The following is a 72,089-nucleotide window of genomic DNA, read 5'->3' as shown; positions in this document are numbered from 1 at the left end:
TCTTGTACGACTACTTACAAGTAAATGATTCAATAGACTAATAAGTGTTGATCCCTCATACTTATCAGATTGGATAAAATGGCAAAAGAAATATGATAAATGCTGGAGGGGATGTGGGAAAAAAGAAACATAAATACACTGTTGATAGAGTTGTGAAGTAGTCCAATCATCCTGAAGCACAACTATGGCTAAAGGACTATGAAACTGTGCTTATCTTTAGAGCAAGCACTACTATATGTGTAATACAAGGAGATGAAAGAAAATGAAAGAGATCTATATGTAGAAGCAAATTTATAGCATTACTTTTTATGATAGAAAAGAATTGGAAATTCAGAATCTATGAGTCAATTGAGGAATGGATGAATAAATTCTATGATTATAATAAAGTAAAATTTAGTTTTAAGAAATGAAAAGGGAGATGGTTTTGGGAAAACCTGGGGAGTCATATTAACTGATACAAAATGAAGTGAGAATAATCAATAAAAATCACATTTCAATGATGATCAACTGTGAAAGACAACTATTCTGAGATAATGATACAAAACAATTCCAAGGATCCCATGATAAAAATGCTATTCATATCCAAAGAGAAAGCTAATGAACTTGGAGTTCAGATTAAAGGTTACATTTTTCATTTTGTTCTTTTTTTTTTGCAACATGGCTTATATGGAAAGATTTTTCATGAATTTACTTACACATATATGTATATATAATCAATATCATATTGCTTTTCTTATCAATGAATGGGAATAAAGGAGGTAGAGAGATAATTTTTAAAGAATGTTAAAAAACAAATATAATAGGAAAATATATGTGTTGATTACTATGTAGGTAGAAGACACTAAACTAGTGAACCCCTATGGAGGATACAAATAAAGTTCTTTTTTTAAAGTCATTATCCTCATATAGTTTATAATCAGTTTGTAAAAAATGAAGAAATGATTATACAGGTTAAATAGCAAGAAAATCAATAGAATATAATTAGTGACAAAAAATGATCAATGAATTGAATGTTGATGTAGGTAATCTCTTGATAATAATATTTGTCATCAGTTCATAGTGCTTTGCTTTCACTAAATTAGTAATGAGTATTCACAATAAAATTATAAATAACAATTTCATGACCTTTATGGAATTTAAATGTTCCATGACAGTGTTCTCTATTGATATTTAACATAAAATATATGTCTCTCTTCATTTATTCGGAAGCAATTCATAATTATGTCAACTAGTTTTTTCCCCACAAGAGTGATTAGCATAAGGGTCATACATCTTTGTCAGAAACTAATTGCTAATTTTCCCTGGAAATGTATTTTACCTTTTATTTATTTCTCTCTTAATGTGGTATTTCAGACTCATAACTCATAAGGATTGCATTCTGAGATGTTAAAAAAACCCTAGAAACATGCAATGTCAACATTTATTCATGTATATGTGTGATGTGTATGTATGCATTATGTGTATCATACATGTATATATGTATGATGACCTATATAATGCATCTTTATGATAGTACACTTTGGCTGTGGCATGACATGTTTGATGATATATTTTCAGACTAAAGATGAAAATACATAGGACCAACTACAATGCTATCATTTGCTAATCTTCAAAAGTTCTTAATTAAATATGAATCAAAAATTAAAGTGCATAACATTTTAAAAACCTAGGGTAGATTGTGATATCCTCAATCTAAAGAAGAAAAAAAAATATTGTCTAGTTCTGTCAAAAGAGTGAAGTTTTAAATGTTTAAGCACATAATATTGCAAACAGTAATATCAGTAGACAAGATCTTTAAAAATAGACATCTTTAAGAATATGATGAACCAAGGCTTTTTTCCATTTCAAGTCTTTCTGGAAAGATGCAAGTTCATTGAAAAGAGTATTAGAGTTGTCAGAATTTTAGCTCTAAATTTAAGATATGCCTTTGATGACTAACTAAGTCACAGTGAGTAAGTGACAATCATTCAATTTTCTCATTCATAAAATAAAAATAATGGTAATTTCGCTCTACCCTCTTAAAATGTTTGTAACCTCCTCCAAAGAACTTGTGACTTTTTATCTTTGGAGCATTGACCTTATACATACACATTCATACATAAATATATGTATGCATTCATATATGCGTGCATACACATATATGCGTAGTTTAATATAATGTAAATTATGAAACAGTTTATCATTTTTATTTTATTATTCAAAACCCTTATTTTGAAAAAAAAGAGATAGACTGTCAAAGAGATCTAGGCCAATAATTAGGAATTCTTATTAATGCAATCAATGAAAACAACTGGTATTAGTATATGCCACCAATCTGGAGAATCATACTATTGAAATGTCATGCCTGAAACAATTTCAGCATCATGTGACAATCTGTCCTTTCTGCTTACTTACAACTCTATCCAACAGGGTAGAAGATATAATCTTCTTTCTCCTCAAAGAAGAAGAAATTGCTTCACTAAGAATTTTATTGCGTCTTCCAATTTAATTCAAACCTTCCTTGGATGTTTTTAAATAGTGCTCCCCGTCCCTAGGTTTTATGGTCATGTTTCCTGGAAGAAAACATTGTGGGGAATAAAAATAATATACTATCTTTTGTCCGTGATATAAAAACCTACTTTGTTTTGGAGAACCCCCAAAGTACTTTACAATGTTAATTACAATCTAACAGTTGTTCTATATGATGTTAAAAATGCTAATGAGAGTTTAGTCAATTAAACAATGTTGTGTTAATAAAAGGAAATGTAGTCCAATAATTGGAACATTTCTCAGCTAGAGCACAGGGTGCTAAAATCAGACAATGAATGTTATCAGAAAAATAATATAATGAATGAGAATTTCCATCCTCTAGTTTAACTTGAGGGAAAACTTGCCTAAATGGAAAAAAAAAGTGTTCATCTCTGAGCTCATATCTTTGTAAAAGAAGATAATTTCACTTTCAAAACATATTTAATTTTTAATTGATTCTCTTATCATATTTCCTGAAAATATTAATATGTTTCAAATAGCGCTTGCTCAATAATGAATGTAATATAAAATTAGCAATAATTTCTCCCAACTTCTACCCAAAGATGACAGTTCATCAGACACAGAAGATCCATTCATTCTAATAATTATCATAATGATTTTTAGCTAATTTCATTTATATTATCTTATTCAATCCTTAAAAAAAATATTATTCAAGGGAAAATCATGGTCATGTAAAATATTACATGTAAAATCATGTAAATTCTGAACACAGAGTCATAAATAAAATAGTTTCTTTCCTCTAAGGGGTTTACATTATGCAAAGAGGCTACATTTGGAAAGACAAGCAAATACAAAATATGGGGAAAGTTGAATATTAGAACATTATTTCTGGGAACTAGATAAGTCTGGCATAAGTCCCATTGGATTGAGAAAGTTAGGTTCTGACAAAGTAATTTTTAGTATTACAAATGCTCAAACAACTATCAAGGACTTAAGATGGAAGATGCTATTCACTTCCAGAGAAAGAACTAAAAAATAGAAGTATTTAGAATGGGGTTTTACACACATACACACACACACACACACACACACACACACACAAACACACACCTATTTGTGTGTCTTGCTAACTTTCTCTAGGACAGGGTGGGGAGGGAAAGAGAAAAAAATTAAAAGTGTGCAGCAGAGAATTAAAAAAACCTTTAAGGAAGCACAGAAAAACAGGGTAACTTTGAAAACAATGTGCAGTGTTTATTACATAGGGTTTTTTAAGACAGTGTAAAATGGAACTTCATGGTTTTATATTGAATCTAATTTTTTATGTTGTACCACATTTATGGAAATACAATCTTTTGTATTTAAATTCAAAATGAATAGAAATCTTTAAAAAGGAATATATTCTGAGAAAAGGGCCATATGGCAAGCTCAAATGATTTTATGTGAGTCTTTTCCAAGTTCCACAACTGTTTATATTGTCTTCATTTGTCTTGTTGCCTTTATGGAAGTGAGAATTATTTTAATAACATCATGAAAATAATATCTAATATTTATTACTTGATTTACTAACCAAATATTACAATGTATGTTGCCTATTTTACTTCATGTAGACCTCCCAACTGTCCTGTGGTTTTGATATTGCACTATTAATATTCTCATTTTTACATGTGAAGAATGTATCAAGAGATTAAATGAACTACCCAAAGTCACTTAAGTGATATGTCATAGAGTTGGGATTTGAATTCATTTCAAGTCTTGCTTTTCCATGCAAATTAAACATATTCAAAGTAGAAGCAGCGACTACTTTCTCACCAAAGATTCCCTGAAGACAAATAATTTTCTCCAAATACAGCACTCTATCTGCTTATGCTATTTTGCCTCAGGTAGCACTTTTCTTATTAACTGTGTGATTAAAGACAAACTCTAAACTCTGTAATCACTTTTTGGGGTACTTCCATAAATGTACACAAATTAATGATGCCCTCTACTGACTTTATACCTAAGTTTCTGAAGGGCTTTTTGAGGACTCAGAATCTAAAACAAATTGGTCTAAGACTGCACCTTCCAAAGATTCTCTTTAAAAACAGATGAACCATATTTCAAAACTAACATTCCTGGGTGTGGACAAACAAATCATTGGCAAAAGAATTAAAAATAAAAGGTTCTGAAATGTGGTTATAGACTTTATATATACAGAGACAGAAATAATCTTATGTGTCATGAAGAAAAACTATACTACAGTAAGGTATCAGTTAAAAATCTCTGACTTCAGCTTGGAGAATTATTTTAATAGCATAGAAGCAGCTGTGAGTTAAAACCAATTTTAGTTTATCTCCCAGTATCCTAACAGAGTCTTCATTTGAAGGGCCAGGATTTCTCAAATCTTCTGTGATACAGTTTATGTGGGCATTTACATTTAGTTGGCACAGAAGGAAAGACACTATTTAGAAAACATATCTTCTTTACTTTTTCTAGATTAATAGCACTACAAATTGAGAATTGAAAGGGCGTTAGAGGTCATCTTATTCAATCTTTGCATTCTATATATGAAGAAATTAAGACGAGTGATTATGTGATTTGTCCAAGATTATAGATGCAGCAAGTTTCAGGGCTAGAATTTAAAATAAGGATTTCAACACTAACTCCACTGTTATGCTTTGGTTTGCTCCCATTTCAGTTGTGAATATTGGGGTAGAAAAAAACACAAGACCTAACAGGACTCATATAACAATAATGTGATCCCACTTTGTGATTTTATTCTCTTGTTTCTTGATGATATTCATAACTATTTGATATTTTGTGCCATTTTGTAACATTTGTTATGAAATATTTCCATGTCAACTTATGAAGAGCTGAATAATACGGGTAGATGTGCAAATCAATGTGCCTTTGAATTGACGGGAAGCCATCTGCAGACCTCGTCCTGAATCTTTGGTTTTGTAGATTACCAATTTAAGAGGAAAACAAGTAAAACTGCTTGTGAATTCATGAATGTCATCAATTTTTCTGGAGAAAACTATTCAAGTGCTTCTGCCCATGGAGTTAATAGTCTACCCTAACCTCATCTCCTCTTAGTTCCTGCAGAGCCAGTCTCAAGAGTTATTTGGCTATTTTGTTCACAGAGGAAATCTCTGTAGAACATGTGAATATGGAGTTCAGGTTCCTGAACAAAATCTACTGCATAGACAAAGATAAGTAGTGTTGGAAAAATGGGCCACAAGTGTTAGGTCTGTATGATCTCTGGATATATCATCTCTAGGAACAAATAATTGAGAATAAACTCAGCTGGTGATGTTCAGGTAGAAAGTTATAGGCTCCTTTTGGACTTCCTCTTCAACCTTGCATAAGGATAATAATCAAGTTTCTGTATGACAGAATTCTGACATTTATATATAGCTTTATTCACCCGATGGACATAGAATCCCTTAATGTATATGAGCGCACGCACACACACACACACACACACACACACGTGTGTGCATTTATCCATGTAAATATGCTTGTACAATTATCTATGAGTGTGCATATACATTTGTTCATGTATAAAGATGTGCATAAACATGTGTGTCTATCCATATATCTATCATCATGTCTGTTTCACTGTATATAATATACATGATATATAAATATACAATACTTTATTATAATTATATAAAGCATATAATATGCATGTGTGATAGCTGTAGAATTTGTAATATGTATAATTTATATGTTATATATGAGAGAAAATAGATATATTGATAATTATATTTCTATGTACATATGTGAGCACCTATATAAACCTATGTGAACATGGAAAGAAACCAAAGAGTTAAATGGAAATTGAGTTTACATGCCTGAAAAGGGGATGGGAGAAATGGGGAAAGTTGAGAGGAGAGGAAGAATGGCATACTAGAACCACAGGAAATAGAATGCCATTCATTAATCTTCAAAGTATTGATATTATAAAATTAATATTTTTTAAACTACAGAAATGAAATTTAAATATTTGTTATCAATTATGAATTTCCACACAATGCACAAGAAGTTGTCATTAGGTAATATGACAATAAACTGAATAAAATATCTGGAGATTTACATGGAAGCAGAAAAGAGGAATGATAACTTACATATTTTTGTATTTGTGAGGTTTTCAGTTAGAATTAATCCTTCACTTTTGACAGATACTGAAGCAACAGAATCATCCTTTCACATTCATGGAAATACCATGGAGGAGTGAAACATTGCATTGATCCTGGAAGACTAAACAAATCTTCTTACCTACATTCTTTCTTTTTCTTTTTTGGCAAGGCAATGGGGATAAGTGACTTACCCAAGTTCACACAGCTAGGTTATTATTATTAGGTATCTGAGGTCAAATTTGAACTCAATTCTTCCTGACTCCAGGGCCTGTGTTCCATCCACTGTGCCACAATTTGTTCCCTTCTTACCTTTATTCTTAATGATAATTCCCAATTCACCATCTACTGACCACTCTCAGTCAGTGCAATTAATTATAAACCAGTTTTATTTCCACTTTCTACTTACACAAATGCTATATTGGGAATTCTGGTGCATTCATATATTTTCTTCCAACAGTTCTGGTACTACTGAAGAATCCTGGGAAAATCTCCTATGCACTGCCCAATAGGCCACCTGTACCTTCTGTCCCTAGGCTCATTTGATCCTCATTTTCCCTATACTAATTACAAATATTGATATATGAAGAAAAGGATGCAATCTAGCACATTATGTCTCAAAATTGCTCAAGAAGTTTTAGAGGCAGAAAATTAGAGAAATTTGCCACACTTCAAGGTAATACTAATACAAAAAAGAACTGATATTCATCGTATGAATGGATCCTCAAAGAGAGGTTGACAGCATAGAGCAAATCAAATCCCCTAAAATGTCAAGTTTGGCAAATTATCTCAGACCCTTTGTTTAACTTTAGATTTTATTCATTCTCAATTTATTTTATCTCTAAAATTAATTAATTTCTTTTACCTACTCACATTTATGAAATAAGAAGGTATATCCTTAGCTACTGACTTCTGTCTGGGTGATTTGGACCCCTCTTCCAGATGGGACCCTCTAACTCTGATCTCTATTCAATAGCATGAAAAAAAACCTCATCCTGAACCTCTGGCAATATCCAGATTATAACTTAAGAATTTTTAATGGAGGGACCAAGAGGGATTTTAGGAATCTGACAATAAACTTTTAAAATGCATTTTTTTAATTTTTATGAGAGAATTTCTTCTTGATTTTATAGAAAAATTACTTCCAGGACCATATTTCTAATGCAATCCCTAAATAATAGAATAATGACCAGGAAATGCCTTTGACAATGTGTTTGATTATGCAGCCATCTTGAAAACATTGACCTAATCCAGCATGGGGGTATTTCTGGTCAAGTCCCTAAAACCTCCATTTCTTAGTACTTTGCTTGTAGTGGATGGCATAAGTGAGTAATTAGATCTGATGGAACATGCTGATTCTAATGCAATTTTTCCTCAAAAAAAAATCACCCTTGGAGGCATTTTGTGCTATAAGATGAAAAGTAATTGAAAAATACTTAATATCTTTCCAGAGTGAATTGTGCAAAGTATTGCTAAAAGGAACAGAAGTTTGAGAAATGAGTCAAACAAATGCACTATTAGAATCATGCAATTAAAATACATTAAAATGGTGAATGAATGAGGGCTAGTTTATTTCTGATAATTCAGTCTACTAACATCTATATAATGGGACCCATAAAGAGGATGGATGAGTTTTCTTTCTATTTTATTAAATCTGTAAGTCATCAGAAAACATGCAGACCTGCCCTGCTTCACCAATATCCTTTCCTCCATTATATCTGGTAAGAAAAATGAGTCAGAAAGGTTTCCTGTCTAAATGTGAATTATATTACATTGTATGTTTCCCTGCTAAACAAGGTGATGATCTGTTTTCTTGGACAAGAACTCTTCCTCAATCACTCAGTAGGCAATCAGATCACTGGAAATTCACCTATTAACAATAGTAATTGAGACTTTCTATCTGAAAATAATAAATTAGGTATTAAACAAGGTAAACTGATTTTGTAAGAAGTCAAAGGAGTATTTTGTATTTTTTAAACAATACTTAATAGTCTGAATCTACATGACTTTGCATTTGAGAAAATATAACTGGATCCCATAATGTTGGAGTGTCAGAAAGATTTTTCCCCCAGACAGTAGAAAAGATTATATTGAGATGTATAGAGCTGCTGATGAAAAGTGCTGAAATGCTACGTATTGTGAATTGCAATTTAAAGAGCAACTAGAATTGCTTGATTTTAATCACTAAGTGTGAATTATTGATATTTCCAGGTCTGGCTGCTTTCAAAGAATGGAAAAACTTCATAGGTGGATTGCTACTGACCTCCATGAAAACCAGTATTTTCTACTATTTTGGATCCACTAATCTCTGTGGAATACTCTCATTTATGCTTGGCTTTTATTTTAGTCAATATAACCTACTCCATTAAAGGATACTCTTTCCTAAGAATTACTTCAGACTTCAAGAAGTAGGAGATATTGCCAGTATGTATCAGATTTTCCCTGATTACAAATTGTATTTTTTTTCTTTAAATTCTCAGTCTTCAGGTTTTCAGTCTCAGGTTCATGCATTCTTTCTCTTCTTACATTATCAACTTTCAATTCTTTACCTTTTTTCCTTGAGGAAATAAAACTTTTACTCTTTATAACTGATGTGTTGGTATAAAGAATTCTAGAGAATCAACTAAAAACTAGATGAAATAATTAGCAACTTTAGAAAGTTGCAGAATACAAAATATGCCCACTTACATCATCAGTATTTCTGTATATATATATCCAACAAAACTTAGCAGAAAGAATTAGAAAGAGAAATCCTAGTTAGGGGGCAGCTTGGAGAACTGACCCTGGAGTAAGGTGGACCTGGGCTCAGACATTTAATAATTACCTAGCTGTGTGTGACCTTGAATAAGTCACTGAACCTCATTGCTTTGCAAAAAATTTAAAAAAATAACCGCAGATAGTGTAAAATACTTGGGAGTCTGCCTTCTGAGATGAATCTGGGAGCTGTATGAATATAATTCAAAAAATTTTTTATATAAAGACTTGTGAATAATTGGAAAAATATTCCATTCTCATGGGTAGGTCAAGTCAATTTTTAAAAAGAACAACTCTCTCTAAATTAATTTATTCATTCAGTGCCATGCCAATCAACCTAGCAAAAAATTACTTTATATAGCTATATTTTAAAAAAAATCAACATCTGGAAAACATAGATTATAAAACATTAATTGTTTTTTAAATGTCAATCAATTAAAAATGTGAAGGAAGGCAGCTTAGTAGCTGATTTCAAACTATATTTCAAAGTGGTAATCATGGAAATAATCTATTTCTGGCTAAGAAATAGAGCAATGAATCAGTAGAATAGATTAAAAATATAATACACTACAGTAAATGACTTCAGTAATCTAGTGTTAGATAAATTCAAAGATGCAAATTTTTATAGCAAGAATTTACCATTTGAGAAAAATTGATGAAAAAACTGAAATGTAGTTGGAAGAAACTAGTCATAGATCACATAGACAGAGTATGCCAATATAAGGTCAAACTAGATAAATGATAGTCAAAAGGATGATATCATAAGCTAATTAGGGGAACATGGGAAAATGTACCTTGTTAGATCCACGGAAAAGGGAAGAAATTGCAATTAAGCAAGAGATGCAGAGGATAATAGGAAATAAACTGAATAATTTTGAATTTATAAAATGAAAAAAGTTTTGTGGATAAAATAAGAAGTATAGAAATAAACTGGGAAATAGATTTTAACAACAAGCTTTCTTGATAAAAGTTTCATTTCTGAAATGTAAAAGAAATTGAGTCAAACTTGTGGGAATAAAAAGTACAATTCTCCGAATGATAAATGGTCCAAAGAAACAAACAGGCAGGTTTTTTTTAAATTTTATTTATTTAAGGCAATGGGGTTAAATGACTTGCCCAAGGGCACACAGCTAATTAAGCCTCTGAGGTTGAATTTGAACTCAGATCCGCCTGACTCCAGCATAAGTGCTCTATTTACTGTGCCACCTAGCTGTCCCTTAGAACAGACAGTTTTAAAAGAAGAAATCAAACTTACTATTTATTATGTGAAATATGTAAATTACAATTGATCAAGATAAACAAATTAAAACAAATGTGAAATTTAACCTCACACATATCATGACAGAAAAGGAAAGTATCCAATTCTGGAGGCGATAAGGAAGGATAGATATACTGAAACCTTGTTGGTGGAGTTGGTAACTGGTTCGTCCATTCTGGTGAACAATTTTTGAACTGAGTACAAGGGACTGTAAAACTTAGCTTGATCTTTCACCCACCATCACTAGATCTATATTCCAAAGAGATCAAACCATGAGGAAGTGGATTTTTATGTACAAAAACTATTTCCAGCAGTTTTTTGTTTTTTTTTTTTTGCTGGCAGCAAAGCCTTAGAAATTGAGGAGATGCCTAATTTAAAAAAGTGAATTAACAAATTGTGGCATATGATTGGAATAAAATATTATTGAATTATAAGAAGGGATAAAGATAATGATTTCAGAAATTCCTGAAATTTATATGAACTAATGCAAAGTGAAGTGAGCGGAACTACAAGACTATTACATAAAATTAACAGCAATATTTTGCTGATGATCAATTGGGAAAGACTTAGTTACTATAATTAATAAAATTTCAATATAATTTTAAAGTATTCTTAAAGACAAATACTCACTACATCCAAAACTAGAAGTGGTAACCTTTGAATGCTGATTGAAGTCTATTTTTTTAATTTTCTTTCTTTTTCTTTTTTGGCAACATGGTCAATGTGGAAATTAATTTTACATGACTATATAATTGACATAATATTCATTTTCTCAATTGGTGAAGAAGGGGTGAGAGAAAAGGAGAGGATTTTAAACTCAAAATTTTTCAAATTGAATGTTAACATAGATAAACTATGATTACTTTAAAAACTGAATTTTTTCCCCATTTGAACTGTGAGTTGTTTAGGTATAGATAGGGATGAGGATTTTGTTTTTGTTTTTGCCTTTTATTATATTTGGTCAAGACTGTGTATTCTAATATTTTCATTAATTACTCAGATTAAGGTATGAATGACACAAATAAAACCTGGAAACCATTGAAACCTGAGAAAGATAGTATATTGATTGATAGAGTAAGGATTGAAAAGTTTTTGACAGGTTAAATAACTGATGTAAATATGATAACTAGAAATTCAGTAAAGATAAATGCAAAAATGTATATGGTTCCAAAAATTATCTTCACAATTATGAATTGGGGAAAGAATATTTATATGGAAATTGTCTAAAAAAGATATGTAGTTCAGGAATTCAATATCAATTAACAATGGGAAATGACAATCAAAAGAATCTAATGAGATTTTAGGCAACATTAGGACAGGAATATCTTTTAGCAACAAGAAAGTGATTTCATTATGTGAATTTTATTCTGCCTCTGACTAACCACAGTGGGATATTATGTTCTCTTCCAAGGATCCCACTTTACATAAGATATTGATAACCTGGAGAATGTCCAGTGAAAGGCAACCAGGATGATGGCAAGCTTCTAATTTAGGTCATCAATCAGTTAAAGGAACTGAAGATTTTTAGTCTAGAAAGAAAATATTTCAGAGGGTAGCTGCTTTTAAATATTTGGAAAACTGTCATGTGGGAAAAAAAAGACTGAAGTTTCTGAGATCCCAATGAAAAAGTCAAATCATTTGCCACCAAATCAAAAGTATCTTGACTTCCAAGATACTTAAATATTATCCCTCTTTTAAAGTCTATATTAAATATTCATTCTTAGATAAAAGTATCCTTGTCTATGTCACCCAGTGTGAGACTGCCTTCTCCAGTAATATATCATCTATACCCTTTATCATGCAGTTAAACAGCTTTGGATCATTAATTAAATTTATAATTTTTTATGTCTGTTCTCTAGAAGTACATTGTTGGGAGCCAGGGTCTCTAAGCTGTTTGACACAGTCACGGCAAGAAGACTCAGGGCAGTCACACTGCCTGATGAAACAACACTTCCTTCTTCAATATATATAGGTATTCCATGAATACCCATATTTATAGGTCTATTATTGATTGCAAAACTTACTCATCCTAATAGTTCAATGATCATAAAGGAAGGATTTCAGAGAAATTCCTTGAATAAAACAGATTGTGAACTCTGTCCAAATTTAACAGGACTGCCTCTCCCTGAGACATACAAAAGGCTTCAGCATTATGAAATCTTTGGAAGACACAGCACTGGGAGTTCCAGGGAGATGTCAGAGTATATACAGGGAAACCAGATACAAGATAGGTCAGATAGAGTTCCAGGGAAATTAACAGTTTTGCCCCCCTTGTCATACACAGGAATATATGATAAAGATGGTGAGAGAGTAGTTAGTATAGGTGACTGATATGTGAACTCTAACAGCCTTAGTTTATTGGCAAAGAATAACAAGTCATAGAAACTGTAGCATCTACCAACGAGGGCTGAAAGGAAAATTAGTTATTGAAGGAGTCAATGGACAGGTGGACAAACATAACTACCCTCACTATAGGTTGTCAAGGGAGCATATCGAAAACATTACACATATGGTACAAAAACATAGAAGCATTCCATTAAACAAATTATATCAAAGATCATTATAAGGAAAGTTCTGTTTAATCAATAACTTTACTATGCAGCAACAAACTAGGCAACAGGCAGGTTGAGGTCATCACGGTCTGAGCAGGGACAAGAAAATTAACTACATGATTGATCATCACACTTGTAACCACTACATGATCAAACTTGTAACCATATGAACTATGTGATTAATGATGAAAATTGTACACTTTTGTAACCAAGGAAATGATTTTAGTTTGCTTGTTTCATATGATTCTAAGACTATAAAAACAAATCTAAGCAGCTGACAGTCAGTCAACCTGCTCCTGCCTATACCCACTTGTTCATTTTAGAGAAACTGGCAGCTAGTCCAACCCTAGTCTGTTTCTGAGTTATTTTATATTTATTATCATTTAATTTTTTTCTTTTCTTCTCTTTCTTTTTTCTTCTTTTTTTAAGTTCAACAAACATTCTGTAAAATGTAGATTTGAATTTGAAGTATAAAACAATGTGGAAGAGTCAAATAAAAAATTAGAACCAGGAACAAATCAAAAATCTAATGTCAGCTTTACCATTGTGTGGCCTTCAAACAAGGAACACAACCTCTCTGAGTCTCAATTTATTAAGTGGAAGTAATCTACCAGCTCTTCCTCTTGTTTAGCACTTCAGCTCCAATCACTGTGAGTATTAACTGGCTCTCTTACTCTTTTTCTTTCTTTCTCTTTTTTTTCTTTCTTTCTTTCTTTCTTTCTTTCTTTCTTTCTTTCATTTTCCTTCCTTTCTTCCTCCCTCCCTCCCTTCCTTCCTTCCTACCTCCCTCCCTCCCTCCCTCTTTCTTTCTTTCTTTCTTTCTTTCTTTCTTTCTTTCTTTCTTTCTTTCTTTCTTTTCTTCTTTCTTTTTTCTCTCTCTCAGACATGCAATATCTTTCTATCTTAGTCATGTTGCAAAAAAAAATAAAGTGAAAAAAAGCCTCATTCTGCACTCATAGTTCATCAGAACTCTCTCTAGGGGAGGATAGCATTTTTCATCATCAATCCTTTGGAATTCTTGTGGATCATTGTATTGATCAGAGTAGTTAAATTATAGTTGATTATTATTGCAATATTGCTGTTACTGTTTAAAATTTTCTCTTGGATCTGCTTAATTGACTTTGCATTAGCTCATTTCCCCATTCCCTGAAATCATGCTCTTCATAATTTCTTATACTACAATATTATTCTATCACAATCATATTCCATAAATTGTTCAGGCATTCTTCAGTCGATGGGCAGCCTCTCAATTGCCAATACTTTTTTATAACAAAAATTACTGATAGAAATATACACAGTCAACAACATAATAGTTCATTTTTTCATTTTCCTAAAATGATCCTAAAAACAACTAGAAAGCTTTGGAAGAGAATATAAAGTCCTTTTCAAGGACTTGGAAATCTTGAATCAAAGGTTATTTTTTTTTTTCTCTTCAATGTTGTACATAAAGAAAAGGACTTTGAAAGAAGTCAGATTTGGAAAGTGACAAAAGATCAGGAATTGGAAAATGGTTTGTTTTTCTTGATTTTCTTGTTATCTTAATTCATAGGAATTCTAATTGACTCAAGGAAAGGAGACAGTGCATCTAAACCAGGCATATAAGGAATTTTTTTTCTGAAGAAGTGACTATATGATCAAGAATTGTTTTTTTTAACACAAAATAAAAGGAAAAATGTCAAATGTCAAACTTGCTTCACCAAATCAGATAACATGAATCACAGTAGCTTCAGCTTGGAGTGACAGTGACCAGATCTCTGACTTCATTGTTATTTTGATATCAAGTCTGATAATTTCCTCTAACAATTTGTTTTAGAATTTTAGCATTGCTAAGAACTTGAGAGCTTTATTTATTATATAATTGGATTTACACAGGTCACTAGGCATGAGAGGCAGGACCTAACCCATATCTTCTGGGATTCAGGGTCAATTCTTTTTCTAATCCTCCATGGTCTCTCTCTCTCTCTCTCTCTCTCTCTCTCTCTCTCTCTCTCTCTCTCTCTCTCTCTTATTAAACTCTTCAAATTCTTATTTTAAATAAACAGAGAGAGACATACAGAGGTACATAGAGACACAGGCACACAGGCACACACATACACACACACACACACACACACACACACACACAGCCTTCTACAAAGGATCAATTCAGCATTGTGGGGGGCCTTTTTTGACCCTGAATGGATACCAAATGAATATGTGGACAATTCAGTTTCAAATTATTTCTGATGTTCACAGGAAGAAAAATATTTGAGTAAAAGAAGATCTCAATAAAGAAAAACAGCAATGAATCAAGTAGTTCTATATGTGTATATGTCAAAGTATAAATAACAAAATGAATTAATCTGAAATTTGAAAATAATTAAATAAATTTAAAAATATCCAGATAAGAATAAAGAAGATGAAGGGTATCACTAAAATAGAGCAGTAAAATAATATTTTAATTAAATAAAAATAAGTATTGTTTTTTAAGAACATTTAATGATGCGTAGAATTTTATGATTCAAAGTGCAAGGAAGGGCATGGCAGAAAATTGTGGGGTGAGAATCAATGAAGAGAGAAAAAATGCATTATTGCAGTGGGAATAGGCTGTAGACCAACATATACAACGAAGAAAAGGATCATGATATCTTGGGATCATCTAACATTTGAGCTATTCAAATTATTTATTTCTAATTTTTTTGTTTATTTGATCCAGTCTTTGGTTTAATCATACCATTCATATCTTCATTTGTACTGACCCTTCAATCTCAAATCTTGGCAACTGACCCTTTTAGGGGTGACCATGAAAATACGGAAGACTCTTCTATAATACTGAAAAGAACACCTGCCCTTTCTTTTTCTTTAAACCCCATGAAGGCTTTTTGTGAGCTGGTTCCCTCTTTCCCTTCTCACCCTTCCCCTGCCTCCCTCACATTGATCTATTTCCAGCCCCCCCATAACTTTCAACTCAGGTCTTATTTGACATAAAATGTCAACTCCTTGAAGGTAAATGGGAATTATTTTACTTCTTACTTTTCATCCCTAGCATCTGGCACATTAAATTTTATTTTTGTAGAATTGAAACAATTAATGGAATTATGTAGTAACTTAACTATCCTTTTTATTTTTTTTAATTGCACAGCCATCTGGATTTAAAGGTGGAATTTTCATATACCAAGTGGGACATGATTAATTCAATAGAATCAACAGTTGTTGCTATGTAGGTTATTCTTCTTAGAGAATTCCTCTTTATATATACATACATATATATATATATGTATTATAATTAATGAACTTGATCCTCACATCACAAAGAATTTTAAAAAAACTAACCCATATATTGCACATTCTATCTAGAGACAAACCATGAAAAATAAATTCCTTAGACAGAGGTAAACAGTTATAATAAAGATATTAGCAGGAAAAACTAGTTGCACTTATTTCCAATAATTATACTTCAGAAGAAAAATAATCAGTAGAGTATATATAGAGAATGATGTAATATAATTTCAGAAACTTTAGGGCCTGGAGTGAGGAAGGAATAAATATAATGCAAATTGTACCAAAAATGCTTGAATAATTTTAGAAATGTTATGCTGGTTTTGTAAATCATGAAGGTGAATCAAAAGCAAATAATGACCCTAGCAATCATTTTCAGATTTTAACCAACAAAGGCTGATGTCAAAAGAAAATATACAAGATACAAGTGATGTGGGGTTATAGAAAGAAAGGGAATAAGCATGCCAGACATTCTGCTAAGCATTTTAAAAATATTATCTCAATTGATCTCACATTGGTCCTCAGAGATGGGTGTTTTTATTATCCCCATTTTACAGTTCAGAAAACTAAAGGTTAGGTCACATTCTCAGGGTCACACAGTGAGCATATTTGAACTTAAGTCTGAATGACTCCAGCCTCGGTGCACTAATACAAGATCCATATTTTTCTTTAAGTAGAGAACATTAATAAGGGGGTAAATTAAACTAGGTAAGGCAATCTTCCCAAATATATGTTGGGTTATTACAATTTAAATATGTGATTTTTGTAGCCTGATTTCTACCTCATTATGGGCACCAACTCACCCATAAAAAAAGCATTGAAGAAATTAATGAATATTAGATAAATTTTTGGATTTTATATTCTTTAGCTATCCTGGATTCTTACAGCTATTATTGCTAGAAAAATCTTTTGGCTTTCATAGACATCCATCACCAGTCAGGAAAAATAGAAACACTTCAAGGGAAGGAAAGCAGTTTCCAAGTTGATGCACACAAAAGAGGAGTGAGGGGATATTCTGGGGGGAGTGTAAGAGAATCTCAGGTACACATTCTATTATTTCTTAATGGAATTGGAGAAAGTCCCTCTCACACAACCTGTTGAAAATTTGCCCCTGAGACTGTTGGTGATTAAAATGAGTGATGAACAGGGATTCTAGTTTCCCTTCTGTTTGGTTTGTCTCTTGATCCAGAAAACACCTGCTGAGTTCATCTCTGGCTTTCCATGGGGTATTATCAAACAGAGCAAATTGACTAGATTGCAGTGACTGAAACACAGAACCTTCTCACCATGAAGACCTTCAATACATCCTCTGTTTTAAATACAAATGAAAACTATTGATTCATGGCAGGGAAGAGGGTGAGCAGATAATGTTTGACAGACTGGGATAAATGAGCTTTGAAGGTCCACTGTCAACTAAACAAATCTATTTAGTGCTAATGGTCAAACTGGGTTGGGTGCAATCTATCAAAGGAAAAGGGTAGGGAGAGGGAAGAGTCAAAGAAGGAGCATAAACAGACCGGCAAATTAGATGAGGTTTTGGCTGGAGATTTAACTTGACAATAATGGAGCATCCTCCAAACAGTATTCGGAAAGCCAACCCCAGCTTTTACCGTAAATAGGCTGCAGTGGTTCCTGACATCGATTTCTGCAGGTAGTCTGGTGTCCATTTAATTTTCCCATTACAGGGTTAAACTAAATCGGTTGCTAACAACTACATTTATTCATTTTTTAATGTGGCACTTACCTGCTACCACTATTCTACCACTACAGGTAGAATAAATTGCAGTTTTATTGTCAAATCACTGCAAAGGGAAAACATTTCTAGTTCTGTTTTTACACAAACAATTATATAGACAGAGTTATTGGGACCAATTTTATAAATAAGCAAATAGAGGCAACGAGAGCTTTAGTATGTAGCCCAAAGTGACTCAATGATTTAAATACAATATAGGCCATCTCAATATAAAGTCTTTTCTAGTACTGCCATTCTAATATAGTTTGTTGTATATAGACCTGTGAGTTCATTGATATAAGTAACTAAATGTGAGAATTCCTTCACTCAATATGTACATGTGTACATTTTAAGCAATTCCTCAAGAATGAATCCCCTAGAAAATTGACCATTGAAATCTCTTATGTTTTTCCTTCATATTCCTTGATTTTTCTATCTTTTCCCCTTAGTACTAATTGCACACACATAAAATGACTAATAAGGAAACATGGCAAACACAAATGTACACACATAACGTTTACTAGACTGTTCACCTCTAAAGGAAGGGAAAGAGGAAAAAAACATTGTGTAACATAAATGTACAAGTGCATGAATATTGAAAAGCTTTCATAGCATCTAACTGGAAAAATAAAATAAAATAGCAATAAAAAATGAATTCACATACTCATGAGGTTTTATTTTTATTTTGAGGTCTCCCTTTGACATTTTAATACCATGCTACCTTATGTAAGCAGAAATAATTAGAAGTAGGAAGAGGTTTAGAGTCAATCTAGTCTATTACAAATTTTACAAAATAAGGTAAGATTAAAAGAAGTAAAGTAAGTGACTTGTCCAAGGTCATACTTTTCATTAATATTATGTTACATCACCTCTAATAAAATATGATTCTCAAGCACCCATTTCTTTTTGTTCCATTCATTTCTCTTTCTTTTAGATGAATGTGGTTTTCTGATAATTGTATAGAAAACCTTACAATTCTTATCATGGATAGATATTAAATCTAATGTGGAAACTTCCATTAGTGACTTAAAGGTACAGGTATCTTCAATTAAGCCAGGAATTTACTTTAAGTGTGGGAAATAAAATAAGGAAAGGTGTTTGATGACAATCAATTGAATACATTAAGTTAAATTTACTTAAGGGAAGAGAGAGAGAGCCCTTTCAAATTATTCTAAAGCTTAAGAGACAGAACCAACTTTTTGAAATAAAATCACAACTTCTAGAAATCTCTTTATCTTTTGACCTTAAGTCAAATGCACACTAAGGCTTGTTTGTGAGGCATAGTTTTTGGAATTATGGATATGTGACTGTCCTGCTCTGTCATATACATCCCACAATTGAAGTATTATTTTCAGATGCAAATTCAAATTTTAAGAAGATTGTAGATAAATTAATTGTTCTTTATATGATGTATAGATCACAGTAATATTTTAAGATAAAAATAGGTATCAGCAATTAGACACAATTTATTCTCTTAATTAAAATATCAAGGAGGTCTAAGAATATACTGTATCAAAAGATTATTTTTAGTGTTAAACTACAGAAAAGATCATTGTGTTTGGCAAACCAGTCTTTACATAATTATTTGGGGACAAGTGGACAGTGGATAGAATGAAGTTAACAAGTTACAATTTTTGAGTTCAAATCAAATCTCAGACACCTACTAGCTATTATGACCCCAGGCAAGTCACTTTACATTTTTTGACTCAGTTTCCTCATCTACAAAGTCATCTAAACAAATAAATGACAAACTACTCTATTACCTTTGCCAAGAAAAACCCAAATGGACTCACAGTCAGATAGCTGAAGTGACCAAACAGAAACAAGAATATTTGGGGTAGGGAGAAGTATATTTGGATTTTTGATTTCACTGATAGAAGATACTCTACTCCACAACTTTTAGAACTAAAGAATGGCCCAGGGCACCGAAAAATCAAGTGAATAGCCCAGTGCAACACAGCCAGTTTGTGTCAGAATGACCTAAAGCAGGTCCTTTTGACTTAGAGGTCAGTTCTTTATCCCTTTTATCAGAACAGATCCCTGAGGGCTGTTTTGTTTTGTTTTTTTTTTACTTAGAAAACCACAGTTAACATTGTAATGTATCCTTCCCTTATTTTGTTAGCCACTTCTGAATTACATTTCATTGTGATAGTCTGGAAGACTGTAGAATTTTTTTTTTTTGGTTGGCAGTTTATGGAAATGAGTTAGTCACCTCTGCCTTCTGTTAGGTGGAAAACTGATAAACTTAGTCACTTTACTTAATTCTACCTTAATATAGTCACATATGGAAGCAACAGTTATAAAACCTAAATACATGGAAATAATTCCAGCAAGTTACTGAAGTTACAAATAATTATTTCTTAATATCGTTGTTGTATAAAATTAATATTCTTTACTTCAAAATATATAGAATATATCAACCAAACAGATGATCAAATAATTTATGAATATATACACATATAATATAAAATAATATTCTGAAAGGGATGTGTGTGCATTCATATTCTCATATATGTATTAGTTGGGTCTGTGAGTATGACATTTTATAGAAAGAGAGAGCTAGACAAAGAAACAGACAGAGAGACAGAGTCACAGAGAGCAGAAAGACAAAGATTAGATTCAGAGGTAGAGATAGATAAAGGATACATAAATATATGTCTCTATGTATAAATATACATATATGTGTGGGTGTGAATGTAGTTTGGGAGAGAGAGAGATACTAGATAGGCACATGGAGGTTGGCACATCATGACTAAATGATGAGAAAGTCAGACTTGAAGTCAGAAAGACCTAGGTCTCTCTCTGACTCATTTCTGCCAGTGTTGGTTATTTGACCCTGAAAAAGTTACTTTCCTTTGTTCTAAATATTTTATTTTTTCATAATTACATGCAAAGGGGCAGCTAGGTGGCATAGTGGATAGAGCACCAGCCCTGGAGTCAGGAGTACCTGAGTTTAAATCCGGCCTCAGACACTTAATAATTAGCTAGCTATGTGGCCTTGGGCAAGCCACTTAACCCCACTGGCTTGCAAAAACCATAATTACATATAAAGCTAATTTTTAGCAACCACTTAAAAATGTTTTGAGTTCCAAATTTTCCCTCTCTCTCCCTCAACTCCCCGCTTACCACAATGAGCAATTTGATATGTTTTATATGTTCAATAATATAAAACATACGACCACATCTTTGTTCTAGAATGGGGTCAGGAAAGGGGTCAAATAGCATCAAAAGAAGTTTCTTTTGCAATTATTATCACAAGTGATGAAAAAGAAAAAAAGACAGATGCAGAAAGAGTCAGAGACAAAGACAGAGAAAGAATCAGAGAAAGGCTCAGAGGTTGAAGTGGAGGGAGACACGTGATGGATACCCTCAAATGTGCTCTCTTCCTGTTCCTCAAATGATTATCTTTATACCTATCATTTCTGTCTATCAAGAACAAAGATGTTTTTGCCTTAAGTCAATCAACTACTAAATATTTATTAAGGATCATTATAGTCCAGTCCAATTGTTAAGTTCTGGATAAAAAGAAAGGTGAAGTCTTCAAAGTCTTCAAGAGTTCATATTATAACAGGGAAGTCAACCAGTAGAAAACTATATACATAACACAATAAAAATATAATCTAAGAAAAATCACTAGCAGATGGAGTGTTGCTAAAGGAGACCAAAGAAGACTTCAGTTTGAAGAAAATAGAGTGAAGCTTAGTCCTGAAGAAAGGAAACAGTGAGGAGTAAGATGGGAAAGAATATTAGACAAAGAAATTGCCAGGGCAAAGTGTCAACCAGAGTTCAGTTGTCTTCTGTAAGGAAGAAGAAATAATCCAGTGTCACTCTGAAATAAACTGTATTGTATCAACAATGAGGAGAATCTCCTGGAGAACCTCAGCATTTCTAGAGAAATCATATTCCATTTATTCTTTGCTGTGGATATTCTCTGTGACAGTGACAAACATTTTTGGAAAGCGTTATCTCTCCCTATCTTATGCTTCATTTGATATTATTAATGATTGTTGTGCAGTAAAATTATTATTATTGGGTCTTTTTATCATTCTTACATGATTGAAAGATATTAATGGAAAGACCTTTTGCAAGAACAGACCAAAGAGTTGTGTGCCGATAATTCTTTAATAAACAGCTATAAAAATATGCACATAGCACATTTTCTAATTTAATCTCTTATTAACATTTTCTCCTTAAAATCTAAATCTAGACCATCAACAAAGCAGTAAATCAAACTATGATTAGTAGCATAATTTCTGACATGATACAGAATAACAATTGGTTCTCAACTGGTCCTATGAGCTATTTTCAGAATTCATCCCTTATATTTCGATGTATTTACATGATTCTTGTGTGTTTCTTAGTGGCTAGATACTCAAGTATTTTATACATTCTACAGCCATATAAAATGTAATTTTTCTTTTTTTATTGGTTTTGTTGGTGTTATTCATGTATTGGTATTACAACAAAATGGTTATGATTTGTGTATTTATTTTATAATTGTCAAGTTTGCTAAAGCTAATTTTTAGGATGATAAATTAAGCAATTTTTAATTGATTCTTTAGAATTCTTTACCTACAGCAATGACAATGATAATCCTAGACTCTTTATTACCTTAATTCTATCCCTATCTTTTAAATATGTCTCTTAACTCTCTCCACCTTGACCCCAACCCAAGTCAAATGATCTTCTTCACCTATGGGACATATCCCATGGCCTGTTTGTCTAGTTCTCTAAATGGAGTGGTTGCATTCTTGACTTCTAAGGTTGTAATTTGAAACTCTAAGAATGTCTGGGGTCCAGGACACACCTCCTCATCATGGTCTATTCAGTCATCTTCTTGTGTATAGTGAAGAAAATGATATAAATATTCTCCCCAAACAGAATCTTCCCATATGTCTTCTCAATCTGGCCGCTGTCTCATCCTTTATATTAACCAACAAAATGTAGGGATGGATTTTTCTTTTTAGGAAGCACATTTCCCTTGACCAGGAACACTTTATTGAAGTTTTCTTCCATCTGATACTGTAAGGACACAAGTTGCTTGATGTAGACATTGGTGTGGATGGCTTTGGCAGCTATCCACTCCAGTCTTATCTGGAACTTAGCTTCTTAGTTCAGAAACAGCAAGAATATCAGATTGAGGACCAAGGCACAGTGCATATAGGCTGACCCAGGGAGCTGCCGCTTATAGTCAAAGAAGCTTCATTTGAACTGAGTCATACAAGGAGCAATGTATTTTCATAGCATGCTCCAATTGGCACCAATCTCCAGGATGTCACAGGTGAGAAGGAGCTGCCATTTACTCAGTTCATGCCCATGGTCAGTAGGAAACTGAGCTGAAAATGACCCTTACCGCACTTGCATCATTTTATCTGCAAAAGATGATAATTTTGCTTTTCTAAATCTATGTTCATTCCCTCAATTTTCTTTTTTCCCCCTTATTCTAAAAGTCAAAATTTCTATACTATGTCAATAGAAGTTGTGACAGTAAATATCCTAATTTCATTTTTGATTTTCCTGGAGAGGACTTTAGTTTATCTCTATTAAATATAATGGTAACTATTAATATTGAAGACATGATCCACTTATATTTTCTATTTTAAAAAAGAAATTAATATAGCATTTTTTCAAAATCTTTTTTTTCAAATCTACTGAAAAATTGATCATTTTAAAAAAGATTAGTATGCTTGATTAAAGGTATTCTTCTCCTAGCACTAAAACATCCTGAATTCCTGACATGAATCAATCTGATCAGTGCATAATCTTTGTGATAAGTTCTTTTGACCTTTTCCCTGATGTTATATTTTAAATTGTTTTCATTAATGTTCATTAGGTTTAGAGTGCTACACTTTTTTCTGTTATAATTCTATCAAGCTTATATATTACAAATATCTACTTCATGAAATAATTTGGTAGTATCCATTACTTTTTTTTAAATGCATAGTATTAAAACTAATTGTTCTTTTAATATATTATAGAATTCATTTCTGAGTTCATCTGACCCTGGAATTTCTCCTTTTTGCAAGTTCAATCATGTCTTATTTAATTTCTTCTTCTCAAAGTTGTTGAATTTCTCATTTCTTCTCTGTTCATTTGGGAATTTTACTTTGTTGGAAATATTAGTTTATTTTATTTAAATTGTTGAATTTGGTTGATTTATAGTTCTACAAAATAGTTTCTATTTTAAAAATTCATGTTAAGAATATCTTTCATTTTTGAAGCTAGTGATTTGTTTTTTTCTTTTTAATAAAAATAGATTTATCTATTTTGTTTTATTTTTGTTGTAAACTGATTCTATTTCAAAAACTTTTGTTTTACTTTCAATTTTTAATACTTTCATTTTCAAAATTTCTACTTTAACATTTCATTGTTTATTGCTAATTTATTTTAATTTTGGATTTCTAGTATTTTTAGTTATATTACCAAATCATCGATCCCTTCTTCCTCTTTCTATTCAATAAAATTATTTAACCACAAACATTTTTCTCGAAGTTCTTCCATGGTTATATATCCCCCAAATTATATATTTAATGATTGGTGTAATGATCTCTGATGAAATTATCTACCATTTGCTTGTTGCCTAAAATTTTTGTTTGATTATGTTATTTAGCCTCTAGTTTAATGTTTGATTGTTAAAAATGATTTTAATATAATCTTTAAAAGTCTAAATATATTTTAATTTATATATCATATAATATAATTTTAAATGATTTTAATATATTTTAACTTAAAAGTTTTTGAATTATTGTTAGTAAAGCCTATCTACAATATTTTTCCTTTTCTGTTCATGATTTTTTTTTATGTTCAAAGATGTGATTTATTTTTGTAAAGATGTCAGCCATATTTTATTTTTTCTATCCTATTTCTGTTTTGTTAAATTTGTCTAGGACCTAATAGGGTTGAATTTAGGGCCCCTATATGATAATTTTACAACATTCTTGTTGGAATTATCCTTTTTTTAACATTTAAAAGCTATATCATTTAGTACAAATAAATTAAATATTTCAATCCATTCATTGTCTATGCTGCCTTTTAGAAAAATATAGTTTCCCATTTTGTCTCTTGAAATTAGATCTGGTTTTGTTGTTGCCCTATTATTACTTCCCCTACTTTTTGTATCAGAAACCTAAATAGATTTTCCTCCAAACTTTGTTTTGCCATTTTGTCTTGATGTTTCAAGTATCATTTTGTAGTCAGTTTAATTTTATTTTTTCTTTCTAGTTTATTTTGATTATCTCCTTTGTTTTAAGGGCAATTGTAGATTGTCTATATTTACAGCGATAATTATGCTTAATTTCCTCCATCTAATTCTCGTATTTTTTCTATATTCTTTGCTTCCTGTTGTCTTAACTGCTACCACTGCATTTTCCCTTTTATATTATCTTCATGATCCGATTTACAGTTTATTCTGATGTATCTCTTAACTAAATCTACACCTATCATCTTTTTTGTGTTGTCATCAAACACCTTGCTGAATTTGAATGTATTATACAGAAACTTTCCTCTCCTGACAAGTTTTTATGAAAATTAAATTCAAGTGATACCCACTCACCCTATTCTTTCCATGTTTGTGTAGTTTTATTTGTGCAACTCAAATATATATATAATATTATATTATTAATTATATTATATATATAATCATATACCTTCCAGTTTCTTCATCTGAAATGATTTTTTCTCAGATTATATCTCTTTAGTCACATAGCCAGCTGAAAGAAGTACTGAATACAAGAAAATACCATACTTATTCTTAGCTGACTTTCAAAAATAAGATATAAGAAAATAAAAACAGAAAAGTTTATCCCTATCAAAGTTCATTGAATGAGTGTTGAAATCATAAAATAATTATATAGATAAAAGCATTTTCTAGTTGTATCTGTGGATAAAGCTGTCTCCTAATTCTAGTCCAAACTTCCAGTTTGTTTATAAACTTGAAAATAATGTATCTTATAGGTATGTCTGACTATGTTATTCCCATGACAAAGAACTTTAATAACTCATTATCTCATGGGAAAAGGTACAAACTTTTCAAAATGACAATAAAAACCTTTTTACAAAATTTCTTCAGTTTTTCTTTAAAATTTATTACTTATTATTTCCCCTTAATTACTCAATATTACTGATGAAATGGAAACAAGTTACCTAGAAATCAGTAGTTCATTTCTCAGATTTGTGTCTTTACACAGTGCCCCCCATGAATGCATTCTTTCCCAACCTTTGCAACTGAGAATTCCTACCTTTTTTCAACATTTAACTAGGAAATCTTTCCAAAACCCTCATTGCTTTTTCTTTCTCCTTTATTTTCAGATTATCAAGATTATACTTATCCATATCTGTGCTTATATCCCTAAATAGATTATTCTAAGCTTCTTGAGGGTGGTTATTGGTAGTAAGGGAGACAAAGGAGAGGCAGATAAGTAAATTTCTTTCAATGAACTTTTGCACTTCCTTTTTCATTTGATTAATTTTACTTTTTAAGGAGTTTTTTTTAGGTTTCTTGTAAGTAGTTAAGTGGCTTGCCCAAGGCCATACAAGGAGTTCTTTTAATCAATGCATTTTTTAAATTTTTTTTCCAATTTGGCCAATTCTGTTTTCCAGGGAATTCTTGTCTTCATTGAATTTTTGCACCATTTTCCTTGTCTGGTTTTTAAGGTATTTTCTTCAGTATTTGTGTGTGTGTGTGTGTGTGTGTGTGTGTGTGTGTGTGTGTGTGTGTGTGTGTGTACCTCATTTACCAAGGGGTAGGCTTGTTTTTCATGATATTTTACATCACATTTCTCTCTCAATTTTTCTTCTACCTCTCACATGATTTTTAAAATCAGTTTTGAGCTCTTCTATGGCTTAGAGACAAATCATATTTTTCTTCAAATGTAGAAGCTTTGACTTTGTTTAATATTTTTCTGAATTTCTGTTTTAATATTCCCTGTCATCACAGTAATATTTTTTTCTGTTGTTTGGCTCATTTCTTGAATTTTAACTGTATGCTAAAGTGAGGATTCTGCTTCAAAAATGTAGGGGGCACTATCTTATACTTTAGATATTTTGTGCAGAGGTAATTCTAAGAATTCATAAGTTTTCTGTTCTTCCAAGGTAGCATGGGACATGTGTTTGTGCATGTGCGTGCATGCGTGTGTGTGTGTGTGTGTGTGTGTGTGTGTGTGTCTTTGTAAGTGTTTCTGTGTGTTACAAATGAGGAAACAGAAGCAAGGAGTGGCCAGCATTAGTAAGAATCAGGTATAGAAATTTAAATGTAGGTCCTTTGATCCCAGAATCAGTGTTCTTTCCACTGTATCACACTGCTTCTGAACATTGTTTTTGAAACATTCAGATTTCCTCACGTGCTCACAAAGTGTGGTTTAAAGATTTTTTAGCAAAGTAATTTGTTTTCTCAACATTCTTCAATTTGCCAAAGCCCCTCTTAAAATTTGATACGCAGAAAAGAACACTACCAACATGATCTGGTCAGATTAAAATAAAATGGAATAGCTAGATGTCTGAATCTGGACACAATACTTCTAATAACACAATTTAAGGTTGAATAAACTTTTGGAGATGTCTCACAACACAATTGAATGATACTGAAATTCTTCTCAATTACATCGCACATTTGCTTATTTGGCATTAGTTTTTCACAAATGGCAAACTATTGGCACATGGTCCCCTGCAACCTATATTTATTTCATATAACTTGGACATGCTTCATTACATGTAATAGGCAGATGCAATGAGAATTTTAAATCCTTGCATAAAACAGATCAATTGCATTTTCTCCATTCAATTACTCAGATTTAGCAGTCAGGAGACACAGTATGAGTCTCGGTTTCATGAAACAGTTCTAAGATTTACAGGGTCTAATTCCTTATTTCTTTTATAACTCTCTAAGCTTTCACACTTTTTAAATAGAATCGACTATTTTATTGGCAAACTTAAATTGACAATAATAAATAGAAACTACTAAGTGTTACCAAACCAATTCCCACCTGATTGCTATTCCCCAGGTGACTGCTTTGGTCACTTAGTCACTAAATAGAAAATAGCTTATTATTTTAATAGAAATTATATTGTTTAATAAAATATAGTATCTATTTTCTTCTAAAATTATCTCTCAGAAAGGAAATCTTTGAGAGGTATTACACATATATACATATGTAAGCATATACACACATACATATATATATAAATATATCTTTTTTTATGTTAAGAAGTATATTAAGAGGAGGAGAAGGAAGTGAAGGAGAAGGAAAAGGAGAACTAAATGTTTTTCCAAATAATTTATTCACATTTTAAAATAAATGAACAGAATATCCTTCCCCCAACTAGATCTTTCTCTACTTGGATCATTAAATATCACTTTGGCCTCATCAGTTAAAGCAATGAATTACTGACATCTCAAATCTTGCTTCATGAAATTGAAATGGGGAAAATTTAATTTATAAGAAATAAATTAATCTACCATTATTTTAAAATCCCTTGCTGGATAAATGAAGTGACCTAGCATGACAGAAGACACTAATAGACATTGTAAAGGTTGGCAAGTTAATTTTTGAGCTTGCTTGGGAAAGAAAAATTGGACTTGAGAGGCACAAGAAGATTGCAAAGTGGCAAAGGGTGTAAACAAAGAATTATTGTTTAATAAGAAATACCTAATCTACTTTTCATGGATATGAGCTCTCACTGCATCAGCAGACCTGTCACAAGATGGATTTATGAATGCAACCAGTTATGTTCCAAAACTGTGATAATGGCAACTCAAGAGTTTCATCAAACTTATTGAATTCATAGTGGTTATATAAAATTCTTATTAAAATCTAATCAGTTTGGAATCATTGCTAGATCCTGTAATGTTTGATTTTAATCTAAAAACTATGCATGATAACATAAAATGAGACAATTCAATATGTATAGAAAACCAAATTCTTGTAGTGACTTAGTCACAAGGTAACTTGAAGAGCCTCTCTCTGTCTCTAGTTTCCTGATCTGTAAAATTAGAATAAATTAGCACATATAGCTCAAAATGCAAAGTTCTTTGATAACCTTGCATAGAAATGCAAGCTATTATTATTAATATTGTTACTACTGCTATTGTTACTGCAACTATTACTTCACTTAACTTTCTTGGGTCTTCATATAAAGCCATGAGACTAAATGAGTAGTAATATTCCTTCCACTGTTAAAAGTCAGACCCTGTCTTTTTTGATAAAACATAAACTCTGAAGGAAAAGAAAATCAGTTTCATTTTTATTTTTGTATACTTATCTACTCACATCTTGGTTGACACAAAAGTAGGTGCATGCTAGTGTCTGTTGATGAATGTTGGATTTACGTCCAAAGAGACCCAAATAGTTATCTTGGGCATTATTGTCATTTTATAGATGAGGAAACTGAAGTGCATAAAAAATAATTACTTGTTCATTGCCACCCTTTTAGCAAGTGGCGCAGCAAGTCTGAGAACTCACTCATCTGATTTCAGACTCATTTTCTATGCTTCCACCTAATTTCTCAAGTTTATAAGGGCATTATTTTTTAGCTTCACAAATTAATGCAATTTTTTAAGGAAAATAATGTATCAACAATGCTACATTTTGAAAATCAAAGTAAAAGATGCTAAAGTGAAAATTACTTTACCCTTTCTTTTATTTCTTCTTTTATTCATTTATTGCCCATGGCCAAACTTTAGGTATTGTCCTGGAAATTGAGAAAGAGAACTAAAGAAGCTACTAATCATAGATAGCTAGGAGGTTTAGTGGATGTACTAATGAACTTTAAATCAGGAAGATATGAGTTCAAATCTAGATCAAAATATTTTATAACTGTGTGTTCCTGGGCAAGTCCTTTATCCTCTAATAGCTTCAGTCTTCTCAAAAGAAAAATAGGAATAATAATAATAATAATAATAATAATAATAATAAAACCTTACCTTTAAGGGTAATGAAATAATAAATGCAAAATACTTAGACTGGCACTTAGGAGGGATCTAATAAATGCTTATTTTTTCTCATTATAAGAAATTCCCAAGTTGTTTTCTTTTCTATATATTCATTTGAAGTAAACTGACGTTTTCTCATTTGAGAAAGTATCCTGAGATCATTATTATATCCATAGTGATTATTTAGAATTCCTATTAAAATCTAATCCGTTTAGAGTCATTTCTAGATCCTGTAATGTTCTCAGGAATTTCCCAGAAGACATCCTTTGTTACAACTGTAGAAATTCTAAACTTGAAGAATATTTTACTATTTACTATTTCCTTATGCAGAGGAATGATTTCAATTTTCTTCCTTTTTGTGAATCCTATAAATTGATAACCATTAATTGAAGCCATGGTTTCTTTGATATGTTTCTTTTTCTAAGCAATAACTTAAAGCCAAAGTTCTTACACCTTGACAAGTGTAACTTGAAATATACTTAACGATGAAATTCTAAAACTACCTTGATAATTGTCTCTCTCAGGAACACTCCAATGAAGAAGATACTTAGTGAACATTTCCAAAAGTAATTGGGAACTTAAACTAATAAATATGGCCCTTAATAAATTTAAGTAAATGAGAAAATTAGATGGAGGGTGTCCTGAGAGAAATTCTATGGAAAAGATGGAGGCAATTTTTAATATTGAAGAAAGCATTGAAGAGCTACTCATATAAGACTGAAAAGGATATAATTAATTCACTTTAGCACACAAGGATCAGTAAAATATAAATAATTAACTCTGGAGGAAAGCATAAAAAATTACTGCATTTCACTGGTAGAAATTGAAGTGTGATACAATAGAAAATTGACTCACCTTAATAAGTTCCCAAATGACTTTCAGAGAAGTTCTTGGAGGGACAGAAATAATTACATGGGGTGTTCCATTTCTTAGTACAATTTTGAGAAAACTTTTCTACAATCTAAATATAGGAAGGAAATAAACTTCTACTCAGAATAGGCAACGATATACAAAAGTAAATCTTTAAAACTGATGATTTATCTGCCTATATAGTTGCTTCCCAACAGCACATCCGAATCCTTATTTTCTTTTGTTTTCAATCAAATGTCACTCTTCAGAGTCATGTTCACTGGATGATACTGAAGTTGCTAAATAACTTAACGAGATTCTGTTTCTTTTCTTTAAGTGGTAAATAATCATTTGATTCTTTGATGTGGAAGAGAACTTAAATTTCTACCAAATTGCCTTATTTTGTAGATGAGGAAATTAAGGTTGAGAAAGTTTGCTACCTGCCTAGGATCACATAGATAATTAATATCTAAGGCATAAATTGAACTCAGATTTTTTTCTCACATCTAGCTGTTTCTTAATAACAATAGAGAACTAACTTCTGGGTCTCAAAAAATTAGAGCCAAATTCTGCCTCTAACATGTGCATTCTGTGTGACTATGAGCAAGTAAATGAACCTCAAAAATTCAGGTAACACTTGGAATAGGACTTGTAGTAGTTGTGGTAGAGGAATTATCTTTATGTAACCTACACATATAAAATGTAGTCATTTGTAATTCCCAAAACATAAAAAAAAATCACAGTTCTGGTCTCTCCATATACCCTCCCTATGGACAGTTGCACACATGTACAAATACAGCAAAGTTACAGAGTGCTTTTAAAACTTTCTAAAACATTTATTTGGTGAAGGCAGTTGTTATTATGTTTCTCTTTTTATAGATGAATAAACTGAGGCAAAGAGATAAGAAGTCATTTATCTAAGGTCATATTGCTGGACTAAATGTGAAGCATCATTCTAAATCATGTCTTCATAGCTGGAAGTCCAATGCTCTATTCACTACCCCACCGTATCTTTTTTTAAAATTAAATTTTACTTCTTCAGTTAACAATTTTGAGCCTACATAAATGTCTTACAGTATAATTATAAGGATGATGATTCCCAGCTCCAAAATGAAAAGGAACAGATATATACCAATATAAAAAAAAAATCTTTTCTCGTTTCATCCATGTGAAAAACTACTCAACAACTAAAGAACCTTAAATTAACTTAAATAGATAATGCTGAGAGAGGTCTATGAAGCTCCAAGAACTTAAATAAATTACACTGACTGTTATTGGTAGTAAATTTTCTAGCTAGGTGAAATATAACACACCTGGCCTTCAGGTAGTTCAGATGAGGATACTCACAGTTAAAACTGAAAAACCATCATTCTTTAATATTTAAGACAAATAATTGTGGATTATAAATCGGATTGAAATAAACCTGTTGTGGGAGTTCAGCTTAAATTTTATCCAGGGATAGTAGACTTAATCCTCTATAATATTTGTGAATCTCTTTGCAGACCTAGTAAGTAAATTGTTGTAATCTATGTAATTAGAACAGCCTTGAACTAAATATTCTTTATTCAAAAACTATTTTGAAATTTTTCTTTCATCATATTCTCTCATTCTACTGCAAAAAGTTGGAAAACCATTAAAAATAGAGTACTTTATTTAAAAATATATTAGCATGAGTAGGTAGCTGAGATCACTAAGTAAAGGGAGCAATGCAGGCAAACTCTCACATTTCTTTTCTAAAACTATCAAATGAAACTCTGGAGTGGTTGAACAAACAAAGGGCAGAGTGAGGCATTCATCCAGTTTAAAAATCGTTTAGGGATTTGGCAAAAGAGGTCTGTGACTATGGAGGGGGCTAGCTCAGAGTCCAGACTACATCACCAATTGTGGGCCTAGGAAGCATCTCTAACAACGTGAACAGTAATTTCAAGGGCTCTCAGCCCAGAACTGGTAAAGAAGCAGAAAAACTTGTGATAAGAGATTCTAGGGAACCCTGCCCTAGCACTAAGCACAATATTTTCCCCTATGCACTTCTGGGTCACAGTATCTGGGGGAACAAGATTGCTACCACCTGAAGAACAGTAGAGACACTGGTCCCAGTCAAACTGTTGAGAGGAGAGCCAGCATTTTTGGTTGCCAGGGAGCAGGGATCCATTTAACGATGGGGAAGTGGGCATTGCCATTACAGTGAACAGGGTTCTTGAAATGAAGAACTCATGAATGACTGGAGATATAAAAGTTCAGTTTGTTAATTCACAAGGCTGCAAAATTCATTACAGACCTGCAAAGTCTAACCAATTCACAGATTAAACTTTTCTGGAGAGACAGCAAGTTACTTAAGGACAAGCTGAAAAACAAAATTTGAGAAAAGAATGCCTGTGGGCAAGAGAGATTAAAAAAGGGAAACAGTCCTAAAAAATGACTGGGCTTGACCAGAAGGTCTAGCCTGGAGGTGAATGTGGGACAAACTTTTATAGTCTTGCCTGCTTCTTGTGCCAGATAGAGTCAGGAGAAAGGGAGTTAAAGAATGCTCCAGCCCTTCTATGTGACTGGGGTCAGGTACCCACTTTGGAAGACAGATTCAGGAAGCTGGAGGAGGGGTAAAGGGATGGACTAAGGTTGCTCTTGTCTTGGAGAATTTACATTTAACTGCGGAGATAACATTGAACAACTGGAGGGATTTAGCTCTGAGAGGGGTTTATGCTGAACAATCTGAATCTGAATCAAAGGAAAGTCTCAGAAAACAATAGATGGGCACAAATAAGATTTTGTTAATATAAAATAAAATTAAATTAAATTAAATCAAATTAAATTTTATTTTATTTTATTTAATTAAATTTAAAAATTAGACAGATATTTCTTCTTCAACACTTCTGTGTAATGACCCACTGCTCTTCATAACCTTGGAAGCACTGAAAACTTACAAAATTCCCAAACTGGCTATATATTACACAGAGAGAGAGAAAGGGAGAGAGAGAGAGAGAGAGAGACACAGAGACAGAGACAGAGACAGAGACAGACAGAGAGAAAAACAGAATGAGACAAAGAGAGAAACAGAAGAAAATAGAAAATTGGAAGGAAGAAAATATAATTAATCATCATATCTGTGCATATGATGTGATGAACTCACGAATAAAACAGAAGCAGATGGAAGAATAGATTAGAAAGTAGAATTCGACAATATGTTGTTTATAAGAGACACACTTGAAACAGAAAGACACACATAGAATTAAAATAGACTAGAGCAGTATATATATATATATGTATATATATGTATATATATATATATATATATATATATATTATGCTTTTGCTGTGTTAAAAAAAGCAAGGATAAGATTCATGTTCTCAGACAAAGTAAAGGTAAAAATAGACCCAATTAAAAGAGATAATTGCTAAAAAGTATCATAGACAATGAAGTAACAGATATACGCCAAATGTCAGAACAACCCAGTTCTTAAAAGAAAAAAGCAATTGAGTTACAGGAGGAAATAGACAGAAACATTATATAAATATGGGATTTCTCTCAGGACTAAATGTCTCTAAACATAAAAGAAATAAGAAATAAGTTAAGGAGAAGAATAGAATTTTAAAAAATGGGGGATCCAACAGATCTATTCCATTGCTACTATTTCATTTTCCACTTCCTCCTATATTTCTGTCCATGTGAGGATCATATCCTTACATGTGGGTCTTCTATCCAAAGAACTGCAAAGTTTGACCACTGATACTTTGTAAAGTTTTGGGGTTGGTGGAATTAGAAATTTTTTCTTCCCTACTCATTTATTTTATCAGTATTTTATTTTTGTTGTGATTGTTTTTAAAACTTGGACAATTAACTCTCTTATCTCTTGTAGTTTTCATTAAAATAATATAACACTAGAAAAAAAGACCTTGATATAGCCCTTTGAAATTCAAATGGAGTTACTTGATAATGATTTGAAACCCAAATTACTCTGACTCTCAAGCTTTGGCCAGTAATAGATCTCAGACCTAGCTCCTAACTAATTGTTTGGGTTTTGCTGGCTCAGAGTAACTGTAAATAGTGGGGTCTTTCCCTCCCTGAGAGATTCTTTTGTGAAAGCAAAGTAGGTCATCTTTTATTTCAAATAACTAGCCTTTACTTAATGGGTGTTGCCCCAGACAAATTGAGTGTTGGGAAAGATTAAGATCAAGGTCTTCCACTTCTTTCAGGACCATCACCAGTTGGCCTGATCTATGCCTTGCCCCTGGATTCCAGTGACACTGGAGGAGAGAGACTTTGTATGGTTCTGTCTCATCTAATTCCAATTTCAAGTCAAGACATCACCCTCCTGATGTCACTGGTTTTCTTCAATTCCTAAGGATGAACCACAATAACTTTCTAATTGCTTACATCAATCAATAAGAGAGCATATAAATTGATCATTCAATTAAAAACACACCTAGAAAAGCAAAAACTTAAAAGTCTTCAATTACACACCAAAATAGCAATTCTGAAAAATCAAAGGGATATTAATAAAATTGAAAATAACATCAAATTAATAAATATAGATAAGATTTGGTTCTATAAAAATCAAAAGCAAGATAGACAAATCATTAGTTAATTTGATTAAAATTATGAAAAATCAACAACTTAATAAAGTAGGGGCAAAAAATGATTTATAATCATGCCTGACAAAAGAAATTGTTAAAATGGGAAAAGAGGCACAAAAATCCCCCAAACAGAACTCCTAGAAAGCAGAATTGACCAAATCAAAAAAGAGATTCAAAAATTCAGTAATTTAAATTGCTGTTTTGTCCCTCTTAATTTGCACACCTTTGTACTTTAACACACTGTCTATTTTCTCTCTATAAAAACTTTAGCATTGTGACTCTCTTCTATTTAGAAAAAACACTCCAGTTTCCTGTTAGATTATTTAACAAAATGGCAGAAACTGTGAAAAATTATTTAGTTGTGGAAAAACCTTCATAGTTCTCCATTCAATCAGAAGAAAGATCCATCCATAAAGAAGTCTGATTGTGTTTCACATAAAGAAAAACTACGACCACAACATGATGTGACTCCTTTCCTTTTGTCCTTGCTTCTCCAACAATAAAAAAGAGAGTTAAACATTTGTTTACTTGTCAAATTGGGCAAAATTCTTCAAGACGAAAAATTATATAGTACCTCAGCCACTTTAACAATCAAAAAAAAAAGAAGTATTGATTTTTGTTTAGCTTGATTTTTTTTCTTTTTCTTTCTGTGGGTAGCTCTGTTCCTGACAATATATAAAAAAAAGTTATTTTAGACTCACATTGCACCACTTCGTAAAAGACTAATGTTCTCAAGGAGACTGTCTACTCTGTATTTAGACATTGCTTAGATGTATTTTGGTTTTACTTTATTCTGTGTTGAGTTTACTGGAATTGTCAACAGAGTGAGGCCTGTCTGCCCAGGAAATGTTAGGGCAGAAACTGAAATCATCAACCCAATATAAAACACTAAATGAAAGGAAGCACCTTGAATTAGTGGGAAGGTCACAGGACTGCGAATTTGGAGATGTCCTAAACCTGATTCTCCTAATTTTAGACATACCTCCTATCTTCTTTGGATTTCATTTTCCTTATTTATAGTTATATATTTTTTAATTTGCACTGAAACATTTTGATCATGTCTTCCACATTAAACTTTTTGCAATTCTATGATATTGAAAAGATAATTTTGTGCTGTGGATAGAGCACTTACAGAAGAACAGGGAAAACCCAAGTTCAAATCTTGTTTAGTAATCAGAGCAAATCATTTAAGTCGTGTGAATTTCAGTTTCCTCATCTGAGAAATGAAGAAAATAATTATACATACATCCTGGGATTATTGTGAGAATCAAATGAGATAATGTTTGGAAGCTATTTTCTAAAATTTAAATGTCTAGATAAATGCGAACTTTTATTATTTTTATTTAACCCTTGTTAAACGTTGTACTTTTTAGTCTGTTTCCCCATCTGTAACATAGAGATAATAATAGTAATTACCTCCCAAGGTTACGATGTGGATTAAATGTAAACATGTATAGAAAGTGTTTTATAAATCTTAAAGTGTCCATTAGTCTTTCATTGTGTGAGATTCTATGTTCAGTTCAAAGAAAATCAAAAGACAGTTTCTACCCTCAAGGAGTTCACAATATAATGTTGATAAAGTATTTATAGAAATGTGAGATGTTGTTGGTTGCTGTTATTGCCATGTCTCACCTCTAACATTATATTGGTCATATGAAACTGAGCAAATGACAACCTCTCAGAGACACTCTTCAAGATGCTAAGTTGCACACTGAGTGTTGTTTTGCATTAATAGAAGTTTGCTCATGAGAAGTTTCATACAAATTCCAGTATGGAATTACAGGAAGGGGAGAGTGGAGGGGAAGAATAATTCTGATATAATAAATCCTAAAATCTAGCAGGGAGATACTAAAGAATGAAAAGATGATTTTAGTAATGGGTTTATTTACTTAAAATTGAGTGTGCATATTTTTCCTCTATCTTTGCCAATTATGAAAAGAGTAAGATTCACTAATTCCCCTCACCCTCCCCTATTTTTCACTTTACTGTAAAAACTTTTTCTTACCTGTTTTATATGAGATCATTTATCCAATTCTACCTCCCCCATTCCCTTTCTCCCAGGGCGTTTTTCTCTCAGTTCTTAATTTTTTTATTTTAGCTATCATCCCTTCATATTCAACTCACACCTTTGTCCTTTATCTATATATACTCTTTCTAAATGTCCTGATAATGAGAAAATCTATGTGTTATCAGTATCATCTTTCCATTTAGGAATATGTACAGTTTGACATCATTAAGTGCTTTATGATTTACCTTTCCTGTTTACTATTTTATGCTTACTTTAATCTCATATTTGAAGATCATAATTTTTGTTCGGTTCAGGTATTTTCATCAGAAAAGTTTGAAAGTTCCCTATTCCATTGAACGCCCATCTCTTTTTCTTTGAGAATATGCACAATTTATCTGGATAATTGATTCTTTATTGTAATCCAGACTCTTTTGCCTTTTGGAATATCATTTTTATGTACAAGGATATTTATAAAAGCTCTTTTCTGCTGGCAATTGGAAACTAAGGGGAAAGCCCATCAATTGGGAAATGACTGAACAAATGTGTATGTGATTATGATGGAATGCTATTCTACTATAAGAAGTGATGAATAAGATGATCTTAGAAAAACTTGGACCTACTTTCAAGAGCTAATGCAAATTGAAATTTACTATGTACAAAGCAAAAGCCACAATATTGTGGCATGATCAGCTATAATTGACTTAGTTTTTCTCAGCAATACTGTGACTCAAGATAACTCTGAAGACTTATGATAAAGAATGCTATCCCCCCAGAGAGAAAATTGATGGTGTCTGTATAGAGATTAAAGCATACTTTTTTTAACTAAATTTTTCTTGAGATTTCATTTGGGGGGTAAGGTATGGGGAATCTATGTTTTCTTTCATAGTATCACTGTTATGGAAATCTTTTGCATTACTACACATTTATAACCTATATCTAATTGCTTGCTTTCTCAATGAGGGGGGTGTGGGGTGAGAGGGAGAGAATTTAAAACTCAAAGTTTTAAAAAATCAAATATTAGAAATTGTTTTTACATTTAATCAGAGAAAAATAAAATGCTAAATAAATAAATTAGTAAAATTAAAAATAAATTTGCTTTGAGAAACCACTACCTGTTCAGACTATGATGGAAGATGAAAAGGCTAGCACAAGATGGTAGATATGTTTATTCACAAAGTCCAAAGGGATCAACTGGGGGCATGGAGCTGGCCCTCTGGGTTGGGAAGAGTTGAAAGGAATTTAATAATATTATTCCAATTAAAGGCATGAATAAGGGAGAATTTTGTGAAGTGGGAAGTGAAGAAAATCTGACCAATCACTTTAATGTCACTGCTGTGTATCAGGCAGGTATCATATAGACTTTTATGGCAAAACTGTAGAAAATATGTTGATTATTCCTCAAGTTGATTATTCCTCAGTGCAGTCCCACAAAAGAATAATGAACACCTCTAACTACCCCCAGTCCCAGAAACTAGAAAACTAATAAGATATAACTCCTCCAAAATTCAGAAATTAATATTAGAATCTTCATGGAGAAGATGCTTGGTCAAATTCTTTCTTTAGACAATTGCTAGATGGAAAGATCTCTTTCAGTTCAATTATATTCTTTCAGATTTTCTGTATCTTAATTTCCCTTTCTACTCCAATTCCAGTTGGGTTGAACAGTAGATGGATAGTTGAACCTGGAGTCAAGAACACTTGAGTTCACATTCAGCCTCAGACACTAACTGGCTGTTTGACCCTTGGCAAGTCATTTAATAATTGGTTAATTTAATATTTGGTTAGGATGATGAGAATAAAAAAGAAAATTGGATTTAATAACCACTTCACTGATGCAGTCAAAAGTCAGATTGCATAAAGGAATGTAAATAGAGGAAATACAAGTAATAAGGATGGAAAACAAAACTTGTTATAAGTTTGGTAGTAGGGGAAAGAGAAGAGAAATGGAAAACAGTTATGGGATTTTTTTCCTTTAGAGGCATATCTAAAATGGGATAACAACCTCACCTACCTCTTAGAATTGTTGTGAGACCCAAATGAAATGATATTTGAAAAGAATTTTTAAAAGCATAAAATTTGCTATGAATGCTAATTGTAATGACCACCATCCTCCCATGAAACTATGATGAGTTGGCAGAAAAGCAGTGAGTGAAATTTTAGTTATGGAAAAGATCATTAATTGAAGAATTGGACTGAGTCAGCATAGTAGAGAAAACCCAAAGGCAATGGAGAGGGAGGTGGCAGAGTCAGAGCTGAAAAATCAGAAAGTCTACAAAGCCAGTTCTTGAGAAATGGAGTTGCTGGTGTTCTTGTCTGTGTGAGGTCATTGTCTCAAAGGAGCAAAGGTTTTTTGAGCCTTGGAGAGAGGGAGTAAGTGTTGGGAGAATTATTTTACTACTAAATTTTCTTTGTATTTACTGAATTATTCTGCCTTAATTAAATAGTTTACTATTGGTTTCTCCCTTGTCTTTTACAAGGGAACTGAAGGAGGTTTTGTCTTTAATTATGATTAACTTCCAAAACAGCCTGGACTGGTGTATCAAAATTCAGAAAATTAAGATCACACATCATAAACGTAAACCTTCCAGCTTTGCTCTTTATCCTGAGTCTTGTCTCCTCCAAAAGCTTACCTCCTCAGTCATTTCATCTCTGCATTTTTTTTTATTTTGCCTTATCCACTATTATCTTCTCCATCCTTTGCTAATAAGCCAATTTTATTCATATCATAAAAAGCAAACAAAAACAAACACTTCCCCTTAATTCTTCCATAATCTCAAACTGTTTTTCATTTCTCTTCTCTTTCTCCTACTGCCAAACTTGTAAGAAGTTTTGTTTACCCTTCTTGTTACTTGTATTTCTATTTATATTTCTAATGCATATTGTATTTACATTTCTATTTACATTCCTATATGCAATCTGACTTCTGATCTTATCAGTGAAATGGAACTACTTTCTCCAATATTACTAATGAATTCTTGATTATTGAATCCAATTTTCTTTCTTAACTCTCCTCATCTTTACCATAGGCTATATAACTTCTGATGATTTTGAATACCCTCTTTTTTAATATATTTCCACTCCCTGTACTTTCACAACTCTGTCATCTCCTGCTAATTTTCCTACTCCTGAAAACAAAATTATTTATCTTCTCCCTGTTGGTTTGCATTTTCTCTGTAGATTCTTATATCATGGCTCTATCTGGGTTCATCTTTGCTTCTTTAGATGCCTTCTCCCATTGTTTTCATCACTTCCCTGGAACCAATTCACACTTCTATTTAGATAACTCCCAAATCTATTCTTCTAACATCAATTTTCTCTGTCCCATACTGCAGCAGTACATTATCAATTGCAGATAAAACATCTCATACAAATGATCTTTTCATATCTCAAATTCAATATGTATAAAATAAAACTCATCTTTTTTAATACCTAATTTTCCAAACTTCCCTAATTTTTTTAGGTCCACAACTTACCTCTAAGCTATATGTTACTTGATTCTAACTTTCCTCACTCTCTCCCCAATATTAATAATTAGCTGTTCATTCCTATTGATTCTGCTCTAATACTATCTCTTGAATTCATTTTATTCTCTCCAATCACTCAAATACAACTCTGGTTCAAGTCTCTCTCTCCTATTTCATGGACTGCCTGAATACACTTCTGATTGAACTCTCAATTGTCAGAAATCCCCTACCTAATTCACATTCTAGAAAGCTGTCAAATCTTTTTTTTTCTTTAGAGGCATATCTAAACGTAATAGGCTCCTCCTACTAGCACCAAAAAGTCTTAAGCATGCCATTAAATGAACCATAGTCCTGGGACAAAACATTCTACAGAGAAGACATCAGGAAACTCCTTTAAATAAAAAAGAGACACTGAGATACTAGTCCTACATTAGGGTGACCCAGGGAATTGATGAGAGCTGTGGTTATGGATGCCGCTTCCTGAGAAGAAGAAAAGTTGAGCTGATAAGTTACCTGGGATAAATTTGTTTACCTCTAAATTTCAGTAATTTGTCATATAAGCTCAATTGCCTTATCTTATTTATTTATTTTTATATTGGTATGACAATGTTACTCTCCACCACAATAAAATTCATTATCCCTCTATTGACTCTTGGGTAAAATGTATTCCTTGGTCTGATGTCTGAAGGTTTACCTACATTGGCTTCAAACTACTTTAAATAATTTTTGTATATATATATATATATATATATATATATATATATATATATAATTATATGAAAAAATGCTCCAAATCACTATCGATTAGAGTAATGCAAATTAAAACAACAATGAGATGTCATCTAACACCTATTAGATTAGCCCAGATGAGAAAAAGGGAAGATGATCAAAGTTGGAGACATTTTGGAAGGATTGGGACATTGATGCATTGCTAGTGGAGTTGTGAACAGATCCATCCAACCTTTCTGGAGAGCAATATGGAAGGAACTATGACCAAAGAGCTTTGACTCAGCAATTCCAATTCTAGGACAATATCAAGAAGAAATTGTAAAAAATAGGAAAAGTCCTACATGTTCTAAAATATTCCTAATTTCTTTTTTGACAAAGAATTGGAAATTGAGGGAATGCCCATTAATTGGGGAATGACTAAACATAGGGTACATGAATACTATGGAATATTACTATTTTATAAGGAAACCAAAAAATGGTTAGACTCTATAGAGGCATAGTGTGACTTATGGAATCTGAGGCTGAATGAAGGGAGTAAAGTCAAGAGAACAATATACATATCAACTCCTCTGGATGGTCCAAAGAGCTAGGAAAACTGTATTTGACTGATTATAGACTAAATCATCCCCGATCAGAGGAAGAAAAACAAAACAAAACAAAGCACACAGAAAAAAAAAAATAACCCTTCTGAATATGATGAACATTTTATAAAAATTATCTCATGTATCTCTTTCCCCTTAATCCTAATTTCTCATGCCAAAAATTACTAATTTGTAAATATGTTTAACAAAATATGTATGTAAAAATGCTAACCTGACTGTTCATTACTGAGGGGAGAGGGGTGAGAAGGGAAGGTGGAGGGAAATTTTGTAACTTGGAAATGGACAAATGGATGAAAATAAAGAAAACTAAAGAAAACAGTTTTTGGAAAATATTAGGCACTTTTATTAAATGTTTATTAACTGACTACTTCTCCAGACCTATAAACCAATCGATAAGCATTTACTAAGCTTCTACTAAATACTAAATAGGAAACGTGGTTGACATTCTTAAATATTAATCCAGAGAGAAGTCGTCCAATGAGAGAGAGAGAGAGAGAGAGAGAGAGAGAGAGAGAGAGAGAGAGATTGCTGAGGTGAAGGGAAATTTCATTGTCTGATTTTCAGACTGGAAGAGATACTTGGATTCTAGTTGAAGTTCTGCCTGTAATGCTTTGAGTAACCTTGAGCAAGTTTTCTTACCCTGAGTCTCTGTTTACTTGGGTATGGAGTAAGAATTTTTGATGAGATGCAATGGAATGGAATTTAATGCAACAGAATGAAATGGAAAAGAATTTTAAAAATCTTTAATTATGACCTTAATTTTATCTTGAACATAAATGATATATAATGTGAAAAATTAAGATCCTTAATGCTAAATGTCTTGAACATGTTAGATAATAAATCTTTGTTGAATTGAATCAGAATTAACTTTCAAAGTAATTTTATTTTACTTATACAAATGAGGAAACTGAGGTCCAGAGAGTTTAGGTTCACACTTTTGCAACATACTAGGCTCTTTTAATGTGTACCATTTAGTCAAGTTCAAGCGTGATTATTAGTTCATTATATTATTATATATTAATATATTAATTATATATATATTATTTATTTATTTTGCAATATAATGTTATTTATATTGCAATTTAATTCATATTTATATAATATAATTTACACATAATATAATATCATAGTAATTAATTATTAAGCTGAAAATAATGCTTAATCATTAATCTAAGAGAGACATACATGACTGTATCTTTTAAAAACTGTTATCACCTAGTACACCTAAGACATATTAGATGTTATAAACCTTATTCTTCATGTTATAGAATTTCAAGTCTGAAAATATACTGCATAACTGTGTCTGTTCCATTCAACATCAGGAGAAGCAGCAATAAATCATTCAAAAATCACTGTTTAAGTCCCTACTATGTGGAGAACTACAACTTGATTGGGAAGGAACTTTTGTTGTTATTGTTAATTGTGCTCCTTGGTCTACCTTTATTCTTTTTTAAAATTTATTTCCTTTTTTTCTGTTGTCTTGCAGCCTCTCAATCATTATTTAATTTTCTACTGACATCCTGCAAACAGGACACTCTTCATTTAGCACCGAAGACTACAATGAAATCTTCTTTGAGATAACACATTTCTTAGATTCCTGAAAGTTTCTTCTACTTTCTGACTTTCAAATGGTACACATTCATTATTCCCCTATTGAAATCTATCAAAGAAATCTCACTACAAATGTCACTCATGAAATGGAAAGCTTTAGATTGAATAAACAGAAATAAAGTGAGACTTGGGCTTTCCATCTTTTACTTCATTGCTGACTTTCCATGGTTGCTATTAAGAACTCAACTGTATCCTCTGGCCTGCAGGCAATATAGTGGAATAGAAAGAGAGTGGAATATGGTGTCAGTGGACTTTGATTTAAATTATAGCTTTGTCTCTTGCTACCTGAGTGACCTTGGGCAAGTCACAATCACATCACAAGAGACATCAGATACTTCATCTGTGAAATGAGAGGGTTAGATGTTTAAATTCACTTATAGCTCTCAATCAATGATCCATGATCCAGATTAAAATGCTACTGATTGCATGAAAGTCTGTCCAAAATATGCAGTCAAGTCTATTTCACAGTGTCTCATGCAGAGAACAAACAGGTTCTTATCCTGTCAATTCATTGCCCCTTTTGCTTTTTCTCAGCAAGACTGCATACTTACCCAATTAGCAACTATATATTTTCAAAGAGAATTAAATAAAATCCTGTTAGCTATGGCTTGTGATCACTTAAAAAAAAGGAGATAGTGGCAAAGCACATATTTTCTTGACAGTAAATCTATAGGCACTCTGAGAAACCCCTTAACTGGAAGGTTTTTGTTCCATTTAAAGTTCAAACTCGCCGGGGGTGGCATTGAACTCATGATGTCAGTTTTTATTCCTTAAGAATTCAATGATCAAGACAATGACTAAAGCCCTAAAGAGTTGGGAATTTTCTTTTCTTTCTCTTTCTTTTCATTTTTTTCCATCTCTGCCTTACTCTCTTTTTTCTTCCTTTCTTTCATTTTGGCTTCCTTCTATTCATCACTTTCTTTTTTCCTTCTTTCCTCTTTCCCTTCCATTTTTTCTTTTTCTTTCTTTTTTTGCTTTCTATTTTCTTTTTTCCACAAGCATTAGTTAAAATTTTATAAAAACAGATCAAAGAAGCGAGCAACTGGTTTCAAGCTTCTTCCTCCAAAAGTTGCTAAATCAATCAATCATTTTATAAGCACTTACTATGTTCTAAATACTGTAGATAAAAATACCAAAAATAAATGAAGTAATTTCTAATAGCAACCAAAATGCAATAATTCCTGCTTAATTTATCCAATCAGAATTTATCCATCACCTCTTATCCATCCAATTGCTTCCCATTTGAAAAAAAAAATCCTCATGGTCAAACTCTCTCTTTCTAGGTGCCATGTTTTGGCTTTGTACTTTTCTGTATTTTTCCCAAAGATATTATACCTGAGATTCTCTCTCTTCTTACCTCTACTTCTTGAAATTCCTAGCTCCCTTCGAGTCACAATTCATGTTCCCCTTTCTGTATCTGATCTCCCCAGGCATAATGAGGAAGATATGAGTTTAAGTCAAGCTCAAAACATTATATTCACATACCTATGAAACATCTGACACAGGATTCAAATTCCAGTCTTAATGACTCCAGGACCAACATTGAAATTAGAAGTACCTGGAATAAAATACATTCCTGATATTTTCAAACTCTTTGACCCTAAGCAACTTGCTTCATCAATCTAATTTTCTGTTTCCTCATGAGTAAAATGAGTTTGGTATTATAATCTACATTATGGATACACTGAGATAATCAAATGACATTGTATACAAAAAGCTCTGCCCAACTCTAAATAAGATCTAGTCACTCTCATGAGAGTTAACTACCTTTAACTTTTTGTCTCCTGCCTGTTTTTTGACAAGATTTCTCCCATGATGGGAGTCCTCTCCAGAATATTCTCAGTACCTAAAAATGCTGGTTTTCCTTTTTTTACATAAATTTATTCATTTTTTTTCCAACTACAAGCAAAGATTTTTTCACCATTCTTTTTTGTAAGATTTTGAATTCTATATTTTTCTCTTTTCCTCCCTTCCCTCTTCCCTAATCTTGATGATGAACCATCCAGTATAGTTTGTACATGTATAGCCACATTAAACATATTTCCATATTAGTCATGTTGTGAAAGAAAAATCAGAACAAAAGGGGGAAAATCATAAAGCAAAAACATTTTAAAAAATGGAAAATACAGTACTTTGGTCTGCATTCAAGCTCCATAATTTTTTCTCAGAATATGGATGGTACTTTCTATCACACGTCCTTTAGAATTCTCTTTGATCATTGTGCTGCTGAGGAGAGTTAAGTCTATCCCAACTGATCATCACACAATTTTGCTGTTAATGTGTACAATGTTCTACTGGTTCTGTTCACTTAATTCAGCATCAGTTCATCTAAGTCTTTCCAGGTTTTTCTGAAGTCTGCTCATTGATGATATTTTATAGTACTCAATTACTTTTATATACCATAATTTCTTTAGCCATTTTGGTCTTTTTTTCCCCTAAGTTTTTGGAAGACAGTGGGGTTAAATGACTTGCTCAAGGTCACACAACTAAGTATTTTGTGTGAGGTCAGATTTGAACTTGGGTCCTCTGACTCCAGAGCCTGTAATCCACTGTACCACCTAGTTGCCCCAATTTGTTCAGCCATTCTGTGCCCCAGGAGCAGAGTTCAACTATCAAAATAAGGGGAAAAAAAACAAAAAAGTGATAACCATTGATAGTTACTATCATCTCACAAGAGGAAATAAGTAACAAAAAATGCCTACATGTTAACCTCAAAGGGGTTTTTTAATTGCTCTCAAATTCAAAAAGACTTCTTTGGAAGAACTCAGAAAGGATTTTTAAAACCAAAGAGAGGATGAAGACAAATAGAAAAAAGAAATGAGAGTAATGAAAAATTGAATAAAATAATGCATTTAAAATAAAATTTGCCAAATGGGGGAAAAATAAAAGAAATCAACTCTTTTAAAATAGAAAAGGGCAAACTGAAAAACAATATAACTCATCAAAAAGTAAAATTGACAAATTTGAAATGAAAAACTCGTTTAAAAGTAAAATCAGCCAAATAGAAAAGGAAACACAAAAGCTAAGTGAAGAAAATATAATCAAACAAATTAGAAATGGACAGTTAGATACTCATGACTCTATGAGATATCAAGATTTCATTAAATGAAACATAAAGGTTGGGGGAAATAAGAAAAAAATGCAAAGTAGTTCTGAGGAAAAATAAATGACCTAGAAAATAGATACAGGAAAGATAATTTTCAAATCAATGTTCTACATGAAATCTATGATCATAAAAAAGAACTTGGACAATATCATGCAGGAAAATCACGGAAAAGTGCCCTAATATAATAGAACAAGAAGATAAAAGTCCTTGAAAGAATCCATCAATCACCCCATTCCAAAGTGATCTCAAAATTAAAATTCCAAACAATATTGTAGCCAAATTTAATAATTCTCAGCTAAAGGAGAATATACTGCAAACTGTCAAAAAGAAGCAATTTAAATTTCAAGGAGCCATAGTCAGAATTACCCAGGACTCATCAGTTCAACATTAAAGGATCAAAGGATCTGGACAATGATATTCTAAGGAGAGCAGAGCAGCTTGGATTCAATAATCAGCTACCGTGCAAAATTCAGGATATTGTTTTGGGGGAAAAATGGATTGTCAACTAAATAGAGGACTTTCATACTTACCTGAAAAAAGAACAGAACCATACAGAAAATTAGGTCTTCAAATACAAGACTCAAGAGATGCATGAAAAGGTAAACAGAAAGAAAAAAGTTTGTTAATAAGACTAAGAAAGAATGTTAGTCAATAAGATTTAATGGGAAAACAATACCGGTAACTTTTGAGAATTCTATTTCTCTTAGACCAGTTGAAAGGAATGTAATTAGACAAGGCTTTGTGTATTTCTTTTGGGACAATGGAAGGGAAAGGTATTCAGACAGAGGATGTGAGTTTAAATTGATTATGATTAATGATGTTTATGATTCTTAAGAATTGTACTTCTATTAGGACCGTTGAAAGGAGTGTACCTTGATAGAGAATTTGGTTATAAGTAAGCTACAAAACAATTTAGACTTGAAAAAGGACTGTACTTGAAAAATGAAGAAGCACAAAGGACCTATTATAGAGGAGGGAAAGTAGGGAGAGTGTGAACAGAAAATAAAAATATTATTCTCAAAAAATTCCATACATTTCCCAATTGGGTTTAGAAATTTATCGTACTCTAAAAGAAAGTAAGAGGGAACAGGGGAGTGTGAGGCAAGCAGCAATCAAAAGCAAAACACTGGTGAGGAGGCATAAAGGAAAAAAAAAGAAAGAAAAGTACAAATAGGGGAAATATGGAATGGAGAAAAGGACAATTTTTTTTTTTGCTCACATAAAGCTAATGAAAGCAAGATTAGAAAAAATGCAGAAAGCTTAGAAACAATTTGATGGACTTTAGAAAAGTCTGGAAAGACTTGCAAGAATAGATGCCTAGTGAAGTCAATAGAACCAGGAGAAAACTATATATTAACAGAAGCATCATGAGATAGTCCACTATGATGGACTCAGCTCCTCTCAGCAGTTCAGTGATCAAGGTCATTTCTGAGATACTTCTTGTGGAAGTTTCTCAACAAGAAAAAAAATATGGAATCTGAATGTAGTATGAATCACACTATGTTCACTTTTTAAAACTTCTTTTATTTTATTTCTTTCTCTCTCATGACCTTTCTTCGCTTTAGTTTTAATTCTTCTTTCACAACATGCCTTATTTGAAAAATCTTAAATACGGTTGACATTTACAATCTATGTCACTGCCATGGGGAAGGGGAAAGTAAGAGAACTTGGTAGAAAAATGTGAAATTCAAAAGCTTGCAAAAGGATAAATGGTGAAAACAATCTTTTCATGTAATTAGGGGAAAATAAAGAAGGGAGATATATTATGTCTAAAAATTTATTTAGAACATTTTTTCATATGAATATATATATATATATATATATGTTTAATTTCTTCTTCTGAAAACTGCCTGTTCATATCTTTTGAATATTTATCAATACTGTATTCTTAGACATGATTCCTTTTACAGAAATGCTGGCTGTTAAAATTTCTGCATTCTTTTTAATATTGGTTACATTGTATTTATTTGTGGAAAACCTTTTTAATTTAACATAATCAAAATTATTCATTTTAATTTTATCATGTTCTTCATCTCTTCATTGGACACAAACCCTTCCCCTCTTCAAAGATCTGATAGACAAACTTTTTCTTCTTCTTCTCTTAATTGGCCTATTTATTAAACTTTTTTGTAAAAATCCTCTATACATTTTAACTTTAAGGTATAGGGCTGAGGTGCTGGTTTATATCTAGTTCCTGTCATACTGTTTTCCAGTTTTCCTAGAAGCTTTTGTCAAATGGACATGGGTTTGCCAAACAGTAAACTATTATAGTTATTTACTACTGTAGCTTTAATATATAAACTAATCCATTGATGCACCATTCTGTTTCTTAGCCAGTACCAAGTAATTTTGATGATTGTTGCTTAATACTATAGTTTTAGATAAAGTACAGCTAGACCACTTTCCTTTGCATTTTTTTCATTAATTGCTTTAGTATTCTTGATATGTTTTCCTCCAGATGAATTTTTTTACTATATTTTCTAGTTCTGTAAAAGTTTTTTTATTATTATTTTGTGGTATGGCATTGAGGAAACTAATTTAGGCAGAATTAAAATTTTTATTAAATTTGCTCAACCTTTGCATGAGAAACTGACATTTTTCCCTTTATTGAAAACTCATTTTATTTGTGTGAAAAGTGTTTTGCAATTTTTTTTCATATACTCTTTTTACTATATCTTTGCAGGTAGCCTCTCAAGAATTTTATTTTGTTTACAGTTACTCTAAATGAATTTCTCATTCTCTCTTTTGCTGATATAAATTGTTGTTAATATATAGAAATGCTGATGATTTATTGGGTTTATTTTATATTCTACAACTTGACTTGTTATTGTTTCAAGAAGTTTAGTTGATTTTCTAGGATTTTCTAAATATATCATTATAACGTCTGCAAAGAATAACATGTTTACTTCCTCATTATCCATTCTATTTCCTTCCATTTCTTTTTTTTTCTCTTATTAACAAAACTAACATTTCTAATACAATATTGAATAATAAAGGTGATAACAGATATCCCTTATCTCATCTTTGTTCTTATGGGAAATGCTGCTAACTTATACCCATAATACTTGATGATAATTTTAGATAGCTACTATCATTTTAAGAAAACTCCACTTATTCCTATAATCTCTAGTGTTTTTAACAGAAATCTGTATTTTGCCAAAGTATTTTTCAACCTCTATTGCGAGAACCATATGATTTCTGTGAATTTATTGATATGGTAAATTATGCTCATTGTTTTCCTAATAGTGAACCATCCCTGCAAACTTGGTATAAATCCTACTTGATCATGGCCTATTATTCTAGTAATAAATTATTGTAATCTCTCTGTTAAAATTTTATTTAAATTTTTTGCATCAATAATCTTTAAGAAGATTAGTCTATAATATTCTCCATCTGTTTTGGCTCATCCTGCATTAGGTATCAGCCCCTTGTTGGTGTCATAAAAGGAATTTGGCAGAACTTTTTGATGTATTTTTTCAGAGTTTTTATGTAATTAGAATTAGTCATTCTTTAAATATTTGACAAAATTCATTTGTAAATCCATCTGACCCTGGAGATTTTTTTGGTTAAGGTGGTTATTGATGGTTTCTTTAATTTTTTTCTGAAGTGAAGCTATTAAAATATTTTTTCTTCTTATATTGATGAATTCCGTATATATTGTTAAATTTATTCAGCCATTTAACTTATATTGCCAAATTTGTTGGCATACTTTAAGCAAATTAGCTTTTTCTTCCTCAGTGGTGGTGAGTTTATCCTTTTCATTTTTGATACCAGTAATTTGGCTTCTTCATTATATTAACTAAAGGTTTATCTATTTTGTTATTTTTCATAAAACCAATTTAGTATTATTTATTAGTTCATTAATTTTCTTAATTTCAATTTTCAATAATATATCCTTTGATACTGAGACTTTCTAATTTTTATTTGAATTGAGGGGATTTTTAATTTGTTCTTTTTCTAGGTGTTTTAGTTGCATGTTCAATTCAATCTCCTCTTCCACTATTTTGTTCACCTAACCTTTTAGAAAAGTAAAATCTTCCCTAATTGCTTTGGCTGTCTCCTACAACTTTTGATATAATGTCATCAATGTCATTGTCTTGATGTTATTCTGAATTACTTCTATGATTTGTTGTTTTATCTATTCTTTCTTTAAAATTAAATTATTTAATTTCCAATTAATTATCAGTTTATCTTTCAATGACTCTTTATTACATGTAATTTTTTATTGCAACATGATATGAAAAGGATGCATTTAATATATCTGCCTTTTTGCATCTGACTGTGATGTTTTTATGCTCTAATAAATGGCCAATTTTTTGTATATTCAATTTTTTTTACAGGCCTATCATACTCAATTTTTCTCCAGAGGTGTATCATATCTATATTTTCTAAAACTTTTTTTTTTTTGGTTATTACAAGACAATATGGCTAAGTGACTTGCCCAAAGCCACAAAGCTAGGTAATTATTATTAAGTATCCAAGGCCATATTTGAACTCAGAACCTCCTGATTCCAGGGCTGGTGTTGCATTCACTGCTCCCCCTAGTTGCCCCTATTCACCTTCTTTAACTTCCTTCTTGTTTATATTGTGGTTAGATTTATCTAATCCCAAAACAGGGAGGTTGAGTTCCCTCACTAGTATATTTTTTCCTCTCTATGTCTCCCTGTGACTCCTTTACCTTCTCCTTCAAGTATTTGGATACTATGTCACTTGGAGAAAAATGATTAATACTGTTTTTACTTCATTGTATATGGCAACTTTTAAGAATATTTGGTTTCCTTTCTTATTGCTTTAACTTAGATTACTTTTGCTTTTGGTTTATCTGAGATCAGGTTTTATTCACTTCAGCTGAAGTATAATATATTTTGTTTCAGCCTTTTACTTTTGCTAATATGTATATCTCTCTGCTTCAGATCTGTTTCTTGTAAACAATATATTGTAGGATTCTGGATTTTTAATCCATTCTGCTATTTGTTTCCATTTTATGGGGGAAATCAACCTATTCACATCCATAATCATGATTATTAAGTCCATTCTATCTTTCCCATTTGTACTTTTTTCTATCATTGCCCCTTACCCATCTTCAGCAATATTTTGCTTCTGTTACCAATTAATTAGCTGTCCTTTATATAAGACCTCTTTCCTTTCCTTGACTTTTTAACTTTTGCTTTTGCTTTCACTTTACCTTTATTTTTACTCCCCCCCTCCCTTTTTTCAGCCTCTTCTTCATTTGTTTTCACCTTACCCCCTTCTTTTCTGTACAATAGGGTAAATTTTTGAAACCAAATTAGGAATGCATTTTATTCCTTTGGTGACAAATCTCACATCCTTTCTTTTTCTCTACAATATGATAGGCCCTTTGTACCTTTTCATGTGGTGTTTTTTAATCCTTGGCTTGGCTTCTTTTCATGTTTTAATTGTTTTATACCTGCCTTGTACCCATAACCTCTGTCAAGAAAAAATTCATTTAACTCTCCTTATAGAATTACAAATCTCAAGAGTTCATTGCTTGATAATTTTATTGATTTAGAAGAATCATTATCTCATAATCCCTTCATACTCATATCCTCTTTTCACCTACATTATTTCCAACTGTCTCTATGGACATACAATCCTCATGTGTTAAAGTACCCTGTCTTTTTTCTTTAAAAAAAAAATCTCTTCGTTATTCATTTATACCCCCTCCCTCTAAGTATACTTCATCCAACTTTCCCAATAAAAATATAGCCCTCATGAGTTAAAGTCATGTAAACTTATATCCCTTCATGATACATTTATACCAGCTCCTGTTATAGTATACATCTTTTATCTATTCAAAGAGAAAAAGAATTCTTTAAAGTTTTAAGTATTGACTTCCCATATAGTGATGTACAGAATTTAATATTATTTACTAACATTTCACACCTTTCTATTTACATTTTTTAAACATCTTTTGAACCTCATATTTGAAGGTCAAATTTTCTGTTCAATTTGGGGCTTTTTATCAGGTAAGTTTGAAAGTCTTCTATTTCATTGAAAATTCATATTTTCCCCAGAAAGAATATCCTGAATTTTGCAAGGAAATTGATTCTTGGTTATAATCCAAGTTCCTTTGCGCTCTGGGATATCATATTCTAGACCCTCCAATCCTTTTAAAGTGAAGCTGTTCAGTCCTGAATAATCTTGACTTTGGTTGTTTGGTGTTTAAATTGTTTCCTTTTGAGGGCTTGCAGTATTTTCTCTTTTAGTTGAGAATTTTTATATTTCGCTACACAATTTCTTGGAGTTTTCATTCTAGGATCTTTTTCTGGGGGTGGGTGGGTAATTGATGGTTTCTTTTAAGGACTATTTTGTTTTCTTCTTCTTGGATATTAAGGCAATTCCATGATAACTGCCTGAAGTATATTGTCCAGACTTCTTTACTAATCATAGACCAATAATTCATAAATTATCTTCCTGGATCTTATTCGCAGGTTGGTAGTTTTTTTCCTAAGAGGAACTTTATATTGTTTCCTATTTTTTAATCTTTTGGATTGGTTTAAGGGAATCTAGTATCTCATAATTTCACAGCTTTCCATTTGTCCAATTCTAATTTTTAGGGTTTTATTTTATTTCCTTAGTTTTTGTGTTTCCTTTTCCTGTTGGTTGATTTTGTTTTTGATGAGATTTATATTCATTTTCCAAATTGTCATTTTTACTTTAAAAAGGAGTATCTTTTACTTTCCAGCTGGCAAATTTTACTTTTAAGGCTGCTGTTTTCTTCAGTCAAATACTCATAATTCTTCTACATAACTCATTTTTCCTTCATTTTTCTTTGTTTCTTAAAATCCTTTTTGAGCTTTTCCAATAGGTCTTTCTGAATTTGAGCCCAATTCATAAATCTTTTTGATACTTTACATGTAGGCATTTTGACTCTGTTATCTTCTTTTGAGATGACATTTTTATCATCTATGTCAGAATAGTAGTTATCTATGGTTATCTCTCTTTTTTATTATTTATTTTGATAGTTGAACTCTGCTCCCAGGGCATAGTAGAGAAATATAAAATGGCAAACAAAAGACAGAAATTACAAGGGATTTAATAAAGGGAAATTTTTTCTGTTCCTATATGGAAAGATGATGCTTATAATTCCTAAGAACTTCCTCATTCTGAGGGTAGTTAGTAGGATTAAATATATAAACACAGAGCATGGGTATGGGGTGAATATACTTAAATGATATATATAAAAATTAAAATCTAGAGATGAGAAAGAGGAATATGCTAGGAGAACAAAAAAGGGAAAAGAAGAATGGTGCAAATTATTTCACATAAAAGATGTATTAAACATATTTTACATTGGAAGGGAAAATGGAGCAACTTATGATCACAAACACTTTAACTTTATTTTCTTCAGAATTGGCTCAAAGAGGAAATAACATTTATAATCACTTGATATTAGAAATCTATTTTTCCCTACGTGAAAGTAGGAGGGCAAAGAGATTAGAGAAGGGGAAACTTATAGAAGATAAATTGGATTAGGGGAGACCATAGTCAAAAACAAATCACCCTTTAGAATAGGCAGGGTAAAAGAAGAGAAAAAGACAAATGTACAGGGGAAATGGGATGGAGGGAAATACACCGCTAAAAGTCATAACTGTAAAAAAAAATACAGCAGTTTCTCTGATACAGACCTTATTTTCAAAATATATAAAAAGTCAAATTTATAAAAATAAGTATTCAATTGATAATCAAAGAATATGAACAGTCATCTTTCAGACAAAGTAATTAAAGCTCTGTTCATATGAAAAAAATAGTCAAAATCACTATTGATTAGAGAAAGGTAAATTAAACTCTATCTGAGTAACCATCCCACATGTATCAAATTGTCTAATAGGGTAGGAAAAAAAGTTGGAAGTATTGTGGGAAAAATTGAGACATTAATTCACTGTTGTTGGAGTTGTGATCAAGTTTGCTATATGTTGATGATAGAATATTATTTTTAGTAAAAGAAATAGTGAACAAGATGTTCTCAGAAATCATTGCAAAAATGAACTGATGTGAAGTAAAATGAGCAGAATCAGAAGAACATTGTATATAGTAATAACATTCAATAATCAGCTATGAATGTCTTGGCTATTATCAACAATAAAATGATCCAAGACAATTCCAAAGGACTTATGATTAAACAACATGTTATCTAACTCCAGATAAGGTATGACTGGAGTCTCAATGCAGAATGGAAGCACATTTTTTAAATTTATTTTGGGGGGGAGAATGTTTAGGATGGAGGTTGTGCTTTATTTTACAGTTTTACAAATATGGAAACATATTTGGTATCTGCTTTTCAGTGAGAGAAGGAAGGGAGAGAATTTGGTGTTCAAAATTAAAATAAATAAATAAATATTAGAACTTTACCTGCAATTGGGAGAAAAATAGAATGTCAGATTATTAAAAAAAACAAAATTCAGATTCAGAAAAGAAAGAGAGCTTGATGACATAAACTTAGTTTGATCCTTCGAAAAAATGGGGAATTTTTTCTCAAATATTTCTCAAATATTATTTTTCTCAAAAGTTTGTTTTGAAAATCACATAAAGAAATATATCAGGGTGGCTAGGTGACTCAGTGAATAGAGCACTGGCTTTGGAGTCAGGAGTACCTGTGTTCAAATCCTACCTTAATTATTACTTAATAATTGCTTGATAATTACCTAGTCATGTGGCCTTGGGCAAGCCACTTAACCCCATTGCCTTGAAAAATATAAAAAAAAAAAAAAAAGAAAAAGGAAATATATCAAAATACATTATGGATCTTATAGTATGATAAAAATTTGATTATTTTTATTTTATTTTTCATTCCAGTTTGTTGCGATAAAAGCCAAGACACACTCACATGCCATGAGAAATCACTTCTACTTTCAGTGTCCTAAGAAACTCTGTGAGAATATAAGTAGAAAAAGTATTGCTCACATGCATAGTGAAGGGATAGTCCTCCTTGGAATGTACCAATATCAATAAAGCAATAGAAATAATAAGAATCAGAATAAAAGAATAAAATTTATTGTTAGTAGCAATATTTGTTATACTACATTTGGGGAAGAAAGTTTCTTCTCTGGTAGCCATATCAGTTATATCATTTCCTTAGGGGGAGAAAAAGTATTATGTTTGTGTCTATATTACATATACCCAGAATATATATATATATATATATATATATATATATATATATATATATATATATATATTTAAGAGTTCATGCTTCATGTATATCATACATATGTTGTACTTTTGTATGAAACATAAGTGCACATAAGCAAAGAAAAAACATTAAAAGTTCTTTACAGGCTTTAGATATTGGCGTCTTTTGCTGTGTCCCGGAGGCAAAAGACTATATGGTACTCAAAAAGTGCTGTTCAGTTTTGGTTTTAAATGGTGACTAGATGCATAAATTGAGAATTTGCAAAAGCAGTAGTTGTTGGATCAGGTATGAAAGAGCTTTATGCATATAACTTGTGTAGTTGAAGAGTCCAATATTAGAAACTGAAAAAATATATCTTACCTGCCTTAGTTACTCTAGAATAAATTTAAATTAGATTTTTAAGGCTACCTTTAATTTTTTTTAATTTTCATGGAATATGAAATAATAGAAAACCTCACTTAATGTCATAAAGGAAGCTAACATGAAGTAGTAAGAATACTTTCGAAGAATTTTTTATTACCTTCAAGTTCCAACCAACTACATCTTACTCTAAAAAAAAATCCAATTAGGGCAGCTAGGTGGCGTAGTGGATAGAGCACCGTCCCTGGAGTCAGGAGTACCTGGGTTCAAATCCAGTCTCAGACACTTACTAATTACCTAGCTGTGTGGCCTTGGGCAAGCCACTTAACCCTGTTTGCCTTGCTAAAACCTAAAAAAAAAAAATCCAATTAAAGAGAGGATCTGCTAACCCTGTTTTAATGAATTAAGAGGAACAAATTACAATTAGCATTAATTTCCTAATGAATAAAGCACTTCAAATCAGCATGTTCTCTTAAGTAGGTTAAACATGCCCCCTGCAATCTTATTACACTATTAATTTGCCTTATAGGTTCTTTTCTTTGGTTGTTAAAAAGATAAATGTAACCCCAGTCCAGAGGCAATTAGCTCCAATTCTGAATGGATGGAATTTGAAATAGAGGTTCATTGTATATATAAATAGTCAAAGCTCCTTTTTTTTGACTTGTAATCTGAGGTAAATTCTAACAGATGAGATAACTTTGTATGTTTATCTCTGTAATTATAGAAACCATTGCATGATGAACTATCCTTCCTACACAGTGTATGTACCTTGGAATTCATCCTTGAACTTGTGGTTATTTACAGACTATGGTCTAATTGGCAGTTTGAAAAGTTTTTAAGGAAAGGAAAGTCAGAATAAGAAAAGGAAATCTTTTGTTAAAGGCAAAGAGGTACAGTGAAACAAACAATAGCAATACTTAAATTACTAAAGAAAGGGAAGGAAAGGGAAGTAAGAGACTTGGATTCTAGTCCAGGCCTCTCACTCCCATACTTTAAATCATTACAAGCAAGTCCCTTCCTTTTTGACTGCTTTCTCAGCTATCAAATGTAGGTTTAGATTAAATGAAATGAAATTGAATGGAATGAAAAAACATTAATGTAATCTCCCTATGTGCCAAACACTGATAAGGAAAATTTGGAAGTCCTTTCTCTCAAAATGTTCACATTCTAATTTATACAAACATCACATATGAAAGAGTTCAACTGCAACAAAAAAAAAAAAAAAGATGGAAAGGCCCAGTGGTTCACAGGGTGCAGAAACAGGATGACATTCAGATTGCACTTTTGAGAAATAAGGTACTGTTAGAACTTGGGATCAGGGTGGGAATACTGAACTACATTTTGTTTTCTGACAAAGCTTAAGCTAAGACAATTGGGGTGGGGGAGATATCTCTGATGTTTTTTTCCAACAAGATGATTATCTTTAAGGTTTCATTGTTTCAAACTTCCATGAACTGGGAATCTTTTTCAAATGAGCTTTTGCTGAACAACTAAAGTTGTATTAATTCAAGAATCACAAGAGAAAATTTTATCTGTCTTTCCCTTATCAAAAGGATCAAAAGGATAGTTGGGTTATATGGACTCTGTATTTCCTTCTAATTTCCTATACACTGTTTACTGATTATCTTCAATATTGAACAAAAGGATAGCAAATCAATAAATGAATGAGTTCCTACAGTTTGTTCTCTGTTCTGGATTGACTAATCCACTATGGAGGTCAATGTGTTTGCTAGTAACTATTGTTAGAACAAGGTAAAAGAGATCTCTATTTCAATGTGGGGGTGAACAGAGATGGGACACAGAGATCACCAGTCCTGTTTACAACCTGGTCTCCCAAGCCATATCCTATGAATTTCCATACTTAATGGAAAGTAATCCTGGAAGTGTCCTGTTCCACCAAGTCATGTCCTCCTCAGGAGCTATATTTATAGCAAAAGGTTTTTACTGGAGGAAGAAAAGAATTCTATATCCCCCCCCCCCCAAATCCTTAGAACTTTGAGAAAGTGTTTTTAATGAAAATAATGTTAAACAATCTTTACAATTAATGTTTCTGACAAAGGATTCATTTCTAAAATATACAGAGAACTGAGTCAAATTAAAAATAAAAAGGCCATTCCCCAAATTGACAAATAGTCAAAGAATATGCAAAGGCAATATACAGATGAGGATATCAAAGCAACCATAGTCATGAAAAATTGTTCTAAAACAATCCTTATTAGAGAAATGCAAATTAAAAGATCTCTGAGGTACCACCGCACACCTCTCAGACTGTCCAATATGACCAGAAAGGATAATGATCTTGTTGGAACAGTTGTGGGAAATCTGGGACACTATTACATTTTGGTGGAGCTGTGAACTCATCCAACCTTTCTGGAGAGAAATTTGGAAGTAAGCCCAAAGGACAAAAAAATCAATAAATGAATGAGTTCCTACAGTTCCTACAGTTCCTACAGTTTGACCCAGCAATACCACTACTGGATCTATACCCTGAAGAGATGATGAAAAAGGGTAAAAACATCACTTGTACAAAAATATTCATAGCAGCCCTGTTTGTGGTGGCAAAGAATCGGAAATCAAGTAAATATCCTTCAATTGGGGAATGGCTTAGTAAACTGTGGTCTATGTATGTCATGGAACACATCTGTTCTATTAGAAACCAGGAGGGATGGGAATTCAGGGAAGCATGGAGGGATTTGCATGAACTGATGCTGAGTGAGATGAGCAGAACCAGAAAAACACTATATATCCTAACAGCAACATGGGGGCAATGATGGACTCACTCATTCCATCAGTGCAGCAATCAGGGACAATTTGGGGCTGTCTGCAATGGAGAATACCATCTGTATCCAGAGAAACAACTGTGGAATTTGAACAAAGACCAAGGACTATTGCATTTAATTTGGCGGAAAAAAAACTGGTATCTTATTATCTGATCTTGCATCTCATACTTTATGTTTCTTCCTTAAGCATGTGATATCTCTCTCATCACATTCAATTTGGATCAGTGTATACCATGGAAACAATATAAAGATTGACAAATTGCCTTCTATGGGTGCTGGTGGTGGGGAAGTAAGATCTGGGGAAAATAAATAAAGAAAGAAAAGATAAAGAAAAAACAGACCCTGTCCTTCAATTGATCCCTCCTTCTTTCCTGGAATCTTCCATGTCTTATCCTTATATAAACAGAGATTCTCTGGCTCTTCCTTAGTTTTTATTATCTAGGTCATCAATGGAAGACATTGATCCATATCTGAAAAGTATTTCATTCCTTTGAGATCCACGAACCTTTGTCTTTTGTGGTTGAGATGCGATGATGTAAAAGAGGGGAAAAGAAGCTAAAATATCCCCTAATCTACTTATGGGGAATGACAAAACTTTACAGAATTTGAGCATATCTAGCTTAAGGACAATATCTCATAGGGACATCATTGTTGGAAATAATGCATTGTTTAGTAATTTTAATTAATGTAAACATCACAGGCACACATATGTTCTATACCCCTACCTTTGGAGTTCTACTCTCCCCTAAAGAGGATCTTTCCTCCCTTTTTTTAAACATTGATTTTCTTGCTCCTACTGCTGTCATTGCTGATTAATTCAAGTTAGAACTTAAATCTTTAATTGGCTGATAAAGACTTTTAGTATTCCTTGATTGTTTCTGTTGTGAAAACCTCCTCACTATCCCAAAATGTGGAAATAGAGTAAGGACACTATTTTTCTCCTATTGTTTCCTGGGCCTTTGTATTCAATGGTACAAGTCTCATGAGTGTCTGTGGAATTGAATTGTCCCAACTCTGTCATCATTTATTCCATTGAAGACAAAAGTTTCAAAGGGGGTGGAAACCTACCAATTTACCACCTTTGTTCATAGGAATAGAAGGCAAACCAATGAGAAGTTAGAAGCTCAGCTATTCTATTGATACCTATTTAATGCTTTGATAGGCTGTCAACTTACATGACATTTGTGATATCTAAGAAAAAGAAAAAAGCTCTCTGCAAGACAAAAAAAAGATGCTTTTGGGGAAAATGACACATTTTCTTTGGGAAATCAAGCAGTGACAGTCAAATACAGTAGATGAGTTTATGACCATGTGTAAATTGGTATGTGATTATCTTCCCTGCACACTTGGAGCCTTATTTATTTTGACAACATTATTCAGATGCCACTACCCGCAGGGTGTATAGGAGATGTTAAATAACATGTCAAGTGATGGCCTCACCAGAGATAGAGCTAATCTGCTCTCCAGGTTATGCCTAGCAGGCCATGTTCCCCTGGTGAGTAAATTACTCTCTGGGAGAATGCCTGGAAGTCCATTAACTCTTTCACACCATCTTAAGTCCATTCAGTAAACAGCCTTCTCCAGCAATTTACTAAATCATGACTCTGGAAAGGAGAATGAGAAAACCATAGTACCCAGTTCACTTGGTTTTTGAACAAAATCATCAAAAGTGCATGAGGATCTTCCTTATTTTCAAGAGTATTTTGGAACCTTCCTTTATGCTCCATAGATATCTAAAAACTTGGATATGAACCCTAAGGTTCCTGGTATACTTTCAAACAGTGACTTTTTGATATTTTTTTTTCCTCAGAGCTTCTGTAAGCTAAAAGAGACCAATTTTTGCCCTCCCTTTTCTTCTTTATACAATCCCACAACTCTGATCAAATTGCTGTTCCTTACAATGTTCCATCGCCTATCTCTATGACTTTGTACTGACTGTCATTGTCCTCTATGCTTGGAAAACTCTCCATACTCACCTTGTCCTCTTAGAATCCCCAATTTCTTTCAATACTTAGTGGAAATACTGCCTTTTGTAGGACATTTTTCCTAGCCCTACATCTGCTAAAAACTTCCCCTCTAAGACTGCCTTTCATATACTGTGCAAATATGTCATCAATAATAAAAACTATAAAGTTTTTATTTTTTCTGCACTTTTCTCTCCCATTAGACTGTGGATTGCTTGAGGCAAAAGAATGTTTTTTACCTTTCTTTGTGTCACAGATATAACTGTATATTAAAAGAGATAACACACAAATATATGTATACATATTATGAGTATATAAGTATCTATATGTGAATATAATATATGAAGATGAATAAACCCTGTATACAAACACACACACACATCCACGCATATGTGTGTGTGTGTGTGTGTGTGTAATTACTTTGAAAGAAGTTTGTGGTTGAGAGAATATTTATAATTGGGGAAGAGCAGATAAAAAAAAATACTTGTATAGATCTTTTGTAAAAATAAAAATGCCCCAGCACTTGAGTGTAATATTGAATGGAACTAGAGATCCCCAGAGGTAAAGGCTGAGGAGTGAGAGCTTTCCAGGTTTGAGTCAGGAGGATGAGAGTTTGAATCCAGTCTCAGCTATGAGACACTTATTACTTGTGTTACCTTGGGCAAGTCACTTAACCCTAATTGGCTTGTATCCAGTGTCAACTCCAGTCGTCCTGATTCTCATCTGGTCACTGGACTCAGATGGCTCTGGAGGAAAAAATGAGGCTGGTGACTTAGCTCAGAACCCCCTTCCCCCCTTAAATCCAGTTCATGGGATTGTCATGGCATCAATCCCACCTGATGTCATGATCTTCTTCCAGAATGAAGGACAATAGTATCAACGAATTAAGAAGAAAATGTCTATGAGGGGTTTCTGTTGCAGAAACAATTTGCAAGATTAAAATGTCCACATATAGCTTGGGGGGGGTATCAGGAGTTGGCAATGACAAGTGGTAAACTGAGGCCTACTTTAGCATTCAGAGACATAGCTTGAATCCAGATTCTACAATCATTCAACTGTCAAATTCTAGGGTCTTAGTTTCTTTATGTGAACAGGGATAATTTCCATCTCTGACATTCTATGCTTCCTTAAATTGGCCAATAAGGATTTATTGTGTACTTAACTGTTCAGAAACATAGCAGAACCACTGATTGTAAGGACAATCTTAATTTTTCTCCTTTGGAGTGAAGAAATGAGATAGATTTTGAAAATAGCAGTAAACAGAAATGTTGGGTACCAGAATCATTCCCACAATCTAATTAAAAGTTTGCTTGTCGCATCACCTCTGGAATCACTTCCCAGAAAAGCACACTTCCCATTCTTCAAGAGCGCAACTTAAATTTTTTTCTCCCATGTTTTGGAATCTTCAATGGCTAAATATGAAGTCATTTCTCACTTCATTGGCTCTCTCTGAACAAGCTTGTTGTTTTTTACATGTGGTCCAAGAAGTATGATTTTTTTTTCAAACATGGGACTTTTCCTTTGTTCTGCCATCTGTCTTTATCTAATAATCAAAGTTCCCAATGATAATTTGAATTTTTATTAAGGACTTATTCATATCTAGGTAATTTTTAAAATTAATTAATTAATTCTGTTGAGATACCTGGGCCTTCTGTATTAATTGAAATGGACCCTGACCTTATGTAGTCATGAAACTAATTAATTTAACAGTGCCTATTATATGAAAATAACCTTGTTTTATACTCTGAGAGGGAGGAAACTGGGGGCTAAATTAGAAAGAGTAAAATCTTTGAGATGAGGGCATTCAGAAGTTTTCTACTCTCAAATGTAACACCATAAGAATTTCTTGCTTGATATTCATGCTAATGTGTTTTGCAAACTGCTAACAGCCTCCACATGAAGCCCTGCAGTGAAGGGGAAAAAAACTACCTCCCAAGGAATCAAATAATTTAGGACACTAAAAAGGACCTCAGAAGTCATTTAGCACAATTCCTCACTGAGAGGAATATCAATATAGCATGCCTAAAGCGTGTTTGCTCCTTCTTGACTTGATGAACACCAGTGAATGAAAAGCCACTTACTGCTGAGGAAATTTGCATCATTCCTGAATCTCAATAACAATTTATGAAATATTCTCTTATATAAAACAGAAATCAACCTCCCATTGCCCACAGTTCTGACCACTGGAGACCAGCAAAACAAGTTTTAACTCCCCTTCCCAAAGGAGAATCTTTCAAATATTTTTGAACTTCCAAGTTTAAATATTTCCTCCATTTTTGTTGCAATCATTTTAATTTCTCTTTCCATGACCCTATATTAATTATAATTTTATGACATGATATTTAAAGGATATATGTTGTAATTTTGCTTTTCCGAATTTGATTGTTAGGGTTTTATGCCTTAATCCATGGACAGGTTTTGTTTAAATGCCATGGACCACTGAGGGAAAAACAAACAAACAAAAAAATTTCTTTCTATTCTCATTCAGTTTTCTCTAGTGTTCTCTATCATTTCTAAATGCTCTTAGCTTCTACTTACCTCATTATGCCTTGTTTATTTTGGAGTTAGATTTATCTAGTTCTGAGAGGGGAAAGTTGAGGTCCCCTGTTTGCATAGTTTTACTCCCTATCTCTTCCTGCAACTCATTTATCACCTCCATTAAATATTTGGATGCTATACCATTGGTACATATATCTTTAATACTGATTATTTCAGCGTATATGGTACATTTTAGCAAGATATAGTCTTCTTCCTTATTTCTTTTAATTAAATCTATTTTTGTTTTTGTTTTCTGTGAGATCATTACTGCTACACTTGCCTTTTATTTTTTACTTCTGTTGAAGGATAAGAACTTCTACTCTATCCCTGTAGTTTTATCCTTTGTATGTCTCCCAGCTTCAAATGCATTTCTTGTAAATAACATAGTGTAGGATTATGATTTTTAATCCACTCTTTTTTCTGCTTTTGATTTATGGGATAGTTCATCACATTTACAGTTATTATTATTGTATATTTTCATATTTCCCACTGTTTATCCTTCTTTTATTCTCCCCTTTCACCTTTCCCTTCTCAATAATGATTTTTTTCTGACCACTGCCTCATGAAATGTGTCCTTTTTTCTTTCATTTCCCCTTTTTCTTATCTCCGTTCCTTTCTTATTTTCTAAAGGATGTGTTTCTCCATGTATAAGATGCAACTTTTTTGAATAATTTGGGGTCTAAAACCTGGGAGTGTCTTCTACTTGGTTGTAGATTTTTACTTGAATTTCCCACTTTTTTGTGCTTGTTGTCTTTACTCTCATTATTTTGCATTTGTTACCAGAATATTAGGTTATGTTTTGCCATGTTCTGCCCTGAAATGCCTCAGCAAAGATTTTCGTCTGGTGTCGAATTCAAGCTCAAAGTGATCCAGTTTGCCAAAGTGAATGAAAATAATGCTGCTGAGTGTCAGTTTGGTCCTCTTCCAACTGAGAAAACAATACAAGACTAGCTTTGGGAAGAAGAAACCCCACTGAAAATACCCCAGCAGAAGAATGCATCCCTCATTCTCATGTTTTTTATATTACACCATATAAATCAAGGTATGCTGCATCCTGTGTCTATCTAATATCTATCTAGGTCTATGTAATGCTCATTCTAATGGTCGAAATAATCGTAGAGTTTTTTTAATTGATATTTTATTTTTCCAAATACATTTATGAAAGTTTTTCAACATTCATTCATATGCCTATGTATATTTTTGTCACAAAATTTCCTTCCACCCTCCCTTCCCAACCCTTCCCCTTAGCAGCAGTCAGGTTAATTTTGTACATACACATTTGTGTTAAAAATGTTTACAGATTAGTCTCTTTTGGTATGAGGGATTAGGATTAAGGGAAATAAATACAAAAGAGATATTTTTTTTTAAAAAATGAATGTAGTGTTCATCAGATTCTGAAGGATTTTTTTGTTTGTTTTGTTTTGTTTTTCTTCCTCTGGATGAGGATAGCATTGTCCATAGCCAGTCTAATACATTTGTCCTAGCTCTCTGAGCTACTGAGAGGAGCTGCATCCATCAGGGTTGATCATTTCATCACGTTGTTAATGTGAACATTGTTCTCTTGCTTCTGCCTCCTTCACTCAACATTGAATTCAATAATTCATTTCATGCTTCTCTAGAGTCAGATCATTTATGGTTTCTTCTAGAACAAAAGTATTCCATAATATTCATGCACTATAACTTGTTTAGCCATTCCCCAATTGGCAGGCATCCCCTCAATTTCCAATTCTTTGACACTACAAAAAGAACTGCCATGAATATTTTGGAACATGTAGGCTTTTCCTTATTTTTTATGATTTCTTCTGGATATAGACCTAGAATTGAAATTTCTGGATCAAAGGGATTGAACATTTTTATTGCTCTTTGGGCATAATTCCATTCTGCTCTCCAGAATGGGTGGATTAGTTCACAACTCCACCTTCCACAATGTCTCCAACATTGATCATCTTTCCTTTTTGTCATCTTAGCCAATCTGATAGTTGTGAGATAATATCTCAGAATTGTTTTTATTTGCATTTCTCTAATCAGTAATGATTTGGAGCATTTTTCATAAGTAACAAAGATGCATGCTTTAACTTTATTTAATACTTTATGTTTCCTCATTTTTATTTACTTTTCTGTCCTCTTGAGTTTTTTATCTGAAATTAAATTTTCTCTTCAGATCTTGTACTTGCATCTGGAATACTTAAAAATATTCTATTTCATTGAATATCTATGTTTCCGTTTGGATTATCGTACTCAATTTCACTAGGTAGGGATTCTTTGTTATAATTCTAGGTTTTTTGCCTTTCATAAAATTATATTCCAAACTCTTTGATCTTTTAATATAGAAACTGCTAAATCTTTGTAATCCTGACTGTGACCCCATTACAAGTAAATTGTTTCTTTATGTCTGCTTACAGTATTTTCTCTTTGACCTGGGAACTCTGAAATTTGAGTCTAATATTCCTGGAAGTTTTCATTTTGTGATTTCTTTTAGGATGTGATTAGCAAATTCTTTCAATCTCTATTTTATCCTCTGGTTATATAATATCAATTTTACACAATAATTTCTCAAATATGATTTTCAAGCTATTTTTATAACATCTTAGGCAATTGAATAATTCTTTTTTTTTAGGTTTTTGCAAGGCAAATGGGGTTAAGTTGCTTGCCCAAGACCACACAGCTAGATAATTATTAAGTATCTGAGGCCAGATTTGAACTCAGGTACTTCTGACTCCAGGGCTGGTTCTCTAACCACTGCGTCACCTAGCTGCCCCCAGTTCAAAAATTATTAAATTATTTCCCTTAAAATATATTTACTCTGATTGTGTATGTATAACCTATAGCAGATTGCTTGCTATTTTGGGAAGGGGAAAGAAAGGGATGGAGAGAGAAAAATTTAGAACTAAAAATCTTAGAAAAATAAATGTTAGAAACTATCTTTACATAGAATTGGAACAATATTACTTTGGAAAAAATAAGTTAAATTACTTGAAACTATTTCTAGGTCAATTTTTTCCAATATTATAATCCACATTTTCTTCTCTTTTGTACTTTTTTTTACTTTATTTTATTGTTTTTTGAGATCTCATGAAGTCATTAGCTTCCACTCGGTAATTTCTAATCTGTAAGGAATCATTTTCTTCAGTGAGATTTTGTACATATTTTGGCATTTGGCCTTCTAATTTTAAGGAATGGTTTTTTTTCAAGTTTTTCCTTCAATTCTTGTATGTATTTTTAAATTTTATTTTTTTGTAATTATATGCAAAGACAGTTTTCAACACTTATCCATTTGCAAACTTATCAGTTCCACTTTTTTTACCACCTTCCATTCCCTTCTCCATCCCCATGACAGCAAAGAATCTGGTAAAAGTTGTGCATGTATAATTTTGCTTAACATATTTCCATATTAGTCATGTCATGATAGAGGGATTAGGACTAAAGGTGGAACAAACATGAGAAAGGAAAAAAACATAAAATAAAAATTTAAAAATAGCATAGTATGATTTGCTTTGCATTCAGAATCTATTTTTTTCTGTTGTGTTTTGTTTTTGCTAGTGTTATTTCTTCATTTGAATGTCATTTTTCATTATAGGTCCTTTAAGGTTGTCTTTGATCATTGAACTGTTTGTTGACAGAGGCTGTGTCCATTATGTTTGATCCATATCACAATGCTGATTTTAGTGCCTATCTTTAGAAACTATTTGGAGGTTTCAATGAAAGTTGTTTTGGGAAAAGTTCTGGTAGATTCCTAGCTTTATACCACCATCTTGGTTCCACGTCTTTTTTTCATTTTTTATTCCTTCTTTGTCAGGCTGTTGACACTTTTTTATGATTCTCTTGTATATAAATATCACTTATTTATTTCCCCAATTTTTGATACCTTTCTCATTTGATTTTTAAAAATCATTTTTGACTTCTTTCTGCAATTAATTTTGGTCCTGAGACAAATTCATTTTTTTTGAGGTTTCAAGTAGTTATTTTTACACTGTTATCTTTGTCTGAGTGTATTTTACATTGCTATCTTCATCTGAGTCTGATTTTCCACATCATATATCAAATTTCTATCATTAGATTTTTTAAAATTTTCTTTTGTTTTGCTTATTTTTCAACTTATTTCAAGGCTGTTTTTTAGTGCTTTTTTTTGCAAGGCAAATGGGGTTAAGTGGCTTGCCCAAGGCCACACAGCTAAGGAATTATTAAGTGTCTGAGGTCAAATTTGAATTCAGGTACCCCTGACTCCAGGGCCCTTGCTCTATCCATTGTGTCACCTAGCCACCCCTATTTCAAGGCTTTTAATTTTATGTGTAGCTCTGCTTCCTGGGGTTGTGGGGGTTCTTTCCCAAGCTTGTTCTGGGGGGGTGGGAGGGCCTGACTTCTGACCAGCTTGTTCTAGGGAAGTGGGACATTGCTACCGGTATGTGCTGGAAAGTGCTATCTTATTGGGGGACAGCATGCTGCTGGTTTTGCCCTAACAATGCCTGCACTGAACTAGCATTTGCTTTATCCAAAGAAGACTGTTTGCTTTTCTAAGTTTTGGGGGAGCTAGAAAACTGTTTCATCCCCTCTCCAATTTTTTTTTTGGTTCCGCTGCTCTAAAAATTATTTTGATATGTTATTTTATATTCTTTGGAGGTAAATTTGGAAGAGTTCAGATGAGTTCCTGCCACACTCCATCATCTTGTATTTGCTACATTTACAAATTTTCTATCACTGCTTTTGATGTTATTTAACACATTTGTAAAATCTTCCTGTTAGTGTGCATTTATACAGTATTTATGAAAATATCATCCTTTATCTATTTTAAATATTGGCTTCAAATTATTCACAAAAACCTTATCAGGAATTCATGACAGGTAAGATCATTTCAGTTTCATAAAGCAAGTTAAGTAAGACTCAAAGTAATTTGCCCAAGGTCACATAGTTAATAAGCTAGAATTTTAGATCTCAACCCTGCTTTTGTTTTGGGGTTTTTGTTTCTTTGCCCCTGAGTCCTGTTTTTTTTCTGCTCTGCTACATATTCTAATCTTCAAAAGCATCTTGATAGCCTATTCAAACTATTAAGTACTTTTGACCTTCTGTATTCTGCAAACAAGTTCACTTTCTCCAGGAAACCTTAACCACCCTCTATTACTTCCAATGCTTTCCCTCTGTTATTTCTTTTTTTTAAATCTATATAAAACTTACTTTCTATACTTTTGTTTGTAAATTTTCTCCCAATTAGATTGTAAATTCTTTGAAGTCAAGAACTATTTTTTGCCTCTGTTTTTCTGGATTGTTGCACAGTGCCTGTCACACAAAATAAGCACTTAAATGATTATTGCTTGATTGGTGATTTTCACAGGAAGAGAGAAAGGAAAGATAAATGTATTTATTATGTCCTACTATATGTCAAGCACTTTGCTAATAACACTGAACAAAATAATTCTTAAAACTTGGACTTGGGAAAGTAAGACATCAAAAAATAATAAAACAAATCAAAAGAATAAAAAGATGAAAGAAAACATGAAATATCTCATTGGAGAATAGAGAGAAATAATTGAGTATTATTGGACTGCCTGAAATCTAAGATGAAAGAAAAAATTAGAAATCATATTTTTTCATAAGTGATCAAGGAATACTTTCTCAGAATCATAGAACCAGAGGATAAAATAGGCATTGAAATAATTGACTGATCACTGCCTGAAAGAAATTCCAAATACAAATTTACTAGAATATTTTAGTCATATTCCAGAGTGATGTCAAGGAGAAAATATTACAAGCAGGCAATGAGAAACAATTTCAGTATTGAGGCGATACAGTCAGGATCATACAAGATTTCACAACTACATGTTAAATAGTCAGAGGTTTTGGATTATGTTATTCCAGAAGGCAAAAGAACTGGGATTACAAACAAGAATAACTAACCCAGTAAAATTGAACATAATCCTTTGGAAGAAAAAAAAAATTTCTGACAAAAGAACAAAGATGATTCAAAGAAAAAAGGTATCAGTTAAGTTAACTATACTATTTTATTCAGCAACAGAGATATTATTAAAAAGAGGAAAGGACCTGCCTATACAAAAAGTATGTATAGTAGCTCCTTATGTTGTGTCAAAGAAATGGAAATTGAGTCAAAACTTAACAATTGGAAAATGACTAAACAACTAGAAATACATAGATGCAATGAATACTGTTGTTCTATAAGAAATAATTGCTAGTTGAATTTCTGAAGAATCTGGAAAGATGTACATGAACTGATGCTGAGTGAAGTAAACAGAGTCAGGATAACATTGGAGATAGCAACAGCTATGTTGTATGATGATCATTTATGACTGATTTAACTCTTCTCATCAATACAGTCATCCAAAATCATTTCAAGACTCAGGATGGAAAATCCTATCCATATGCATGGAAAGAATTATGAAGTGTGATACAGATCAAAGCATACAATTTTCAGTTTTTTTCTCATGCTTTTGCCCTTTTGTTTGATTTCATTTGTCACAAGACAAATGTGGAAATAAATTTGCATGATTGTTATAGATATTGCTATATCCATTGCTTGCCATTTTAGGGAGGGGAGACAGATGAAGGAGAAAAAATTGGAACTCAAAATTTTATCAAAAATGAACATTGAAAACAATTTACACATATAATCAAGAAAGATAAAATATTATTTCCAAAAAATGAGATTGAATTTCATTACTAAATTAACTCTTTAGAAAAATAGGTAAAGCAGGAGTCCTACCAAATTCCTTTTATTACATAAATAAGATACTAATACCTAAATTAATAAGTGCCAAAACAGTGAAAGACAACAAAATAGACTGATTTCCCTAATGAATACTGTCATATTTTAAGTAAAATATTAATAAGGAATTATAGCATTTTATCACAAAGATCATATAATCTGACCAGATTTAATATTTACAGGAATGCAAGGCTGATTCAATATTAAGAAAAATATCAGCATGATTCACTATATCATTGACAAAAAATAATAAAAATCATAGAATCATCCCCAAAATTTCAAAAAAGCTTCTGATAAAATACAACTCAATTTCATTTATAATTAGCAGAAAGCATAGAAATAAGTTGAATCTTTTTTTCAAAAGACAAATAACTTAATAAAAGGAAAATGAGTTAACAGAAGATGAGATGGATAGAAAGTATCATGGAAACAATGAAAATGAAATTGAACAGCCTGAAAGATATTTGAGTATAGAAGGTTCTAGCATGGCTGGAGATGACTAAATGACTAACCAATAACCACAAGATCAACATCTAAAATCATTAGCAAACATTATTGGTAAAAAAAAAAAGGTGTTAGAAACTTTAAAATAAGATCAAGAATATAGAAAGGATGCTCATTTCATCACTATTAAAATATTATTCTAGGGGTGGCTAGGTCGCATAGTGGATCAGTAGTAGCTGGGTTTAAATCCGGTCTCAGACACTTAATAATTACCTAGCTGTGTGGCCTTGGGGCAAGCCACTTAACCCCATTTGCCTTGCAAAAACCTAAAAGAAAAATATTATTCTAGAAATACTTAGCTCTAACAAGAAGAAACCAAAAGAATTTGGAGAAATTTATAGGAGTGAGGAAGCAAAATCATCATTCTTTAAAGATAACATGATTCTATAGTTAATGATTAATGAGAAATTAACCAAAATATTAGCTGAAGTAATTAACATCTTTAACAAAGTTGAAGGCTATTACATAAACCCGCATAAATTATCCACATTTCTATATTTTACCAACAAAATCCAACAGAAAGAGATAGAAACTAAAATTCCAATTAAAATATTTGTGGACAATATAAAATATTTGTGGGGCTTTCTGTCAAGGAAAACCCAGAAAATATATTAAGAGTGTTACTAGACAACTTTCTTATAAATAAAGATATTTCTAAATAACTGGAGAAACATAGATTTCTCATAGGTAGACTAAGCCAATGTAATAATTTTATATGAATCAGTTTACTTATTAAATGTCATGCTTTTCAAATGCCAAAAAATATTTTATTGAGCTAGATAAATTATAAGAATATTCACCTGGAATAAAAAATACCAAGAATATTAAAAAAATTGAGTTTTTTAAAAAAATGAAGCTAGGTGACAGCTATATCAGATCTCAAATTAGATTTTTAAAGAGATAATCATCAACATAATCTGGTACTGGCTAAGGAAAAAGAATGGTAGATCAAAGGAACAAGAAATCACTATTTTACAAAAATTGCTGGAAAAACAGGAAAGCAGTTTAGTGGAAACTAGGTATAGACCAACAGGCCACACCAAGCATAGTACTCTTTCTACCATGATGGAGT

This window comes from Macrotis lagotis, chromosome 8 (assembly GCF_037893015.1).
Source record: "Macrotis lagotis isolate mMagLag1 chromosome 8, bilby.v1.9.chrom.fasta, whole genome shotgun sequence".
NCBI lineage: Eukaryota > Metazoa > Chordata > Mammalia > Peramelemorphia > Peramelidae > Macrotis > Macrotis lagotis.
This window is presented reverse-complemented; position numbering follows the sequence as displayed.